The 72,089-nt window shown below is 42.2% G+C and overlaps 2 protein-coding genes and 1 long non-coding RNA gene across 4 annotated transcripts; 1 reads left to right on the top strand and 2 right to left on the bottom strand.

The window, feature by feature from the left end:
• Nucleotides 1–32,572: 32,572 nt before the first annotated feature.
• Nucleotides 32,573–34,816, bottom strand: LOC120434286. Its single transcript, XR_005609038.1, has 2 exons — nt 34,585–34,816; nt 32,573–33,228 (listed from the first exon to the last, which is right to left on the bottom strand). It is a non-coding gene; the product is annotated as an uncharacterized LOC120434286 (long non-coding RNA).
• Nucleotides 34,817–36,350: 1,534 nt separating this feature from the next.
• LOC120434264 (immune-associated nucleotide-binding protein 13-like) lies at nt 36,351–39,949 on the bottom strand. Of its 2 annotated transcripts, none has more exons than XM_039602045.1 (5): nt 39,821–39,949; nt 39,333–39,359; nt 39,110–39,201; nt 38,860–38,936; nt 36,351–38,637 (listed from the first exon to the last, which is right to left on the bottom strand). In XM_039602045.1, exon 5 carries the CDS (start codon nt 38,510–38,512, stop codon nt 36,839–36,841), a length of 1,674 nt encoding a protein of 557 aa, XP_039457979.1. In that variant the 5' UTR covers nt 38,513–38,637; nt 38,860–38,936; nt 39,110–39,201; nt 39,333–39,359; nt 39,821–39,949; the 3' UTR covers nt 36,351–36,838. The 2 variants fall into 2 exon arrangements, with proteins under 2 accessions (XP_039457979.1, XP_039457980.1); XM_039602046.1 differs by lacking the exon at nt 39,821–39,949 and adding an exon at nt 39,477–39,807.
• Nucleotides 39,950–44,024: 4,075 nt separating this feature from the next.
• LOC116309969 lies at nt 44,025–58,626 on the top strand. Its single transcript, XM_039602006.1, has 3 exons — nt 44,025–44,030; nt 44,857–44,969; nt 54,522–58,626. The coding sequence occupies exons 2-3, from the start codon at nt 44,870–44,872 to the stop codon at nt 58,229–58,231; spliced, it is 3,810 nt and encodes a 1,269-aa protein (XP_039457940.1). The 5' UTR covers nt 44,025–44,030; nt 44,857–44,869; the 3' UTR covers nt 58,232–58,626.
• The last annotated feature ends 13,463 nt before the right edge of the window (nt 58,627–72,089 follow it).

Here is a 72,089-nt window from a genome sequence, read left to right as displayed (position 1 = left end):
ATGTTGAAGCACTGAGGTTGAATTTCCTCTGTGCTTGGTGTGCTGTGTGGACTTATATTAGAGTTATAAGTCCAAAGGTGATGACCTGGAGGTCATTCATGGTGTTTAAAGAAGAACAGGAATTAGAAAAAATATTTAATGTCATATTTTGTGTAAATTGAGGGGGACTCACCACATATGTGTTCATTTTTTCATTTAAAGGGACCCAGACATTAACACACACACAAAGTTCTTAGGGGTGAGTTACTTCCTCTTTTAATTTTAGACTGCAACACATGTGTGCATTGGACTAGAATTTCATTTTGGCTAGTTAAAAGATAGAGATGACCTTTATCAGTCCCACAGGTGGGAAATTTGTTTTGTTAAAGCAAAAGTGCAAAGTTATGCAGCAGAAATTAGAAAACACTGGAATGCCATAAAATAAAGAAGAACAGAATGATGTATACCTGTCACGGTCCGGGGTCGGTTCGACCCATCATTTTGAGTTCCTTATGTTTTGGTTTTGAATGATTGTTCTTTATGTTTTCTCTGGTGCTTTGTTGATTTTTATTATGGATCGGTGTTTCAGTTATTCTGGTATGTTTCTGCATTATGACTTAGGTTCGGGTTGTATTTTGTTATTATTGCCGGTGTGGTGCAGCGTCAAGTCTGCCTCTGTCTAGTCCATGTCTTAAGTGTGTTCTGTTTCCTGTTTTACTTTGAAGGTTCATGTCCCTGTCTGATGTCAGTGTTCCAGCTTTGCTCTCCCTGTCTCGTTAGGTCTTATTCCTCCCAGCTGTGTTCTCCTTCTGTCTCTAATTCCTTGATGACTCCCTCTGTGTATTTAGCCCTGTGTTTTCCTGTGCTCACTGTCGCGTCGTCCCTCAAGCTGTGTGTTTCCTTGTGTGCCTCCCGTCAAATGTAAGTTTATATTTCCCAGTTTAGTTTTGTATGCTTTCCCCTGCCAGCAATAAAGCTGAGTTTTGAGTTCATCCTTCGAGTCTGAGTGTCTGCACCTTGGGTCCTACTCCTGCCTGCCACACAGCGTTTCATGACAGAACGACGCGACCCCAACATGGACCCAGCAGACTTACCCGGGGAGAGCGACCTGATACGAGTCCAACGCCTAGTCGAATGGATAACCCACACATCTAATACAAGGGCAAAGATTGTGGGGATAAATGCTATTGAAACAATCCTCGAAGGAAATTCCTATCTCCATGGGTCAGAGGATGTTTGGATTTATTGGCCAGTTTGCATAAAGCCCGGAAGTGGCACAAGCTCGGGAAATAACGGACCTTGCCCACCAACAACTGACAATAGCCACCCCGGAGCAGCCGCATCAGCCTCCCCCGCTGGAGGTTTTGCCCGGCCGGTCTGTGGGGAAGAATCGACGGTCGCACCGCCGGCGCGTTACCCCACAGCCGCATGGTGGGACTTCAGAACTGCCAGCTGTGCTGTCCTTACCTCACTCAGCTGCCCAGCCTCCTGTAGCTCGCTCAGCTGCCCAGCCTCCTGTAGCTCGCTCAGCTGCCCAGCCTCCTGTAGCTCGCTCAGCTGCCCAGCCTCCTGTAGCTCGCTCAGCTGCCCAGCCTCCTGTAGCTCGCTCAGCTGCCCAGCCTCCTGTAGCTCGCTCAGCTGCCCAGCCTCCTGTAGCTCTCTTAGCTGCCCAGCCTCCAGAAGCTCTCTTAGCTGCCCAGCCTCCAGAAGCTCTCTTAGCTGCCCAGCCTCCAGAAGCTCTCTTAGCTGCCCAGCCTCCAGAAGCTCTCTTAGCTGCCCAGCCTCCAGAAGCTCTCTTAGCTGCCCAGCCTCCAGAAGCTCTCTTAGCTGCCCAGCCTCCAGAAGCTCTCTTAGCTGCCCAGCCTCCAGAAGCTCTCTTAGCTGCCCAGCCTCCAGAAGCTCTCTTAGCTGCCCAGCCTCCAGAAGCTCTCTTAGCTGCCCAGCCTCCAGAAGCTCTCTTAGCTGCCCAGCCTCCAGAAGCTCTCTTAGCTGCCCAGCCTCCAGAAGCTCTCTTAGCTGCCCAGCCTCCAGAAGCTCTCTTAGCTGCCCAGCCTCCAGAAGCTCTCTTAGCTGCCCAGCCTCCAGAAGCTCTCTTGGCTGCGTCTCCTGTGTCTCCGCTAGCACAGTCATTTACTCCGCCACTAGCTCCATTTTCACCTCAGCTATCACTCCAGCCACTAACTCAGTTGCCCTTAGCCCCATCATCCACACTACCACCTGCTTCTCTTCCACCACAATCCTCACTACACTCAGCCGTCCAGGCTACCACTCAGTCAGTCATTCACTCTGTAGCCCTGCCATTTATGCACTCTGTAGCTGAGCCATTAGTCGCCTGGCCCGCAGCCAATTCAGCCACCCTTCCACCCGTTACACCTCAATCACAACCGTCACTGCAGTCCCCAGTGCAGTCTCCAGCAGTTCAGCCTTCCCCAGTGCAGTCTCCAGCAGTTCAGCCTTCCCAGTGCAGTCTCCAGCAGTTCAGCCTTCCCCAGTGCAGTCTCCAGCAGTTCAGCCTTCCCCAGTGCAGTCTCCAGCAGTTCAGCCTTCCCAGTGCAGTCTCCAGCAGTTCAGCCTTCCCAGTGCAGTCTCCAGCAGTTCAGCCTTCCCCAGTGCAGTCTCCAGCAGTTCAGCCTTCCCCAGTGCAGTCTCCAGCAGTTCAGCCTTCCCCAGTGCAGTCTTCCACTCAACCACCAGCTCCACTTTCTCCTCAACCGTCACTACTACCTTTAGCTCAGTCTCCTGTACAGTCGCCTCTAGTTCATTCCCCTGTGAAGCCATCAACTCCACCACCCACTCCTCTTTCACCACCACCAGTAGCTCAGCTCGCACCTGACCCATTGGCCCAGTTCTCCGTAGCAGTTCGGTTTTCTGGCCAGCGTAACATTGAGCCAGGGGTCCCAATTCCCTCTGGCTCTACATCAGCTCCTGCTGGAAGCTCTGATGAGCCCATCCAGCACTCCGCGGCTCCCATGCCGCCACCTGCCTTCTCCGCTGGAGGGTCCGAGGGGCCCGTTCAGCCTCCGTCTCATGTCTCCGCTGGAGGGTCCGAGGGGCCCGTTCAGCCTCCTGTCTCCGCTGGAGGGTCCGAGGGGCCCGTTCAGCCTCCTGTCTCCGCTGGGGGGTCCGAGGGGCCCGTTCAGCCTCCTGTCTCCGCTGGGGGGTCCGAGGGGCCCGTTCAGCAGCCTGTCTCCGCTGGGGGGTCCGAGGGGCCCGTTCAGCAGCCTGTCTCCGCTGGGGGGTCCGAGGGGCCCGTTCAGCCATCACCGCCTGCAGCGCCGCCGCCTTTGGCGCCTCCGTCTCCGGCTTCCACGCCGCCGCCTTGGGCACCTCCGTCTCCGGCTTCCACGCCGCCGCCAGCTGCAGCCTCAGAGCCTTCATCGCCGCCGCCAGCTGCAGCCTCAGAGCCTTCATCGCCGCCGCCAGCTGCAGCCTCAACCTCGGCTTCAGCCTCGCCGCCCGGTCCAGCCTCTGCTTCGGCTTCAACGTCGCTCGGTCCAGCCTCTGCTTCGGCTTCAACGTCGCTCGGTCCAGCCTCTGCTTCGGCTTCAACGTCGCCTGGTCCTGTGGCTGCCACGCCCCCGTCTGTTCCTCCTCGTCAGCTGGAGGGCCCGAGGAGCCCGTCCAGCCACCTGCTGCAGCCTCACCTGCATCGGCTTCGGCTTCGCCTGGCGCAGCCTCTATCTTGCCTGGAGCTGCGGGGGCCTCGCCGTTCTCAAGTCACCAACTGCCGCCTCGGCGTCGCCGGCCGCTTTCCAGGCCTCTGAGTCGGCATCATGGCCGTCGAGGGCGGCCCCCCGAACTGCTTCCACGTCGCCGCCGTCGCCGTCCGCACGGCCGGCCCCCCGAACTGCTTCCACGTCGCCGCCGTCCGCACGGCCGGCCCCCCGAACTGCTTCCACGTCGCCGCCGTCGCCGTCCGCACGGCCGGCCCCCCGAACTGCTTCCACGTCGTCGCCGTCCGCACGGCCGGCCCCCTGAGCTGCTTCTACGTCATCGCGGCCGTTGGTTTCTGCACGGCCGGCCTCCTGACCGGCTCTGTCGCCTGTGCCACCCACCTGGTCGGCCCCCCGACCGTTGGACTTATGAACTTTTGTGCCAGCGACCTCCGGGTCGGCCCCCTGAACTGTTTTTCTGTTGCCGCCGTTGCCGTCCGCACGGTTGGGCCCCTGACTTCCTGCTGAGCTGTTCTTTGTGCGCCAGTGTTTTTTGTGCACGTGTCGTTTCTGGGCTCCTGGTGCTCCTGTTTTGTTTCGCCGGGCCCTCCTTCCTGGGCCCCGCCGCCCGCCCTGGTCGGGTTGTTTTCTGTTTTTGGTCGTTTTGTTTTCTTGTGTTGGGCTGTCTGGGGCCAGCCCTTGCGGGGGTACTGTCACGGTCCGGGTCGGTTCGACCCAGCATTTTGAGTTCCTTATGTTTTGGTTTTGAATGATTGTTCTTTATGTTTTCTCTGGTGCTTTGTTGATTTTTATTATGGATCGGTGTTTCAGTTATTCTGGTATGTTTCTGCATTATGACTTAGGTTCGGGTTGTATTTTGTTATTATTGCCGGTGTGGTGCAGCGTCAAGTCTGCCTCTGTCTAGTCCATGTCTTAAGTGTGTTCTGTTTCCTGTTTTACTTTGAAGGTTCATGTCCCTGTCTGATGTCAGTGTTCCAGCTTTGCTCTCCCTGTCTCGTTAGGTCTTATTCCTCCCAGCTGTGTTCTCCTTCTGTCTCTAATTCCTTGATGACTCCCTCTGTGTATTTAGCCCTGTGTTTTCCTGTGCTCACTGTCGCGTCGTCCCTCAAGCTGTGTGTTTCCTTGTGTGCCTCCCCGTCAAATGTAAGTTTATATTTCCCAGTTTAGTTTTGTATGCTTTCCCCCTGCCAGCAATAAAGCTGAGTTTTGAGTTCATCCTTCGAGTCTGAGTGTCTGCACCTTGGGTCCTACTCCTGCCTGCCACACAGCGTTTCATGACAATACCAGGGGTGTCAAACTCATTTTAGTTCAGGGGCCACATGGAGAAAAGTCTATTCTCAAGTGGGCCGGACTGGTAAATTCATTGTGTATATATAACTTAAAAACAACAACTTCAGATTGTTTTCTTTGTTTTAATACGAACAACATAAAAATAAAGCTAGAGCCTGTGGACAGTATGTTCAAAATAGTACAGGCGCAACATAGCTATTAATCATAAAACACCTCAAGTTATTTGAAAATTCTGAGGACAAAGAACACACAAACACACAGTGCCTCAGTGATTTACAGAACTGTTTCACAGATCACAGAACTATATCAGGGTGTCATTTCGCAGGCAGCAATGTAGATAAAAATAATGAAATCCTGTTCCCCAAACAAGTACAAGAACCACAGAACAGGTTAAATATATAAATCAACTATAATCAATTAGAAACAGTAGCACATCAACATAAAAACATATAAACATAAAGCTGGAGCCAGAGGACAGTGTGTCCAAAAGCACAACATAGCTATTAATTACAAAACACCTCAAGTTATTTGAAAATTCTGAGGACAAAGAACACACAAGCACACAGTGCCTCAGTGATTCACAGAAGTATATCACAGATCACAGAACTACATCAGGGTGTCTCATGCAGCACTTTCAGTGGGGTTGCATAGTTTATTTGACTCCTTTTAGCTTTCACCAGCTCATCAATATCAGGCTTCACATCCTGAGCGGCAGCTAACTTCAGGATGTGATTCAAGTGCCTGTGCGTGAGCCTTGAGCGTAGTTTTGTTTTATTTATGCTCATTACAGAGAAAACTTGCTCACAAAGATACATGGTTCCGAACATGCACAACAGTTTTGCAGCAAGGGCTGTCAAGTTGGGGTAACCCGGCAAGAGATTCTGATAAAATATGTTCATGCCAGCTGCGGCAAATTTGCCCTTCAAATCCGAGTCACACTGCAAGTCTATTATTTTAAGTTGGATCCTGACGGGCAGATCAGAGGGATTCACGGTGAACGGCGAGCAAAAAACTTTGAAGTCTTTCTCCAGTTCACCAAAAATCTGAAATCGTTGCTCAAACTCTAGTAACAGTCCCGTTATTTTATCTTTAAACTGCTTCATATCTGCCACACTTTGGATCGCGCACACATTTTTCAGACAGGGGAAGTGAGCTGCATCACCGCCAGCGAGCTGCGTCTCCCACAATAACAGCTTCAACTTGAAAGAACGTATGCTGTCATAATACTGCGTGACAACTTTGTTGCGTCCTTGCAGCTGTTTGTTCAGGTTATTCAGGTGCCCTGTAACATCCACCATAAATGCAGGGTCCTGCATCCATTCTGTGGAATGAAATTCTAACACTGGTTTGCCCTTTTCTTCCATAAACTGTTCAATTTCATCTCGTAAATCAAAGAAACGCCTCAGCACAGCACCTCGGCTCGACCATCTTACCTCAGTGTGGTATGGCAGGCAATAGATGTGGTCTTTCTCTCCGAGAAGGCTGTCAAACTGACGGTGATTGAGGCTTCTGGATCGGATGAAATTAACAGTTTGGATGACCACCTTCATGACATTATCCATTTTCAGTGACTTGCAACACAAAGCCTCCTGGTGCAAAATACAGTGAAAAGTCCAAAAATCATGTCCTCCATTTGCAGATTTCACTTTATGTCTGAACTTTTTTACAACGCCTGCTTTTTTCCCGATCATTGAGGGCGCACCATCTGTAGCCAGGCTGACAGCCCAGGACCAGTCCACTCCCTGTCCAGCGCGCCGACGAGTGCGGTGAAAATATCAGCTGCGGTCGTTGTATCTGTCATCGGCACCAACTCCACGAACTCCTCGGTAACGGTCAATGTGTCATCAACTCCGCGGATGAAAATTGCCAGTTGTGCAACATCTGTAATGTTCGTGCCTTCATCAATTGCAACTGGAAACGCAATAAATGACTTTACTTTTTGCTTCAACTGGCTGTCCAAATCCGCTGAAAGATCAGAGATCCTGTCGGCAACTGTGTTTCTTGTCAGGCTGATATTTGCAAAGGCCTGGCGCTTCTCAGCGCACACAATCTCCGATGCCTTCATCATACATGTTTTTACAAATTCACCTTCACTAAATGGTTTTGAAGCTAGTGCAATTTCGTTAGCAATGAGGTAGCTAGCTTTCACTGCAGTGTCACTGATGTCTCGGCTGTGAGTAAACACAGACTGCTGTTTCTTCAGACCCGCCAACAGTTCATTCACCTTCTCTCTTCTCTCTCTTCTCCGCTGTCCTTCAAAGTCATATTTGTCGACATGAAGACTCACATAGTGATGACGGAGGTTATATTCTTTCAGCACTGCAACATGCTGGGAACACACCAAACATACAGCTTTCCCATTCACTTCCGTGAATAAATAGGAGGATGACCATTTTTCTTGGAACACTCTGCACTCTGCATCCACTTTTCTTTTTGACAGAGACATATTGGGGCAATGAGGGTGCCAAAGCACATCAGGTTTAAATTTTATGGCAAAACAAAGTAGCTCACAATTGCTATTGCGCCATCCAATGGACACAATTGGAACAGCAGTTTCTTTATTGAAAAATTGCAGCTCATTTTTATACTTTACAAAATCATCTCACGGGCCGGATTAAATCCGTTTGCGGGCCTGATCCGGCCCGCGGGCCGTACGTTTGACACCCCTGCTTTATTCAATTAGGCAAAGAACACAATCTTATTCACAGTGGCAGCAAAGAAATGTTAAAAGTTAAAAACAGCAGCACACATCAGGACCATTTTAAAGATCACAGGTGACTACTTTTATGTAATTCAAATTCTGTTAAACCTCTATTTTTTGTTCCTCCTATCACTTTAGTGTATTTAGTCCTTGAAGTCAACATGTTGTTTTTTAATGAATTTTGATCCACATGTTTGCAGCTGTTTTCTTGTTGATTTGAAGTTTGTATTATGAAATCCTGATAATGTTAAAGCGTTAGTTATATTTGATGAAGTCTGTGTAGAGTTCAGTAGCGGTTTTAGATACGGGCGACACGGGCGGTTGCCTGGGGCGGCATCGTGGTGGGGGGCGGCATCACGGGCATCGGCAAAAAAAAAAAAAAAAAAAAAAAATGCTCGTACTCATGCTGCCCCGACGTCATGCCAGCGCATATTGGGAATGGCATAGGCACCGATCGGTTTTCTATCGCCCATTTGCTGGGGGTAAGGGCGCCCTCCGTTTGCGAGGTGTGCCTGCTGCTTGAGGCGCAGAGAGGAGAGGGCGGGGCGGCGGGGGATTCTCTGACCGGCTGGAGCAGCATCTAATAACCAACTCGCAAAATAAAACAAAATAAAAACAAACCAACAAACCAACAAACCAACAAACACGAAAACACCAGACATTATGATACAGACTTATAATTTGCACCGATGTTTTTTCGAAATTCTATACGCAAAAACTGAGCGCGAGAGCCCACGGTGCGCCTGCTTGCTGCTGAAGTCAAAGTAAACTTTATCGTCATCTCCGCTACATACAGTCCAGTATATAGAGAGACGAGACGACGAGGCTCCAGTTACAGCAGTGCAAGTAAACAAACAATAAATATAAGAAGAGTAAGAAAATAAATATACACTTTAGGACTCGGGGTAAAGGGATCAATGACAATTTAAAATTTACAGTTTGATGATTTAAAGTCTCACACACAACCCGTCGAAAGGGGAGGGGTCGGCTGCTTCCAAATAGAGCACATTTCATTCATAATGATGTAAATCCAAGCCCATTATGTTTTCATGATTTGAATCCTGGGTTGTGTGAAATCTCAGAAATAACCCCTAGACAAAGTGAATCTGTGAACTAAGGTGTAGGTGTGTTAGATCATGTTGTGGTGATCCTCTGGTTGAGGGGTGGGTGTTCATACTGGAGTGCAAAATTAAAACCAATGGAAGATGGACAAGAAAAGGTCAAAGCCATCAGGTGCTCAGTTTAGAAAAAAGAGAAAAGAAGAGGAGGAGAAACGAGCAAAAGATACAGGTAAGCAGATGTGTCATTGGATAATGGCAGGTCATCCTGAAACAATCTGAATCAGAATACTTTATTAATCCCTAAGGAAATTGTGTGGATTACAGTTGCTCCAAGAAGAAATGGTAAAAATAGTAACAGTAACAGACTAAACTCCAAACAATACATTATGTTACAGATTTTAATATTAATTAGTCATTGTTAATTGTTGATTTGTCCTGTTCTCATTGTATGACGAATTATGATGGCTGTTTGGTAGCCGTTTGCATACAATGCATACTGTCTCTATCTTCATATGTGTGTGTGTGTACAACAGCTTTATGTTAATGTACAATCCTTAATATGTTTTGTCTGTGTGTGTGTGTGTGTGGTTGGGGCGCCAGAGGGAGTGTTCGCCCAGGGCGCCAAACAGGCTAGGACCGTCACTGGTAGAGTTTATCTTATTAAACAGTTTGGTGTGAAAAATAAAGAAATGGTCATGTGGAGGTTTATCAGAGGAGGAGACTTGGCTGTTCTCCAGTCACACTGAACAAGGATCGTGGAGCTCATTAAAAACTCTAAAATGATCTTCAAGGATAATATGTTTGATTTTTCTTAAAAACGTGCTGTTGGCATGAAGTTTTCAGACAGTGTTTTTAAGAGCCATTGTGGTTAACATCTCACACATTCCAATAAAGCAGATTTGCTGCTCGTCTACAGGACTCTCATGGAGCACCACTTTGAAACTTTGTAACTCTCTCTCTGCAAAATACAATATATAAAGACCAATGTTGGGCAATTAATTATATAGTTACTTCTTCAAAAAAGTTACTGAGTATTGCAAACAACAAAGATTTTTGCAGCTGTTTACCTAAAAATGCTGCTAAGGCATTTTTTTAAACAAACATTTCAAACTATTTACAGAACAATCAGCTGTTCTACATCAAATCTGATGCCACACAAATTACTTGTGCCTCTTCAGAAAATAATTTCTGTCCACTATGAGATAAAGGACAACATCAAAAGCCTGATACCTGCAGGCCTGACAACAGGAGATGTATCACTCCTGTAACATTTAGCAATCGCCTCATTGTTCTGACACACACAACAAAACTATTGACTACACTACACACTAACTACACAAGATTTGCGCTAAATGTCGCAAATCTCTCACATCTCAAAACACCGCCGTCACTCCTAAATGTTCCTCTTCTTAACAACTTCCATTTCTTAACAACCAAATGCCATGTTTTGATTGGTCGGTATGGTACATTTTTTGACCAATGGGAAAGGGTGGGGGTGTTTTGTTTTTTTCTTTGCTCACAGGCAGAGAGTGCTTTAGAGCATTTTCTTTACCATTTCTTCCCCCAGTAAATATAAACAACAATAGTATTCAGGAAGAAAACCAAACATTGGATTTTTTTTTTTATCACAACTCTGTTTTTTACGTGGCCTATCAACACAATTTAAAAACTGGTATAAAGTCCACACTTTTTCCGTCACTTGTTCCATCTGTCCTGCTCACATCTCCAATGGTTATACATGTTGTCATTAACGTGGCTTCACTCCACATCAGCCACGCCGCTTTGCTAGCTAAAACAGCGGTGTCGGCACATAAGTACGCTGTCATAGCCTGTCAACGACGTTGATTAGCTGCGCATATATGAATTTCAATCGCGTGATTGGCTGGACGATGGGATAAGGTGCCATTGTTCTAATCCCATACAGGAGCAGCCAGTCAATTACTGACTAACACTGCAAAACAGAATTGTTAACGTATAAATTTTAATTTCAATTCAGGTTAGAATTTTATTTTATATGCAACACAGATTTTTTCTGCACAGAGACCGTGCCAGCAGTGCGCAATTGCGCACACGTGCAGCTTACAGGGAACATTGGTGAGTGCACAAATTGAACAAGGTCTCATGGTTTGATGCTTGTACAATGCCTGGGTTGATCTGGAGTGGTTAAGCACTGCTTGTCTTTTTTTATGATGCTGGATTTAACCAACGCTTACTGGCAGATTCCCTTGTCTGCAGAGTCGAAAGACAAAAATGGCCTTCTCCACTCTGTACGGTTCGTACCAATTCGTCACACTTCCGTTTGGGTCTTTTGAAGCCTCAGCCATTTTTCAGCACCTCATGGAGCATTAGCTGCTTTCTCAAATTGCATATGCTGTTTCCTACCTGAATTATGTTGTTGTGGTACCCCTGTGAGGGAATGGCCACATTAATATCATTTTGTGTAAAACATTTGTATTATGGTACATTTTTTATTACTATATGTATATATATTCGGTTTCTTTAAAGAAATCGAAATCCTTGTAAAAGGGAGTCATATTATATTAGAAAGCAGTGAGGGCGGAATGCTGGTGGTTGCTCCAGGGTTTCGGGGTGCAGCCCACCTTTCACTGCTTCCTCAGACACGTTCGAGAGGAAGACAGAGAGGCTCTTCTCCTGCTTTTACAGGTCGGTAAATGGTGCTGGTACCAAAAATGTTGTTTATTGTTACCATGGTTAACCACGTTAATGTGAATGTGAGAGTTTAAGGCGGTCCGCCAGAGTTATTTATATGTAAAAATTTACCATAAACAGGGGAGAAACCAGAGGAATGTCCCGCGCTGCCACATCGTGAGCCCCGCCCGTTAGGTGGAATGCTCGTGAAGCAGAGTCAGTGCCCTTCTATGCTCTTCGCAAACGTTTTGTAATGCTCCAATCAAATCAGTTCTGTGAGATGTGAATGTTAATAGTGACTGAGTAGATTAGCTAGTGTAACACAAGCACTCTGAGCAACTCTGTGTAGCTAACAGAGGCATGACATGTTAATTCAACAAACTGGGTTTCAATATGCACTAAATAGTGATTTTGCCAGTAAATTACTGAAGGGAACAAATGTGATATATTTACCGATGCTGTTTGTAATGGAGACCAGGGGTTCCATTACCTGGTTGGTATTGTTAGTGATTAATTGTTGGATTGGGAATTTAAAATAGTGTAATAAAGAAAAAACACATTAGTTCTTATGGAGTGTTTTATTGGGTTTATGTGACATACAATTAAAATGACAGCTTGTAAAGGTGAAGAGACAGTGGGACTGGCCATCCTACCTGTGTCAGAGAAGAGCCAAGGTTAAAGCTGTTTACAGTTAATCATTTGTCAGTAGCCTAAATAAGGTACTCACCTGTCCTGGTTGCATCTTGCAGGATGTGGAGTAAAAGAGTGAAAGCAGCTCAATCAACTCAATCAACAGCTCTTGGAGCAGACCAGTGAGCCAGGTTAGGGAGTATGGATAAAGAGGGTTTTAATTTCTATAGTAATGGGTGAAGCTTATGTTATTGGTTTGTTTATAGTACGTGTTGGAAATATGTATATGTTTGTGATGTGCTTTAATGTTATTGTATGTATGTGTGTGTGGAGGGTTATTTTTTCATTTTGATTAGTTAACCCCCATACTTGGGCTATTCCGGATGGTCACCTGAAAAGGTAGAGTATAAAAGGAAGCCATTTTGTTTAGTTGTAGTTAGTGTTCTTGTGCTCTTATCATGTTCCTTCATTAATAAAGTGCCAATCCATGGATGTCTTTTACACCAGTCTCGCATCATATTATTGGAGAGAACCTATGACCGCCGGCCAAAACTGACACTGTTATTGAACTGTTTAGCCAGTAAAACACTGTTGAAGACAATGTGATGTGTTTATTGATATGAGTAAGGAAAGTAACTGTTATGAAAGAAGATGTTAATTAGAGAAAATGAACCAGTAAAGACACTATATTTCACTGAGGATGTGAAATAAGTAAATGTAATTGATGTGAATGAGGAACCTGCTGAATAGTATATTGAAAGCTCATGGTAGTGTTTATATAGCATTTGTTTGTGTGAAATAAATCAGACTTAGACACGTTCTGGAGGAAAACAGAGATGCATTGTGTCTTCCTTACTCCGCTCTTCACCTGCTTTTACAGGTAACATATTTGTCATCATGGTCTTCATCCGTGGGACCCGTAACAAATCTTGGGGGCTCGTCCAGGATTGTCGACACCTTGCAGTTGGGGCTGATCCAAAAATGACATCTACGACCAGGATGGAAGCTGATGCGAGCTGAAAGTTGGAGCTGAGACTGATCCATGGTTGCTAAGACGGTGGGTCCAGCTTCATCCAGACAGTAGAGCCAAACATTACACAAGGGTGCTTGAGGACAGTTGAAAGGGATGTGATTTTCCCTCCTGAACAGGTCACCTGGTTAAAGTGCCCCGTTCCATCAACCATGAATCCGCTTGATTGTTTAGTGCTCTTTGAGGCTGATGAGGGTAACCAGGCCCTAAAGCGGTTCGATATCTTGACGGGGTTAGTTGAAATACGGAATCCAGCTAAGCCGTACATCACCATTGCTCTAAGTAATGACACCAAACATGATATCACCTTGACAAGGAAGATGGCCCTGGGCACCTTACAGCCAGTTGAACGTATTGTGGAGGTTAAGGCCCCAAACGAGTTCCCACCTGGAATAACAGTTCACGAGATGACGGTGGAGTCAGCGGGACCTCTCCCAATGTCGTGGTATCCACCAGTGAATCTTGATCATTTGGAGGAGGAACAAAAAGAGATTGTCCAGAGAATGCGGTTTGATGAGTGCAGGGTCTTTGAGTGGAATGGGAGCAATATTGGTTGTAATCCTGATCTGAAAATGGTGATAAACCTAAAGGATGACATACCAGTGCAGAGAGCATATACCTCCTTTGCGCGGTCTTGTAGATGGGGATACAACTTCCTCCCACGGATTCCTATCCTATTCCTGTCTAAACGGCCCATCTGTCTCTCTGTTCCTGTCTGTGATGTGGCCTCCCATGATTTACGCACCGTCTGTGTGGGCCTGGATCCTTGTGTCATTGATTCACAGAGAGTTGGGGAATGACTTTCAACTCTCTGTGAATGGTGCTCATGGCCATTGATCAGTGTGCTTTGGTCAGTGGGCTTTGGTAAGTGGTTGTTGATCAATGGTCATGAGAATTTGTATATTAATGATCAAGGAACTGACCTCCCAGACCATTGTTCCTTCAGTGGGCTGGTTTCAGTCATTATGGAAATGTACTGTTTATAAGATTGGGGAAACCTGCAGTCAGCTGAGACTGAAGAAGTCACTTGGATGTGTGACAAAACGTTTACCCCACTAAAAACGTTACATCCAGATGAACGGAATCAGCTTTTGGAGATTTACTTAACTGCTTGATTGAGTATGTATCAAGACACTTTAAAATTTTGTTTTTATTATTACTATTACCAGGTTATTACCAGGAGAAGCTCACAAAGCTTTCTGCTTTACTTCAGTTTCTCATTAAAATAAATAAATAAAAACTTTCAGATCTTGGTACATCACAAAAACAGACATAAAAAAGGCCATTCATTTGGTTTACATATAAATATCTATTTAGCCGCAGCTATTTTATTTATCTGGAGATGCCCAGGGAAGAGGTTTATCACGTTGTGGGAAAGTGGCTGTGTGGTTTCCCCTTGGGTATTACACATTTCTTAATTAACTCCACCTCCGCCCTCCAATCAAGGCTGCTCACCGGCCTGGGCAGCCACTAAATTCACAGCCTGGTACGCTGGTCCCCTCGTCTACATGGAAGCTGCCACACCACCATTACCATCTGCTCAATCGTCTGCAGCTGCAATGCCGCAGGAGGTACCCGCTCTGCCCGAGCAGGAAGACAGCACAACGGATGGTCCTGCATATCCATGTACGGCACAGCGTCCAGCATGCAGGGTACTGTCAGGGACCTGGGCTCGAGCAACCCTGGTTCCCTGTGCACTTATATTCACTTATATGTGTGAATTTGCAGCTGGAATAGGGGTTAAAGGTATCATCAGACTAGGGAAGTTGCTGCTTTCTACGAAAAGCAAGTAAAATAGCACAACCAACAACTGTAATACTTGCATTAACAACAATAATAACAAAACAAACTACTACGACAATCAGTCCAATTTATCCCTCCAACAGATCCATCTGTAACCTGGACGTGTGTCCCTCTATCTATAAAGAGAAGATCTATACTGCTCGCCCAAGTGCAATGTCTACAATATCTGAATCTAGGTTTGGGAAGGAGATTGGCGGTAGCAACTCTGTAAGAGCAATAAGACTTCCAACCCACATAACACGCACGACCACAGGTTTGTGAAACAAAGTTTGCTTTATATATATATTTTCTCTGGATCAGTTCCCTTTGCTCATCCTCAACATAGGGATACCTTCAAATGCAGTAACCATCTCAAATGCATCACAAAAATAATTGAAACAATCAAAACAGATGTAAGACAAGAAAGAAAATACAATATTTCAACACCCCAAAGAAAAGGAAAAAGAAAAGAAAATGTGGTACCACTAGACTTTTACTGGTTGTCAACCGTCAGTTTTTATGATATCAGTTTCATTTAGTTACCAGTCTATTTGGGTTTGAGAACAAAAAACAACCTGAGTTCCAGGCGGAAAAAAGTAGCAAAAGAAAATGATAAAGTATCTCTCAGGTGGACTTCCTTTTGTTTTTCTTTTCCTACCGCCCTCCTGGTACGGCAGGCATCAACGAGTCGCGTCCTGACACACAGAAGGCCTCCACAGCAGCAACAGTGTCCTAGATCTGCGATGGCAGCTCCTTATGCAGCACACATGGAATTGTTCCTCAAAAAAAAAAACAGTCAGAATAGTTCAAAAAGTTCGAAGAAACACTCCGACTCCTTCGAGGTAGGTACCCGTCTGTGGTTCACCGCTAACGGCAGCTCTCTCACAAATGTTAATTGAACCTCTTTTCTCTCTTTCAACTGGGAAAACTCGTGCTTCGTGGCAGCATGGAGTTTTTCCTTGCCGTCTTTGTTCCTCTACACCACACCTTCACGCGCACCGAGCTGCAGGTGATGCCTTCAGGGCAAGCCCGGAAATTAAACTATCAGACGAGAAGTACGATGCATTCAAAGAACCCTGTACTTCTGATTGCTGTAAATCTTACCAGGGTTACACATCCATTTGGTTCCTCCTGGCTGACCTGAAGGTAAGAAACATGTGTAGGGTGTCAGCTGTCAAGTAGGTGATGAGTGAAGTAAGTAAGTAACTAAAACTTATTAATATAGCACTTTTTTAGACAAGAATCTATTACAAAGTGCTTAACTTATTATTAAAAATACAGCAGACTGAAACAACATAATACACAAGAACATCATCAAAAATATTTTTATAGTTGATCAGAAATGTACTGTAACTGTTTTGTCTGGGAGTGTTATTTACTGAAACTGAATTGTAACTGAATCTTGGCTCCATCCAAACATCCCCAATGCCTAGGTGGAGTTACCAAGCTGGACATTACACCACCAGGATCACACCAAATATTCCTGTAAGGAAAGGTGCGACCACAGCAGAGAGCAACCAGGGCGTCCATACCATTGTATTAAAATTGTACTCCCCAAATTCCACCAATATGTTACATGTCCTACCAGAGGGGTAAGGACACTGGACTATGTGAAGATATCAAGCAGGCCTACAGACTGAAACCCTTCCATGACCTAGGACAATCTGACAGAATCTCTCTGCTCCTCATCCCTGCCTACATCCCCCTCAGGAAAAAAACACAAGCCCCTCCAAGCACCCTGGTCATGGCTACAGACCTATAGCCCTCACAGGAAAAGATACGTGAGGATGGTCTTCGTGAACTACAGCTCAGCGTTCAACACCATAATCCCAGACATTTTTACCACCAAACTGGACCACCTTAAACCTGATCCTGATTTAAATATTTCCTCATCAACTGGCCCCAAACAGTCTATGAGTCCAGCAGCCACATCTCTATCAATCTCACCTGGTCCCACAACACCAACATGCTGGTAAAGAAGGCCCAGCAGCAATTGCATTTCCTCCTTGTCCTGAGAAAGAATAACCCAGACCGGAAGCTGCTGCTAGTCTTTTACTGTGCTTCAGTGGAGAGCGTACTCTCCTACTTCCTGGCTATTAGGTACGCAGGGGCCACAACTGAGAACAGAAAGGCTGCACAGAGGGTAATTAACGCCACAAAAAACAAAAAAAAAACAAACATTGGCTGCCCTCTGCCACCCATGGAGGCCATTGCCATGTCCTCCATTCTCAGGAAAACCACTGTCATCATTGGTGACCCCTTGCACCCCACCCACCCTTGTGACCCGTGCCTTCTGGTCGGTACCTAAGGTCAGTCATGTTCCACACCTCCAGAGTCAGAAACATCTTCTTCTGATTCAGGCTCTAAACAAGTACTGTCCCTTCTGGTGACTTCTTGTGACAATTGGATAAACCTAGAATCTCAGCTCACAACGACTTGATGTCGTCTTCATTTGTCCTTCATTTTAATGTAGCTAATCACGTGCAAAGATAGGATCTAGGACTATGATCACAACATTGTGTGAAAGAAAGGCAGAGTGCAGAAACTGTGAAGACAGCGACTGTGGTGGTACAGGCCAGGTACACAGAGCGACACAGAGACAAGGATCTGGAATTAATTGCAGGTACATTGGGAAAAGTGATAGAAATGATCAAAAATGGAACAGGAGAATGAATTTCTAAAATGTTAATATTTGTCAGAGCAAAATCAAAAAATACATCTAAGTGTTGCTCATATCTACCTGTAGCTGGAAGAGAGGTGACATTCACTGGCCCTGGAAGAGTGTCCTGTTTTGAGTCAGGTATCTCTGCTGCACCATCCACTGTGTGGTCACCTTACACAATCTATTGTGTAAGGTGACTTGGAGCAATGGAAGGTTAAAACAGCATTCACGCTTACAGACAAATATGATTTAAATGTAGACCTTATAAGCGAAGGCCTTGAATTCATTTAGCTTCTACCTGCAGTTGAGCTTGCCTAGTAACAAGTGACAGAAGAAGAGTGAAGAAAGTGTAAAGTCTCCAGGGGCTATTCGGAGAATGAGTTTAATTACCATGTCTGGAAGAAAGTACTAGAAAGAGGAACATCTGTCTATTTTAGCTATTTTTAAGTGATGATGTACTGTAACTTAAGCATATTATGTACATTTGTGACGCAGAAGGGGCTGAACCCTGACATGAATAAAACTATTGAGTTGTTCGGAGAAGATCTATGCTGATGTGTTGCAGTGTACATCTTCTGTTAAGAGATTTTCACATTTACTTACTTTGATAACCTTTATTTTGCTTAAGTATAATTTCTTGTGAGAACATGATGTGCCTGCAACCTACAGATTAAGGAACAGAAGCATGCGTAAGGAGGTTACAAAGTCACACATGCTCAGGCAGAGACAGTTCCAACCTGAAGCTGATATGACAAAAGATACTAGTTCCGCTTGTCTTATGGATAACGGCCACTCATGCGATAACCATAACTAGAGATGTTTTTCTATTACGTATGCTCCACCTAGAGATGCTGTGTAATCTATTCTCTGCTATAAAATAAAGAACGGACTGAGGCTCTGCGCGACTTGCTTGTGTCTTGCCACGCAGTAAGCTTCGCCTGTGTACACGAAACAAACTGAGTTTGTATTTCTTGCTCTCCTTCCAGGTTTTCCTTTGACATCTTCCCACACGTGTACTCAATGAATCATCGTTTGACTGAACTCTTCTGGGCCAGTGTTGGTTTGTTCCTTGTCTCAATATTTCGAATCGGGACATTACCAATACAGATCATTCACAGCTAGGCTAAAATTGAACGATCTCAGTGATCGTGAAAACAGAGCTATTTAGGAGTAATAAGGCAGCAGAGCTAAAAGAGCCAAAGATCTCAAACACACTGAACACTCCTCACTCACTTGGAGAACCAATTTTCAGGTTGATGATGCTGATGAGCTTCAAAGATTTTCCAGCTCTCTTGATGACACGTCACTCATATGTTCCAGCATCATCTTGTCTCACATTCTTCAGAATCGAAGACACGACTCCATCAGCTATCTGTCTGTCCTTCAGATCCACCCGGTACTCAAAAGATGGATGCTGGTAATCTGGAACAAGTCGTCCATGCTGATATAAAAGGACAAGTTCTTCATCTTCCAATCAAACGTGCCAAACCCCTCACAACCCTGGCTAAATGATACTACTCGCGCCCTTAGGCGCGAATGTCGTCGTGCTGAAAGAAAATGGAGGAAAGACAAACTCCACGTCTCTCTGGACAGCCTCCATAATTGTTTATCTAAGTATCAAAAGTCTGTTAAAGCTGCCAAATCTGCCTTTTTGTCTAGTATTATTATGACTAATAGCCACAACCCCGAGCCCTTTTAATACTTTTAACTCTGTGATAAACCCTTGCACTGTCACTTTTAGGGATGCCTCCCCTGCTCTTTGTGATAAATTCTTAAAGTATTTCTCTGATAAAATCTCAGCTCTAAGGGCTTCTCATCCATCTCATTTTTCATCAGTATTAGACCCAGCTCCAGCCGCTGAATGCTTGACTGTCTTTCAACAGTTTCAGCCAGTGTCTTATTCTGCTTTAAAAGATATAATTGATCATCTCAAAATCTCTGGTTCCCCGCACGATATTCTTCCTTCTCGTTTCTTTAAGGAAGCTTTACATGTTATTGGTCCTTGTATCTTATCTCTGCTGAATGCATCATTGTCATCAGGTTGTGTACCGTCTGTCTTTAAGCATGCTGTTGTGCAACCTATTATGAAAAAGAAAAATCTTGACCCTAATGGTCTTACTAACTACAGGCCGATCTCCAAACTCCCTTTTATTTCCAAAATATTGGAAAAGGTCATTCTAAAACAACTTCAGGCCTTTTTAGATGCAAATGGTATAAATGAAAAGTTTCAGTCTGGTTTTAAACCTCGCCACAGCACAGAGACAGCCTTACTTAGAGTTTTTAATGATCTTCTCTTAACTGTTGACTCTGGCTATTCCGTGGTTTTAGTTTTACTTGACTTGACTGCTGCTTTTGACATGGTTAACCACAACATTCTTCTATCAAGATTGGAACATGTTGTTGGTCTCAAAGGTACGGTTTTATCTTGGTTTAAATCCTACCTCTCAGAGAGGTCGTTCTCTGTTGCTATGGGGCAACACTCCTCGGCTTCTGCCCCTATTCATTGTGGTGTGCCTCAAGGGTCCGTGCTTGGTCCTGCTCTTTTTTCTTTGTACATGCTGCCGTTGGGATTAATTTTTAGAAAATACAACATCTCCTTTCACTGTTATGCCGATGATATCCAGATTTATTCACCTCTCAAATCTGATGTGTCTGCTTCTTTGCAACCTCTGTTCAACTGTTTGCATGAAGTTAAAATTTGGTTATCACATAATTTTCTTACATTAAACGAGAGTAAGACCGAAATCATAGTCTTTGGTAGTCACACCCCGCTAGATCAGTTGACTGATGCCCTAGGCCCTCTCGCTAGCCATCTCTCACCCACTGTAAGAAACCTCGGAGTGTTCCTGGATGGCTCTTTTAAACTTGAGAAACAGGTCTCCACTGTGGTGAAAAACAGCTTTTACCAGTTGCGTCAGATTTCCAAAGCAAAGTCGTTCCTTCCTTTAAAGGAACTTGAAAAGCTTGTTCACGCATTTATCACATCCAGATTGGACTACTGTAACTCCCTGTACTCGGGCCTCCAACACTCTTCTCTTTATCGGCTTCAGTTAATTCAAAATGCAGCTGCGCGTCTTTTAACAGGTACAAGAATCCATGAACACATAACTCCTATTTTAGCCAAACTACATTGGCTCCCTGTTAAATATCGCATAGATTTTAAAATTCTTTTGTTCACTTTTCAAATTCTGAATAATTTAGCGCCCACCTATCTCTCTGACCTACTCCACCTATATAATCCCAACAGAGCACTTAGATCATCCAATCACTTGCTCCTTGCACAACCTAGGTCTCGAATGAAGTCGAGAGGAGACCGGGCCTTTGCGATCGTGGCACCTAGACTCTGGAATAACCTCCCTGTACATATTCGTATGGCCGAGTCTATCCAGTCTTTTAGATCTCGTCTTAAAACTTATCTGTTTACTTTGGCCTTTGATTCTAACTAGTTGGCTGATTTTAGCTTATTGTGTTGTTACCTATTGTTTGTTGTCCTATTTTATTGTTTGTTTTAATTGTCTTGTGTTTTGACTGAGTGTGAAGCACTATGGTCAACACTGTTGTTTTAATATGTGCTATATAAATAAACTTTGATTTGACTTTGATTTGATTCATCTTCCAGGTCAGTTCTGCTCCACTCTACAACTCTGTCTTGCTCTTGACGAAGGCGGTCGCACTTTTCTCCTCTCCTCCTCTCCCTTAGCTTCCCTGCTTAGCCTCTTGTGTCCTTGTCTAGTCTCGTGTTTTTTTGTATTACTTTTCCCTGGAACACTCTCTCACAGTCTGTTCTCTAAAACCTAAAAGAGGAATTATGGATTGGATCAACTGGTCCCTAAATGCAATTGACACCCTTTTCTCAACGAGAAGTCTGGGCTCGGGTGAGCCTGAGTGCTGAAGATATCTACCTATTCGGAACCATGATAACAGGGTTCTGGCTGATCGGAGCTGGCTTGGCCCTGACTTATCGAAGAATTAAGAAAGTGGAACCGGCTGTTCAAACCCCCACAAGGCTGCCCGCTGGGATTTGAACAATGGGAAGAGGCGTGAGCTTCTCAAAATGGGCTCATTGAGTGCAGCACGGATAAGATCTTGGAGAACCGCATGGCTGCTGTGAATACTCAGAATAAGATCTCTGAATGCAGACTGATTACATCTCGGAAGGGCAAGCTCGGAATAACATCTCTGAGCAAATTGGATGACATCCCGGGGAGGCACACTGTCGTGAGTTCTCAGAATCGGCTCCTTGAGCACAAGAATGACAACATCACAGAACGAAGGTATGGCGAAGCTCGCGGCTTTCCAACGGGAGATTGAGAGACCAGTGTCAGACTGCTAGAACAGCTTTGAAATTCATATGAGTTGTTCACACTAAAGTAAAAACCACCATCACTTCATGCGGATACCCCCTTCGGCGCCAGCTGCGGTCTCAAGTCTGGAGCTGAACAACAACACCCTGATAATGGACTGTGTTGAGACTGTTCTTCCCATTCTATGCAAGGCCACCTGGCTTGGCTGGAAGACTGTTTACTTAGCCTGGCAGGGCGAAGGACACTGTCTCAGCTGAACTCTGGACACGCACACACATACACAGACATATACACATGCAGATGTACACTCATCCCCCCTCCCCCCTCCAAACGCCTTCGACGCTTATTCCCTTCCGATGCTGACGGTGGATCATGGAGACCAGCGCATAGGCTGCAGGCCCGGATGTACTGTCTACATTGGCTGTCTCTCACCCTTTACCCATCCCTGTTGCTTGTCATGTGTTTCTTTGGTGTATTAAGAGTTTTTTCATGTGCTATGTGCAGAGGTGTTTTTTTCTGTTCTCAAGCTGATCTCCCTGTTGGAGCTCAGTCTGGGGGGAGTTATTTTTTTTTTCTCCTTATCTTTCCTCATGTTGTGCTTTTCCATGTTATACCCCTCTGACCTGTCTTCCCCATGTGATGTTTGTGTAATGTATGTATGGTCAGAAGGGTAAGTCGGCGCTGGCAAAGGTCGGCAGCCTTAACCCAATTTCCCTCAGGTTCAACCTTCAGGATCAATAAAGTTTTATTGAATTGAATTGATTGAATTGAATTGATGATGTGGGTTTGAGCTTGACATGTCAGAGTGACATCCTGTCCAGACTCAGCTGTGATGATTTTGTGATCTTAAAGAGGAAACAACACAGCGCAGAGAGGTTAAAGGTCAAAGTAACACTGTTCACTTCTACAGCAGTCAATCAGAGTGATGATCAGACAGCACTAAACTGTACTTACAAACAGAGAATTTTCAATAATATCACTTATTACAAAATTAATGTGTGCAGCCTCATGTTGCCCGCACACACACAAACGGAATGAATATGAAATAATCCTACTATATTTCTTTGTCTTTATCTATCATTGAAATGTCATTTATCTCCTGACAGGTAAAACTCACCTGCAGAGGTAAATATGCAGAGGCTGAATAACAACAAAGCTGAGCAGAGTGATGCAGTCACAGCAGACATCTCCTCTAGCACAGATGGTCTTAGTTTGTTCTAAATGTCTGTATTTTCAGTGAATAACAGAACGTGAGTTTGAACCTGACTGCATCAGATTAAATTTAATGTTTACATAAAATTCAGTTCCCATAGAATGATTCCAGTTTCAGATACTAATGCTGGATAATAATCACTAAGGCTTTTGAAATCTGTAAGTGAACTGGATCCTCAGCAGTTCTGTGTGATTAGTAAAGAGTATCTCTCAGCTTTCTAGTCCAACTGGTCCTGTAATGTTTTTTTGCTGCGTGCGCATGTGTGTGTCATGGCGAGTGAGATAAGCCATGTGGAAGAAAATAAAGGAGGATCCAAAAGCAGGCACATGAAAAGGTGTGAGGGTGGGTTATTGAACACAAAATAAAAATGGGCAAAAAGCAAAAGGAACAGAAGGAAACTAGTGAACACAAACCAGGACATGAACATGAAGGAGCATGAACAGCGGAGAATGCCGACGGACAGCAGGGGAAAACACACGAGTGAGACATGGTGGATACACAGACGGACCAGCAACTACAATGACAGAAGCCGCGACTTAAATACACACAGAGAAACACAGGGAGATTACACACAGGTGGGGAACACAGCTGGGAGTAATCAACAAGACGAGACAGAGGTAAAACTGAACACACTCACATGAGACGCAGACCTTCACAATAAAACAGGAAACAAGAAAACAGCACAAAGACGCAGACTCGACACTGAGAGACAGACAGAAAATGACACATGGAACTAAACCCACAAAAAACCCGAGAACACAAATCCTAAACACAAATAAACAGAAACATGGAACTCTAATAATAATCTATCATCATGATAATCATCATCACCACCACCAGTATACAGGAAAAATCCATCATTCAAAACCAAAACATAACATCTCCAAAATGCTGGGTCGAACTGACCCAGAACCGTGACAGTACGCCCCCTCCAAGGGCTGGCTCCCGACAGCCCTAAACAAAAACAGTACAGCAAAACCAAGCATAAGACCAGAGCAGGTGGAGGGAGTCAAGGGAGGCGTGTCCAAAACAAAAAACAAGGATCACAAGAGTCCAGGGGCCTGTTCTTCGTACCTCGCTAAGTAAGTTAGCCGGATTTGAATGTTGACGATTTCGCGTGATCTTGGATCGTTCGGTTCTCCGAAGCTCATCTGGGACTTGCTGTCATAGCAACAGATCCGTGGCGTAAACCTGCTCGGGAGCAGGTTTACTTTATGTAAACAGGATTAGATCGCGCCACTCAGGTATGTCCGCTTCATTTATACGAAAGCAACAGCGATATTTCTCCACTGTTTTTCCATAAATAAATATTATCAATCTAACTAAAGATAATGCAGTATTTGATTCTTTTATTGATGTCATACAGATACATACAGGTCATTTCCTAAAAAAGGGAAATGTACTATTAATCATTCTATTACATGTATTTGATTATTTCAGATGTAATTCATATTTTAGAGTAGTAATAGTAAATTACTTCGTGTAATCAAGATGAGAGACCACGGCTATAAAAGCGAAGGTGGATTTGGGAAGTCTGTCGCAGCCATGTCCTGTCCGTTTGTACGCGAGCAAGGAAGGTGCAAGATTGATAAGGAGAGTTTACAGAATTCAGCGGATATTGCGGGATAGACAGGATCCTTTAGCTCAGCGCGACGTTGTGCTCGTAGAGAGATATCGATTCTCCCGTGAGGGTATTATTTTCTTTCTTCCTCTCTCTCTCTCTCTCTCCCTCTCTCTCTTTCTCTCTATAGATATATATATATATCCCCCAACTTACTGTGCATGCTTCAGTCACCCCTTGCATGGGAACAGGTAACAGTGATGGAGTGTTATGTCAAACTACACACAAAAAACCCACAATGTCAATAAATGTCACAGTACAAAAAGGGGTGTGACAAGGGGGTGCAGGACCACCACCTGTCTTTATTTGCTCTGCCCTTTTCTTGGTTGCTGTTATGAACAAACAAACAGATTATTCCAGGGTCTCTTTTCAAGAGACTAAAAGCAATATGTGATAAATATTACCATTCTGTAGAATATTCCTATATTTCACTTTTACTTGTTCCCATGTTCTAGTGGGTCCTGTTGTGGCTCTAATGTGAAAGAGGATATAATGTAATATAATATAATGTGGTATAATATAATATCACATGATATAATGTAATATCATGGATCACTTACGAGTTTAATTTGTCAGAAACTTTCTGCCAGCCCTCTCTCCTTGCTTTTGCAGCCTTTGCAGTGTTCTCCTGCGTTTTAATTAGACTCTGAAACTCCTGATATCCCTCAATCAAGAGTTCTTGCTCTGCTGCCGTGAAATACTGTGCGCACTCCTTTGACATCTTCGCCGACCAATCACAGGGTTGCCGATCAATGTTTCTACTATCGATGCGTAGCCCCTTTTAAGCCACCCAGTGATCTCAGATTACTTCATCCAGCTATACTAATCGTCAACAACAGATGTGTTCGGAGAACCGGATTAGCGAGCTCAAAGTTAGCGCGATGATTTGATCTTGGATGTGTCATTTGATCTTGGATGTAGTAAGCGAGGTACGAAGAACGGGCCCCAGAACACAGGAAAACAAATCAACAAATGCATCAAGCACTGAAGTGCAGAAAATGTTTTCATCTCAGAGATTTGTTTGTTTACATGAGTCAAACTGCAATTTATTTGATTGTGCCATAGTTATTTTTTAAAAATGTGCCTTTTCTTTGATCCAGTCTTGCATTTTCAACAAGACTGGATCAACAACAAAACCAAACTAGAGCTCTGTAGGAGTCTATGAAAAGTTCAGGGGGTCGACCCGGAGGTCGACAGCACAAGAGCCAAAACAGTTCAGGGGGCCAGCCGTGCGGACAGCAACGGCGGCGATGGGCAAACAGTTCTGGGGGCCGACTGTGCACACGGCAACGGCGGCGATGCACACAAAACCAATCAGGAGGCCAGCCACTTGGAAGGCAGTGGTGGCCACTGAGCAGGTCCGGAGGTCAGCCGCGATGCCAGCGGCGGCGACGAACTCTTTCCGGAGGCCGTCCTCGACGGCCATGATGCCAATTTAGAGGCCTGGAAAGCAGCTGGCAGAGGCGAGGCTGAACAAGACGAGCTGCGTCCCATGACGGTGTGGCAACTGCAGGACCAGGCGAGGCAGGACCGGGCGAGGATGAAGACACAGACGTAGAACCTGACGGCAGCGTGGCGGCTGCGGAACCTGACGGCAGCATGGCGGCTGCGGAACCTGACGGCGGTGATGCTGCAGGGGGTGATGCTGCAGGCGGTGATGCTGCAGGTGATGGTGTAGAAGTCGCAGGGGATGGTTCAGCAGGTGACGGCTGAACAGACTTCCCCGGACCGTCAGCTGACATGAGGATGTGCTGGCTGGGTCCTCCAGGACCCCCAGCGGACAAGGCGTGGTGCTGGGTAGGCTAATCGGACCCACCAGCTGACTTGGCTTGAGGCTGGACAGGCTCCTCGGGCCCTCAAGCTGACGACACTTGAGGCTGGACGGGGTCCTCGGACCCTCCAGTGGAAACAGACACTGAAGAAGCAGGTACGGAGACCTCTGGCAGTGTGGACACTGGCTGGGACTGAGCAGCCCAGTGGCTAGACTCAGGCAGCAACAGTGGGATGCAGTCCTCAGAGGGCTGAAAGTGTTCCCCAATACACTCAGGAGAGGACGGAGGCGGACGGGTGAACTTTCAGGGGGTGCTGAGAGCCGAGACTGTTCTGGTGAGTTCTCCGGTTGAGCTGCTGGCGCTGACGTCTTGACATCTAGGGGTCCAGAGTTGGCTGGTGACTGACACCCAGCCTCTGGGTAATCCCTAGAGGGAGCAATTGTCTCTGAAATGGCCAGCTTAAGAGAACCAGCAGATGCTGTGGTGAAGTGTGTTCCCTGCTTAGAATGAGACAGTGAGGATGGTGGCTGAATGAGTGAGTGAGCAGACAGCTGAGCTAGTGGCAGCTGAGCTATAGGTAGCGGAGCGGCTACAGACTGACCTACAGGTAGCAGAGACGACTGTAGTGGAGGCATAATAGGTGGTGGAGTGGCTGACAGAACTGAGGGCAGCTGTGCTGCTGACAGAACTGAGGGCAGCTGGGCTGCTGACAGAACTGAGGGCAGCTGACAGAACTGAGGGCAGCTGACAGAACTGAGGGCAGCTGACAGAACTGATGGCAGCTGACACAACTGAAGGCAGCTGACTAAACTGAGGGCAACTGACTGAACTGAGGGCAGCTGGGCTGCTGACTGAACTGCTAACTGTGTTACAGACCCAACGTTAGACTGTGGTGAAGGCGTGGATGGGAGAACATAGTCAGGAAGAACTGTTTCAGTGAGGTTTACAGCTTCCCCCTGAACAGACCAGTGCAGATGAGAAAGAGTCCCAAACGTTTTTATTCTTTAAATTCATAATGCCAGGCTCAGTAACTCCAATAGCAATAGCCATAGATGAAACAGAAAGACCACTATTATCTTTGGTGGAAAAGCAAAACATAGCCCCAGAATAAATAGTACTTGTATCCGACAAAGCAGAAACAATGTCCCTCTCACTTACCACTGCCGGTTGTTTACATGTCCTGACATCCGGCTGTGGGGTGCCACGCCAATGGCGCGAACGTCGCTTCTTTCTTGGAGATGGCTCAGATGGGACGGGTAATACCTTGTCCGGCGGTTCGGACAGCACGTCCTCCATTGAAGCGAGCGGGCGAGCGGTAGCGGCGGGGGGTGTAGGCGAAGCTCGTGGAGAACGAAATTCTGTACGAGCGGATGCAGGGAGTCCAATAGCCAGGGATAACCAGAAATAAGGTGTAAAGAGACGCTTCTCTCTTATGCTCTAACCACTGGTTGATTAATTTAGAAGCAGAGTCGATAACGGCCTCCTGAAGCTCCCCGGTTGGGCTGAATGCCGCTGGATCCATATCTGGCTGGTCCGTACCGTGACGGCGAGTGAGATGAGCCGTGTGGAAGAAAATAAAGGAGGATCCTAGTGATGGCCCGCTTGAAGCTGACAATCCGGAGCGTGTGTGGAAAAAACAACACACTGGTTCAGAAGCACTGTGTCGAGGCTTCCTTCGTTTGGCAAAAGTCACGTGACCAGTGACGTCCGAAACTTCATTGCACACGTAACTGCTTCGGTACCTGATTCAAAAGGAAGGAAGTGAATCATTCACGGGATTTGTGGAGTGTTTTGATGGTGACAGATAGCGAACCACTGATCATTCGACTAAGAGATTTGGTTCTGTTGTGTGGGAGTATTTTGAGTTGATTCTGGTCAATCGGGTGGGTTTTCCATCTTTGTGTTCTGGGTGTTTGCTTTTGTTTTGTGCGTGTTTATTTGATCTGAAAACAGGAAAAACTTAAAATGTCAAAAATCTGCTTTTCATAATATAAACAGTGTTGGGAAGGTTGCTTTTAATATGTATTCCATTACAGAATACCGAATACATGCCCCAAAATGTATTCTGTAACGTATTCTGTCATATTACTCAATGAGAGTAACGTGGATTACTTAATATATTATCATGCTGTTTACAACTACGTGAATGTACTATTGCTGTGATTTATTACTGTTACTGAAGGTCCGCGGCTCCGAACCATAGTAAAGGGACCTCTGGCTAATACGTCGGGTTCCCTGTCGGGCTGGTAGCCGAAAAATAGCTTTACTTTGTTGTCCGGGTCAACTTTGCTTGCATGAGACAGAGAGAGGTGTTGAAAGACTGCTCCAACGGAACTTATTTTTTCCGAAGGAAAACACGAACACAGTGTACAGTCGAGTCTTAATAGCTTACTTACAACTGGGCTCGTCAGGCACTCTTCTTGGCTGCAGTGGTTATTATTATATTTACATGCTTCCAGCTCCCGTTTTTGCTCGGTGACAACGCATACTTTTCCTTCTTCTCCCTCCCTCGCTCACAGACACATAACGGGTATGGTAGTCCATTCTCCCTGCAGCACGGACTACACTGCCCATTAGGCTACATTCTTTCGAGCTATACCTGTAGCATTCTGCCTATTAGCTTAGCACAACAACAACAAAAAGGCGCTCTCTCACCCAGGAAACACGCAGAGAGAGAGCGTAACCATAGCAACCGTAACGCTGCCGCTTGGAACAACAGAACATAGCTGTCAAACAAACCCAAACAATCCTGACCCACGACAATACGAAACAGGCAAGTACCGCCGTGTAATCCATTTATTTCAACAAAGTAACTCTATTCTAAATACCACCTTTTTAAACGGTAACTGTAACGGAATACAGTTACTCATATTTTGTATTTTAAATACGTAACGGCGGTACATGTATTCCGTTACTCCCCAACAGAGAATATAAATATCACTAAATAACTTTAGAAAAACTTCCATTTGACTCGTAACATTTAATGTTATAAAAAGATATATTTTATGTTTTAAATAATCTTAAAATGTTAGTCTACAAAATGTGCAGCAATTTAATTTATTAATTCTCTTTAGCTGATAGTTTGTGGAGCCATAACTGCATCTCTACCAGTTTCTCTGCACTCCAGCCTCCTCTGTGCCATGTGAAGGGGTTTTCCTTAAGGCAGGAGAAATTATCTCCACGAAAAGGAACAGGTTCGGCCATCGCATAGTGGAACAAATTCTCTTCTTAAATAAAAATGAAAAAGGGTTACCTTAAATGCATCATGTTTTTAATTTGCAAGTTCATAAGCATTTTCCCTTTCCATTTCACAATCAATTCTGCCCCCAGTTCAAAAATATGTACAGGAAAATTTGCCTATTATAATATTATTTATAAATATACCCATCTAGCGATTAATTGCATAAGTACATGGAGGCAGGACCTCACAGCAGAAGCATACTCCATAATGTGCATTATTATATGTATGTTATATGTAACATGCTATTTTTCAATTATTGTATTTACCAACATCAAGAAGTCACAAGCAAAGAAAGACCACACCATGGTGCATGTTCAAACCAGGAAGGTTTGCTGGTCAAAATTATTTATTAAACAAATAAACCACATTTTTTAACACCAAAAAATACGCGTTCAAAGCAACACAACAGCAGCCCAATATGAGACAGAATTCCACTCTGTAGAGTGGGCAATCATAATGAAGCATTTGGTTTTATTTTGTGGGTTCAAGCTGCTCTTCATATTTTTGGCCATCAGATGTCACCAGAGAGGACTGTGTTGAGGACAGTGTGTGTGTGTTTGTCTGAAACCATTTTTTTCTCACTCTGTTCTTGTTTTTGCATGATCTGTTTGGTTGCGAAGTGACAGAGGCTATAGTTATAGTGTGTAGTTGTTGTCTTATTTTGTGTGTCAGATATACTAATGAATATCATAGTTGCTCCAAAATAGCCACCAAAGGCATGTGCTGTCTCCACATGGAAAACTGGACTGATCCACCTCCTGCCTTCAGAACTGCAGGGTTTAGGCCTCTGGTGATCTCCTCTGTCTTATAGTGGACAGAAACTCTTTTTGGAGTGGCACAACTAATTTGTGCCTTCTTAGTTAATGCAGCACACCTGATTGTTCTGTGAATAGTTTTAAATGGTTATATAAAAAATGCCTGAGGCCTTGGCTGTATTTTTAGGTCAATGGTACCACACAACTTTATTGTTTGCAAAATTTGTGCATAATTTTTAGAAGTGTACAATTTCTTTTTGCAATTCAAGTTATCAACAAGGTTTGTTAAACATGTTTGTGGTTTTGACAGTAAAAGCCTTGTTTCTACTTGGATTTTATGTTGTCTGCATTTAAATCAATTGTGCTAATACAGTATGTCAACATAAAAAATAACAGGAAATTCAGACATGTGAGTTTGTGCTGAAAATAATAATACCAAACAAGGCAAGGTAAGAAGTTCTTAAATGTGAAATATAGACGGAAAATCTAAAGTAGTCAAAAGTGGATAATTAAACCCTGGACCTCAGAGGGTTAACCTTTACATTCTGCTCCTATTTCATAAGACCCCACCAACATAAAAGAGCTCTAAAAACACCCTTCTGATTCTGAGATTAGAGCCCATAAATTAATTTATGTTTGTAAAACAGCTTGACTTTGTGTCAGTAAATCTCATGAACAGCCTGAAAATGAATAAACTGTAGTTCGGAGTCACTGACAGACTCGTCTGAGTCTGGATGTTCAGGAAAGTTCATTTATGTCCTCAGATCGTCTGACTCACAGTTCATCTGTATGTCCTCCTGTCTGACCTGCAGGTGAGAGAGAAACAGGTGTGAGGTGTCAGCTGTCAGTGAAGAACAGAACAGAATCCATTTGGTCTTCTAGTTTAGGAGATTGGGTTAAAAAAGAATTGATAACATATATAAAGTGAGAAAATGTCCATACTGATGAATTTTTTGATTTGTCTTTTAGAATCAGGAAACAGATGATCTGACCAAAACTGCAATTTTGTTTTCATCAAGAAAAATAAAATATATATGAAAATAGAAAAAATAGTATTTAACAGGTCTGACAGCCTATTCAGGGTCAGAGGTCATGTTGGGTTCATCCAGCTGTTCTATTGACTGTCTATTGACAGGTCTGTTGACCTGTTTGGCTGCAGATCTGTAAGGGCTCATCTGAGACTTTTGGAAGGACAAATCCTCGAGTCTCTGAACATGTTTGTTTATTATGAGGCTGAAACTGCTTACAGTTCAGTAACCCTGATCAGCTGGTGTCAAAAAAGCAAAAGGGCAGCAACACAGCTACAGTATAGATATATGCATTACAATAAACACTGCCTGTATTCAGACAAATTGCTAACTTACCGTATTTTTCTGACCATAAGGCGCACAAGATTATAAGGTGCATTAAGCAAACAAAACAGTCAGATAAGTCAAACTTTACTTAACTAATCTTTTTGCTTCCTCTACTTCTGTACCATTAATCAATTAATGTTGAATTCTCTTGCGGCTGCTCTTTTCCTGTATTGTTGCAGTATATTAATGACTAACCTCATATTGTGGATGGATTACCTCAGTTTAAATTTGGTCCGTTTACAGCATCTCGACATACGATTGCATTTGTCTCTCAAGTTAACTTTTATCAAGTGGAAAAAAGTTTCGTTCATTACAGCTTCACTGTGTTCATACAGAGGTGGGTCGAGTATCCAAAAAATGTACTCAAGTAAGAGTATCATTACTTTAAAATATTATTACTCAAGTAAAAGTAAAAAGTAGTCGTCAAAAAAGTTACTCGAGTAAGAGTAAAAAAGTACTTGGTGAAAAGGCTACTCAAGTACTGAGTAAATAGCGAGTAACTGTTTGAAATGTCCGATTTATTTTATAAATAAATGCTATCAGACAATCAAAAATAAATAAATATACAAATTTTAGTGTTTTCAAAAGGAATATATGTAAAAAGATCCACAAAATAAGGCACAACAATTCTAATTTCAAGATTTCAGTTTTTCACAACGTAAAGCTTTTTCAAGCAAAACCCACAGTAAATATATTCGCATTTACAGCAGCCTCAGAGAAAACATTAGAACGAGGCAACTTCAACATAACAGACTACAGCTGATGCGCCAGAATGTCATACTAGGGGTGGGTTTTTTTAAATACAAGGAGGGATCAAGTAAATCAGAAACAAATGACACAGAGATGCAACAGGTATAATCAGGAAAAGTTTATTCCCAAGGCGGACAGCAGGAATTAAAAAAAACAAAAACAAAACAAAATACATCTGTGCTAAAATTCCACAAGAATAGGCATTCTAACAAAACTTATTTTGTATACTAAAATAGCCTGAAGTATAGACAGTGGATTAACACAATGTAATATGTAAAAATGTAAAAACTACACTCACAAATAAACACTGAAATCAGAGTAAAACTAATTATAAAAGACAAATACAAATTTCCACTATGTGGATGTGCATATGTGTATGGCTCACTTTACCATAAATTGTTTCTTCAGTCAGTGAAATGGTGGTTCAGCTTCAGCAGCAGTTGGATCTCAAGGTTCTTGCTGTGAAGCTGTGACCGTTTGGCAGTGAACAGGAGTCCTGCATGACTAAAAAGTCTCTCACAGGCTGCAGATGCAGGAAGAGCTGTATTGACTTTGATAGACAGCTTCTTGATCTGAGGAAAGCCATGCAATACATCCATACCTCCAGTGAATGGACATTGGACAGTGAAAGGTACCTCTCCAGCTCCTCTGCTTCTGGCTTTCCTGACCCTATGGATCCATCATCTTCGTCGGTTAGGCTGCTGTTTGTGCTGGCCTCATCCAGCTCTGTGTCTAGGTGATGTCTGATGAAGTGGAGACCTGTGGAAAGATGTAAGGTTTTCAAAAGAATTAGGTCTGGTCATTATAGTGCTGTATACACTGCCAAGCTGCAGATGTTTGTTTGGAGCTAGCCTCCAAAAGCTGCCCTACACGGTGCGATTTGGCCCATTTTGAGCGGATTTTTCAGTCGCGCAACCGTTTTGGGAATCAGCCGTGTTTTGCCTTAATCGTGTGTGTATCGTGTAGTATACATGGGGTAACGAAAAGCAGTTAACACCTCACGACCAACTCCCAATCATCAATCGTATGGTCGCATGATAATCAAACCAGTTTGAAATCCTGTCGCCTCTCACACTGCGCACGCACAAACACAGAAATGAAAGAAAAGGTGGAGCGGCACGGCAGCGCGTGATCTGGACAAAAGAGATGGAGGCACAACTTGTAGGATGAGGCAAGCTCATCTGAGTACGCAAGCGTAGAGCTGCCACCGGGGCAAAAGAAAAATAGAGCTATATCACGTTATAATGTAAACAGTTTATTGTTCTAACAACATACCTTTCACGTTTGAACAATATAATATTTATATTGTACGAACGTGATAATTATGTATATTGCAATAACGTGATATTATATTGTACAAACATTAAAAGTATATTGTTAGAACAATAAACCTTTCATGTTATAACGTGACATAGCTCTATTTTTCTTTTGCCCCGGTGGCAGCTCTACGCTTCCATATATTTTCAATGTGGCCTCACAAAATTATCACGACTACAACAACCATGAAGAGTTGGATGGACATTGCTGCTCAATCACAACTGCCTGGTCAATGTTTTTCATTAGTAAAGAAAGACAGAAAGGGAGAGCGAGGGACAGCTTTATGTTATGGACGCACAGTTTGAGCACTCAGGTCGCATCAGAGCATCAGGCCGTATAGTGTGAGACCCTGCATCGTGACCTATGAACTTCTAACCTCTGAGATTTAATTGTACAGTTTGAGCAGGAGCGGAATAACGTGACTGAAAAAAAATCGCACAGTGTTTGCCCAGCTTAATGCAGACTCTTTAAACTAAACAAGCTGGTGTTTCACATAATAACCCCTGTCACCCACAGTATTGCCTTCTGTTTTAACAGTTAAAGCAGTAGAGACGAGCTGTTTGCATGCGCGTTGAACTCTAGCGTCATTAACCAGGCTAGCTGTTACCTTATAGCTCACGCTAGCTAACCAGCGAGCAGTTAAAAGGGCAGCTGAAGGTGCACAAAACACCCACAAACATATCTCATTACAACGTAACGCCGGAAATATGACTCGCAGCTCGAGCTCGACACAGCTGCTGTAACATAAGACTGACATCCAGCTAACCACAGCTAAAAAGATATTTAGAGAAAACTTACCATATCCTCAGGTTACGAGTTGAGTTGTTTCACACTGAAAAGTTGGTTTGTTTTGGCTCTCACTGAAGACACCGACACTGCAGACATAGCTGTTCTTTTGTGCTGTTTTTAAGCGAAACATTCTTTGTATGTGAGGCCAAAGGTGTTCATCCTCTTCAGCTCTAGCGTAGACTCTGCCATCATATTTCTTCTTTCCGTGTGTCCGCTACTTTGAAACGCTTGGGCCGCTCTGCCCGCCACGATTTCAAACTGGTCATGTGACTGTATGGCCACGTCTCATTGGTAAAAAAGTTACCGGAAACTCCACTGACGGCATGTTATCTAATGTGTTAAACTAATTTTTTTTTAAAGTAACGAGTCGAATTTTGCAAATGTAGCGGAGTAAAAGTACCGTTTCTTCTTCATAAATGTACTCAAGTAAAAGTAAAAAGTATCGTGCAAAAAAGGTACTTAAAAAGTACATTTTTTTCAAAAACTTACTCAAGTAAATGTAACGGAGTAAATGTAGCTCGTTACTACCCACCTCTGTGTTTATATTATGCTAACATAGCTGTGTCACTAGCGATCACGTAGAACATTATTATATACTAGCTAGTACAACTTCAGCAACCCTGAAAAAGTCACTGCTGTTTAATTTTCTGTCTTCATTTCTGTCTAAACTGATAGCAGAGCTGTACGTTGAGGTTTTTCTAGAAATCTTACAGAAAATTCGACCTCTGTTAAATTTAATAAATTCGGTTTTCATGGATGTTAAATGGTCTTACCTGTAAACACTGCTGTATCCACCGGATTCCAGCCAGAGTGGATTCTGGAGTCTTCCCACGCTCCTGTTAGTGATCCTCCACCTGGATGGATGATAACAACCTTCTGAACAATCTAGCAGGTGGATGGCCCACATCTATGGGACTGATTTCTGCTAATAACGCCCCTTGTATGGACTGATAACATCCAAAGCGGGTGAATAAAATCACCCAGTCGCTAGCTGAGACATTACCCAGCATACATCACTCCCTCCATAAATGCAATAAACGATACTAAAGTAATAGCCTATAATTAATTTATCTGCTGTATCTGCTGTTTTTCAGGTAGTTGTTTACATTATATACTTTATTGTGTTCAGGTGGGGGGGCAGGGGCAGGCAGAGGGAGTGTTTGCCCAGGGCCCCAAACAGGCTAGGACCGCCACTGTGTGTGTGTGTGTGTGTGTGTGTGTGTGTGTGTCTCATTTCCTGTTACACCATATATGGCTCAACCTTTTAATGACATCTCCAGTCACTCCATTTATGGCGTGACCTTTCAACGAACCAACATGTACAAAAGCAGAAGTGAGCAGTCCTGCTAAACTTATAAAACCAGAAGCTTGTGGTTTCTAAATGTACAATGGAAACCTATAGCGACGAGACAGCTTCATACATCTTATGTACACAACCTAATATGGAAGAAACATTTTATCAAAACACATACAAGCAATGGTTATATATATCTTAGCACAAATGAAAATCTCAAAACAATCAACTCTAACACTCTGCACTAAGAAAGCTTGAAGAGGCTCAAACTGTTCGAACACTATGGCTTATGTGATTGCCTATTGCCACGGCAAAGACTCAAGATGGCATTGATATATAGTCAGAAGTTTACTTTCACTCATCAGGGCCATGAATGTTTGCCAATAGTTCGCTTTTAATTGTCTTTGAACTGTTCTTTTTCCAAGGTGGAATGATATAGTATACATATTTAAAGATTTTTTTAACAAGAAGAAGAATAAATTGAATCATAATGAATTTATTTTGGATTTTATACAGGCTCAAATATATGCATTCACTTAAATCTTTTAATAAGTGATACTGATAAGCCAAAGCCTATTACCACTTTATTTATCTCAGAATCAGGAAATTTGTTGAAGAGTTAAGGTTAAAAAGGACATGATTAATTGTTTTTGATTGAATTAAATGATTAAACCATAGCTAAATAAAAACAAAACATTTTAATCTTAAAATGAGCATGAAGATGAGAGTGACATGTCTCAACCAGTGGAAAAGAAATACAGTTGATCAGGAAATTAAAAAAACAATGAGTTTTATTACGTTTTATTTGCTTGTAGTAGGTCAAGTACATATTCTCTCTAAACTTTCAGAATCATGAATACAAAAAGTGGTGAAACTTTAAAATCATTCAAAGGTTGCTGCAGCTGTCTGTGATTTTACCCTCTATCATTATCTGACTGCCTGTGACTATGTGCTGTTTCATGGATTTGGCTAAGCATTGACATCAAGCGATTTTTGATGACGTAGGAGTTTCTTTCCTTCCTCTATTTTAGCCATTGTCTCTGCTTTTTCCTTCATGGCCATCAGAGACTGAATCCGTTGCTTCCAGCCTGGTTTGCCCTCGGTCTTCTCTCCTTCAATAAGCATGTCGATGTACTCTGGAGTGGACAGAGGGTTTGGTTTCAGTGCTATCTCTTTAAGTCTGTTCAGACACTTGGAAGATCTCTCCATCAGTTTCACTACATCAGCCTGCAAACAGTCATACTCAGCCTTCAGTTTATCAATCACTTTCTGAACAGTCATCTTCTCTCCTTTGGCTTCACGATACTTTTCTTCCAGCTCTTTTATTGTTCTTTTTTCTTTAACATCTTTATAGCCCCATTTGTACTTCTGGTTAAAGTGTACGTTCCAAACACACTTTCCTGGGCACTCTATACAGTATCCATTTGGCCCAATTGCTGCACAGCCACTTTTTTCTGCATCATTTGCTATGGCACAAGGATAGTGACAGGTGACATGACACTGCTGGCAGTTGGTGATGTAGTTTCCAGTGCCAGAAATGTCCTCCTGAACAGGCTTTTTGACAGTAACTTCAAACTCAAAGTTCTCATTTCTGCTGATCTCTGCTTCATGCTCTCTAAGTTTTTCACTCGTCTCTTTTATCTCCTCAAGCTTGGCTAACCCAAGTTTCACCTGCTCCTGCAGATTCTCAACTGAATTCTCGAGCTGCTTTCTTTCTCTGAGGACCTCTTTTGTCAGTGTCAAGCTTTTGGTTTCTATTTTATTCAGAGCAGCAAAAAACCTCTTCATACTTTTTGTGCCCATCTCCCAAAACATCTTATCAAAGCCACCTTCGTCTTCATCGTCATCACTCATGCTTTCTGCCACAGCTGGTTTGTTATTTGCAAACAGCGCTGAGTTATTGAATTTGAAGTGAACCGGCAGCCCGTCTTTTGTTTTAGGACATGGGACACCTGAAGCATTGATCGCCTCTAGAACTGGAGGTCGCTGACCGTCTGCAAATGTCACCAGAACCCTGATGTTTTCTGCCACATCTTTGCCAAAGATTGAGAGCACTGAATCAAACACATATTTCTGTGTTGGTGTGAGTCGTGCTAAAGCAGCCTGAGCTACAAAACACACAGCATCAATTTCACTGACACCACCCTGAGCAGAGAAGAGATTACGTAGCTGCTCTACGATCTCTCTGTCTTTTTCTATGCCTCTTGTATCTCCAAAGCCTGGAGTGTCCACAATGGTCAGAGAGAACGGGATTTGAAATCCATCCTGGTGGTTGATTTTGTACACAGTGACTTCAGAGGTCTGACTCTCAGATTGTGATGTTGACTGACCCTCATCAACTAACTTAAAGCGATATGGATCCTCCCATTTAACACCTAAAATGTAATTGATCATCCCGTTGATGAGAGTTGACTTCCCAGCACCGGTCGCTCCGAGAACCATTATGGTGCGATTAGGTTTACTGGACTCTTTCCCAAAAGTGAAACTTTTACATCCATCTACATTGAAATCATTGTTTTTCAGTTTAATTATATAAACAGAGAGAGGCCCAGTATGTGTTTTTGATTTTGTGCTATTTTTTTTAATAGCATCTGAAAGCTTTTTGGGCTCTTCTTCTCGTTTGAAATATTTAAGCACTTCCATTATTGTTGTATGTCAGTTATTAAATTTACTACAAAGATGTAAATTTTTCTTCTCTCAGGAACAAATATAGTGGCTTCTGTGCAGTCAGGTTCTTGTGTTGTTAAGATGTTCTTTCAGCCCCCGATCTGCAGATGAAATATGTATTCAAAAATTAAAATACACAGAATTCAGCTCTATTTTTAACTAGAAAGGCATGATCTAGTTTGTACGTTAAACCAAGCCGGTGGCCACTGATTGTTTTTCTTCACATTTACAAGTATTATTTTTATCCTTTAACCATTACAAACATCGTGCAATATAGTAAAAATCCATTTTTATATTTCATTTCTGAAATAAAGCCTCCTTACCTGTTCCCAGTCACGTGCTTGTAGACGCTGAGATTTATTGGTTTGGATTCAAACTGGTCTTTTAAAAAAAACTCCTCCTAAAATACAAAAAGCAGAGTTAATAATAATAGTGTCTTAAATTTACAGCTGTAATTTTCACATCAGAGTTTATACATAACAAAAACTACAATTTCATGATATGTAACATTTCATTATTTTATTTTATTTCATTTTTTGAAGGCTTTAAGGATAGAAATGAATTAATACCCACCTTCTAAGCTGTTAGGCTCCTTGCCATTAACCACAGAGTTGATATGATTTGTTGGCTTACATTCAGATCAGTCTTTTAAAAACTTCTAAAATCTAAAAAGAAAAAGGCCAACAAACAACTACATGAAAAAAATATTATGTTTATGATGCAACAATTCTTCTAAACTGCTTTAATGTGGCTCAACAAACTTCGTAAGAATAATTAATAGATAACAAAAAAATACCTTTAAAATTAAGCTGTCAATAGACACCTGGTAGGACGGGGTAAGAAGAATCAAATTTGGTCAGTCACAAAATATCTTGTTTGAATTTATTTAATAGCTGTGTGTGTGTGATGATCTAATGCAGCCAGCAGTAAGTCAACATACTTTTCAATCGGAGAAGCAAATCAAAACTGCAAACAATCATTATGGTATTCTCTATCTTGCAGAACTAAAAGTTGTATCCCTGTCCAACTTCATGCTTGGAGTTTTAATTTATGTAACTCTAAAAGTAGTGCGATGGGTTAAACACAGAATATTTTCTTCTATCTGTGTTTGTGTAGATTTAACTTTTAATCCTGCAACATAGAAACAGTAATAAATGTCAACATCTTTTTGATTTTAGGAATATTACAAAATTATAAAGTTTAACCAGAAACTAGGGAAGCTTAGTTCCATTGAAAGCAACAGATGAATACAATGAAAAAACACATCAGTATTTAACTACTTACGGCAACTTCTCTGATCAGAAAGACAGCGCAAGTTCTGCTCTACTGTACTCTGTGGTTCCTTTTATCTGTCACGTCCCCACTCCCCAATTTTATCTGCTCTGATGTTACTTTTTTTTCTCCTTACTCGTGTCATTTTCAAAACGAAAGCAGAAGAAAATTTTATGGCACAAGGGTGGAACTAGGCAGGGAATAAGCAGATAACACCAAGAAATATCTATATGTAATGTAGATATAGATGTAGTATGCAAGCTTGAAAGTGAAAGAATTTTCTACAGTCACATTTAGGGCTATCATTAACCCTGTAAGACCCAACCCATCAAAAAATAGCCAGAAAACTCTGAGATGTTTATTAACCCTTATAACAAAATCCACAAAAAATATTTTGATATATCATGTTGTGTATGATATATTTTTATTATAGATTTATTATAGATTTTTTGTATCGCATTGGATACTTTGGGCATTTTTGGCAAGTTTTTGTTAACAACAATGTTATTTTTAGACCAAAAAAAGTTCAGAGACTCATGTATCAAATATGATACAAAGGGCATTAAAGGGCTAACCTCAAAGCAAATGAATATGAAAAACATTATTGCACTTTCTTCTTCCTCTGATAATAGTATCTGAAAATGTAAGCCTCCCACATAAGGGGATCTTACCTCTAACCTAAAAAAAAGTTGAACTGTGACAGGAATCTGAGTGATTCCCAGAAATAGTGAACCTGAAATTGAAAGAAAAAGTTTTTCACAATCACATTTATGGCTATCGTTAACCTCAAACTCAAAGTTTTCCACAATGTTATCATTGTTGGCAAGATGGTTATCAGAGCGGACACTCGATCTGCTGTGGACAACATTTGATACACATGTCGCAAGCACATTGAATTAAAACAGACTGATCAATAATAACATTCAAAAGTCTCACAGGTCATATTTTAAAGCAGTTTGTTTCTCAGACAGCCTGAATTTGTTTTTAAGAAACGTTTTCAGAATTTTTTTTTTTCCATTTTACAATGTGGTTCATTTTGCTGGGTAAGCAGTTTTTATTCTTATACCTCAATTTCCTCAAGTTCCATATAGACTTCTTCTTAGGCATCCTTTTCTGCATCACACACTGGCACCCCTCTGCCGTAGCATTTGTGTTGTACCTCATCAATCTCTAGTTGTGATAGCAGTTGCTTCTTCCAGATGTTGAAACACTGAGCTACTAGTTGTTTCACTAATAGTCTAGATGTTGGGTGTCAAAGACTCCATAGGTCTGACATCCTCTTTTACTGGGATTACTTCCTTACTTCAGATTCCAACAGCTCCCTGTTCTCATCCCTTGCTCATTTGTGTCTTCTTGTTCCAGAAGCCCACTTCTCAACAGTGTGTCCTAGAGACCTGACGTGGACCTTGTTAATCTGGGTGACATTCAAACTGGTAGACGAGTAGTGTTACCACTACACTATCTTTCTATAGATAGATAAATACCCGCCCATTCATACCTGTTTATCTTTCTTCTCATATTTGAAATTTCTGCCTCTTGTACTTCTGTGTTTAAGTCACTGTATTTCCTCAGTGTATCACAATATTCAGTGTTTTTAACTGGGTAGAAAAGAAAACCTTGTCCACTTTCACACCCACTTTGGGATGTATTTCATATATAAATCACATGAGTTCATTTGTAGCATCTCCCATTAAGCTTGGTATTATATTGCAGTCTTGCGCACGCACTCACACACGTCTGGTTTGCTATCCTCGTGGGGACATCCCACTGACATAATGCTTTCCCTGCCACTTACCCTAACCATCAAAAATGAATGCCTAACCCGGCGCTAATGTGTTAACAAGCTAACCGCAGTAACGCGTTGACGCTGTGCAGCCCCACGCACGGGGCGATCTGCACTAACTCGCTAACAGAGATTTACTGAGTTAATGCAGTTTTGGCGTTAACATCATTTTAATGAGATTAACGCTGACAGCACTACTCTAAACCTAACCATAACTCAATTGTAATCCTGACATTAAAACCACATTTTGAGTGTGAAAAATGTCTTCAACTATGTTGGGACCTGGATTTTGGTCCCAACGAGGCCACCAAGATAGAAAGAAGCCGTACACACACACACACACACACACACACACACACACACACACACACACACACACACACACACACACACACACACACACACACACAGTCTTCCCTGCCTGCTGGTTCAATCAATTTAACCACTTTTGCAGTTAACCATTTTATATGAGAATCCATTTCATATATGAGAGACCTTAACAAATATGAAAAACATTATTGTAGTTTCTTCTTCCTCTGATAATAGTATCTAACGATATAAGCCTCTTACATAAGGGGATCTTACCTCTAACCTCAATAAGTTGAACTGTGACAGGAATCTGAGTGATTCCCAGAAATAGTGAACCTGAAATTGAAAGAAAAAGTTTTTCACAATCACATTTATGGCTATCATTAACCTTAAACTCCCATGTTATTTTTCATTGTGGATAACTTGTTGTGGGAGCAGAACTTTAATTTATTTATTTAATTTTTTGATATGTCATCATTCTTTCTGTTGTTTAAAATGATGAATGAAGTTTCACTGGGTAAACAGTGAAGTCAGTCATTTTCAGTGATTCAGTTTCTTTAAAGTTGCAAAGTATGAACATGATTTTTCATCTTAAATATGTAGTTAAAAAAAACAAAAAAAATCGAAAAAGTATATTCATCCAGCTTAGGTGTCAGAGATACAGTTTTTATGCAACCCTGTTACAGCAAGTCAGATCAGAGTAGATAAGATAACATAGATACATTACTTTTAATCGAGCCTAAAAAAAAAATCAAGACCACAGAAATGTTGGTATAATATTTCTATATTCTTAACATGTTTGTAATGTTTGTTTTATATGTATGGTAACAGGGTTTTGTATCAGGGTTGCAAGACACTGCTATCAATAGTGTTTTCTCGGGAAAAGAAGTGTGGATAAATGAGTACAGTGCTAAATTTTGGCTCTGTCCTTGAACTCTTGCTTGAGTCTTTTCTTGCATGTTCAGAGCTGAGTCCCTTTCATTTTGGTAAATCCAAGAGAAACTGAACTGAACTGTGTTTTAGTTTTTTTGTCACATTTTACCATAGAGCACATTAAAACATCTCAGCACTGTGCACAGTGTGATTTTCATGTAGTTTCTTTCAACACACACACACACACACAACAAAAAAGATTTCTTGATATATAAATTCGTGCACTTTTCTTAGATGACCTAAAAAACGTTTGGGTGCCATGGGTGCATTCCCCCTTTGGCTTCTACCATCCATTTTGTCTTTAATTGAATCTTTCCATGAAATACACTTCAAGTGACAATAACGTTTCAAAAAACTTTAACTTCAAATGTGTTATTTTTTTTTAAAGTGAAGTGTCCCAGTGTTACAGTGTTACAGTGTCCGGAGCACACTGTAACACTATGAAATCCAGATTTTCTTCTGTTTTCTTCTCTTTTTTTATTTTTTGGTTTGTTTTTTTAAACCTGATTTTTTTTTTCTCTCAATGCATCATATTTAAGGTGTAGCACCTGCACTCTGATAAAGGCTACACTTCTGAGACCAGGCCTTAGAGTTTCTATATAACAAAACCAGAAACTGACATTTTAAAGGACAAGCATATGAAAGATACGTTCCTTGCTTACTCAGTGCGTATAGTTCTGCTTTTGTCCCTAAAATAAACAATTATAATTTCTTTTGAGTCACTTATCAACTGACTTGACCTCTGCATCATTATACCTAAATCTAAAAGTGAAACAGTCGCTTATATTTGAACAGTGATGTTTATAGCGACCATAAAGACCAAAGTTCTTTTACACGCTTATCAGAGTTCATGTTGACTCTATGCATACATGTTTTCAGCAAAAGTGTTCAGTAAAATAAATCTTTACATCAAAGTTATGGATTTAAAGTTGCAGTCTTAACCTGAACCCCATTAATTTTCAATAAATGTATCTTGCACATCTTTGGCTTGTGAAAATGCCAAATAACTTTAAATGTATTATATTGTAGACAGAAGTACTATTTTTGTCCTTATGCAGATCATGTGATTTCTGTGAACTCAGCTTGATCTTCCTCTGTGGTGCCTCCCAAGTAAAGCTAAAGGGGCGGGTCTTTCTCACAGAGTATATAATGTCTGAAACAACAGCACTCCCTCAGAAGTTCACATATATATCAGCTGTAAGTACAGCAATATTGTTTTGATATTCTCCTGCATGCATTATTGTATGTCTTGGATAAATAATTAGATTTATGTAGTTGGCTGTTATTTATCTATATTTTTTTCTTTTTTGTTATTATTTAGACAAAGATTTTGGATATAATTTAAATGTTTTTTGTTTTGTTTTGTTTTTTCAAATTAGCCAGTAGTGAATGCTGTGTGTAACTTAAAGGTTAAATCTCTAGTAATCTCTAGAGGGACCCTACATTTTGACTCTTGCTGAGGTTTTCGTGTGTCAGTTCAGGGGTTTCTGTCCTTTACCCACTGAGCTGCTGAAACTGATAGTTTTGAGTGGTTTTCATGGTCTATGTTAAACAGAAAAAAAGACGTGTAGAGAATGGAGCTTATCTTTGGTGTATCTTACATTTCATCTCTTACATGTGTAATGTGTAAAGTGTAATTTACTAACCAAATCTGTTTTTGTTCTGTAATAATAGAATTCGGCAATGTGAAATATTCAAAAGTTACTCCACCTTATTTATTCAAGATTAATTATTAAGTTTGTAAATCCAGAATGAGGCCAAATAACTATAAGATTTAAAAAAAAATACAAATATGAAAGTGTGATTAATAATAATTATCGTTCTATTCACTTCAGATGGCCCTGGTATGCTGTTTCACAGAACCAGTCTATAAATAACTGTACTTGTGTTTTTCCTGCTGTAACATACCAAGGGCCTATTCTGAGTGGCTGGGATGTATACATGCCACACTTAACATTTTGAACAGCAGGAGAATAAAAACTGAACTATTATCAAACTAAACCAGAGTGTCTGTGTCGTCTAGTCTAGACAAAGAGATGGACACTGAAGCCAGCAGAACGATGGAAATCGCGGCGCTTGGCCGCCCATTCAGCCTTGGGATGCTGTATGACTGCCGCCAGGATGTAGTCGTACCTGGTAAGGATTCACATGTGTTAACTAAATTTAACTGAACCATAATCCACATTTACATCACCTCTGTAAATAAGCAATTTACCTCTTTGGATTAACCAAATATTTATTCTGGTTCTAATATTTGAAAGATAAATACATTTGTTTTAATAAGTATAATAGTGAATTGATGTTACACTTTATTAATGAAATATAATGTTGCTTTTTTTTAATTTATTCTTTATCTTGGAAGTCCCATTAAGATCAAATCTCTTTTTCAAAAGAGACCAGGCCATGACACACATGTATGACACAGACCTTAAACATCAGGATTCTCCTAGGAAGACATGCTATACTTTACAAAACCTGCTGTGGAAAGTTTTTAGTTTGACCATTGTATTTCACTGACGAAATAACTTCATACTGGCTCATTTAGCCTCAAATCAGCCAATTATTAGACCATTTCCTGCTCGAACATTTCCAATTTGCATAAATATTTAATGGTACAAAGTTTGAATATATATGAGTCCTGTGAAATTTTAGCTTCATCTATCAACTACTTTTCAAGATATTTTTTTAATGGTCCGTCGACCTTCTTTCAAAACATTCTAATCATTTTGGGGAAGAAGGGAACGGGAGATTGACAGACTGATTAGGGCCACAGAAAACGTATGGATGGATGGATGGATGGATGGATGGATGATGACAAATTATTTATTTATTTAACTAATTTTAGCACTTGTTTCACTCAATACAGAGCTCTAACTCTTAGTCAGTCTGGCTACACTGCTGAAAAGAAACTGGAGGGTGTTCTTATTTTTCTTCAGTCAGTAAAGAACAGTGAGCTATCCTAGCTTTCCAGGGGCTAAATGAAGATCTTCTAATTGACTGCGATGCCATTTCTCTATAGGTCACGATTTATCTGCTTTGAGATGCACATTTGAGAGCTATACCAGGGAGTGGAGCACTTCTGATTTGAGGATTTCTTTTTTAGAGTAATTACAGTATCCTGAGGTATACACAGTGAGGATGTAACATTAACAATGAGACAATTGACATCAGTAGGAATAGATTCTGGGGATCTAGTTTGCCATATGCTGGCACATTTCATTAAAGTTAACAGTGGAGGAATTGCATCCTTGAACTTCAGCGTATTTTGCAAGTGTCTTTCCTGATGCTGAGAGACAGCCTGTATAGATATCAGGACATTGTGAAAGCAGAAAAATCTAAGTTTTTTGCCAGTATAATTGAGAACAACTCTAACAACCCCACGCTTCTTTTCTTAATTTTTGACTCTGCCCTGAATATTTCTCCTGCTGCTCTCAGCTTCACAGAAACCTGCAAAAGTTTTTTGCAGTTATTCATTAACAAGATAGAACTACTTCGCTCTACGACTGCTTTGCCCTCTCATGATGCTTCTACGAAATTCACCTGCTCTACTGCCTTTGACCAGTTTGAGCCTGCATGTTTTAATCAGGTAGAAGAACTTTGCAATGGTATACAGACATCATCTTGCCCTATCGATGTTGTGCCAAAACATTTCTTAAAAAAGAATTTTAAGGTTGTCGGTTCTGACATTGTAGCGATTTTTAATAGCAGTCTTAGTTCTGGAGTGGTGGCAGCCTGTTTTAAACATGCTGTCATGCAGCCTGTACTCAAAAAAACCTAACCTTGATTCCTCTGTCCTTGCAAGTTTTAGACCTATTTCTACGCTCTCCTTTCTGTCAAAAAACTTAGAAAAGATTGTATATGTTCAGTTGCACTCCCCCTTCCTCTTCTGTTATTACTTCAAACATGAAGCTGATCAATGATCAGCTGATCGGCTGATCAGTCCCGTCTTTCTTGTTTGTTTATCGCCCACTTTGCGTTAGAAAGAGGAGACCAGCGGATAAACAACAGCAGCACGTTTAAGCGTGATAAGCTGTTGTTAGAATGTATTTAATATTACTTTCTAGTATCAGCTGAGGTTTGCTGGAGCCACAGCTCTAAAAGCTGCTGGTCATGATATCAGTTTGGATATGTGGTGAGAGGGAAACATGCAGATGAAACCAGGAGATGTCCTTACTGAATCATCAGAGCTGAACAGGTGATGGAGAAACAGGTTTACCTTTTAGGTGACATGAATGAGTTGAAGGGAAGTTATGAACTGTTTCTGAGAGACAAATAACACCAGGATCCTTTTTTACTTAGCTGACGGCTGGTAACTGTGCAGGGGCGGGTCTAGCAAAGTGTTGCCAGGGGGCCAGGTGGGGCATTAACAGGGAAAGGGGGGCACAAGGAAATACTTTTCTTTGTTACGTCATTTAAAAACTTTGAATAAATAATTATCTGAATCTTACAACAAAAGTGGTCATCTGATTAAATGTATAGAAATCCCTTATTGTATATAGTAACTAATAAGTCTAATATATACCCTAGTAAGCTATAGTACTTTTTCCTTTGGGAAGGTACCATCTGTGCAGTCTGCAATTCTGTTGAAGAAAGATGTTGAATCTATTTAATTATTGTAGAAAAATAAGTGATTTCTGCACTCAAAAAAATAATTCATTGGATGAACGTAATTTTATCTTGCCACTTATATTCCATCTAAACAATTCATGTTATATCAATCCATCTTGGTTGTGTTGTGTCAACACGATATATGTGTGTAGGTTTAACATAATATTAACATTAACATTCAATTAATTTGACTTTTGTTCAATCAACATGTTTGAACCACGTTAGTCTAATTAGATTTATTTAAATTCATCTTATATTGTTTAAACACTTTGGCACATCGAAAGTCAGTCTTGTTACATGAACTAGTAAAATATTTGTTTGTTACACCAATGATAATCTTGTTGAATGAATGAAATGTAACTTATGTCTGTAGTACATGTTGTATTCATATTACATAATGTTCAACGGATTTACAGCAACTTCCAATCCACCCATCTGCTTATCTTTATCTGGGCTGCGGAAGTGATAGGGTAACAGGGGCAGGGTACAGACTGGACAGGTCGCTAGTCTATCATACAGAGACAAACAACCATTTGCACTTTAACACCTTTGGGTAATTTAGAATAACCAGCTACCCTTACAACTGCATGACTTTTAACTGTGGAGGAAACCAGAGTACGCAGAGAGAACCCACTGCAAACTTCGCCACATTGTGGATTTGAACCCAGGATCTTCTTGCTCTGAGGCAACAGCATGAACCACCATGGCATTAATCTGTCAATACAGACTTACCAAAAGTAGGAAAGCTATGCTTGATGATGCTTTATGTTGTTGTCCTTGACAAGTTAAACCATAAGAAATAGTAACAGCATTCACGTGGTGTGGTTGTCTGCCTCTTGTAACCCCAGTGAGTTTCCTGTGGTTTGACATCTAATGTGATCTTGTGAATTTCGTGAGTCGACTCAAAAAAATGAAATTGGGTGGTTGTTACATGCACAAGATCCAAACTTGTAATTTGAACTAAATAATTCCATGTTTCTATGGTGAACGTAATTAAATCATGTAGAATCTGCATGAAATTCAGCAACTTAATTTGTTCTTGTTGAGATGACATGATACAATCCAGTACGAGTGGCTGGATCCAGGCAGCTAACCACTCTTACTAGATTGTATGATGCGTGGGGGTGCAGTCGCTGGTGTAGATGGTGCATAAGAGAGAACTCAGCACACTTGCCTGTGAGATAGTGAGAAACGTGGCTGTGCATCAATGGACATGAACGGGATGTGCACTGTCTGTCCTGGAAGATGCATTTGGTGTGTGCATTTAAATCAGAAATACAGCTGGGAGTATGTTCAAGTCAAAGAGAAGCAGACAGTGCAAGAGCTGAAACGCAGGTATGAAACAGCTAATAAAGAAACGATGACTCTTCAGGAACTGATTGAGAGGCAGGAAGAAGAGATTGTTCACCTTCAGGACATGATGGTGTCCCTCATGGGACACATGCCTGTGGTGAGCCAGTGCTGAGTGACAAGGAGGATGATCTCCGGTTGTCAACCTTGACAGATTGTGATCGGTCTGTAAGAAAGTTTTTGATCCATCCTCATGTAGCAGGGGGAGAAGTCCAGGTTTACCAGCTTGGCTATAAGGATGTCTAGGATGATGGTATTAAAAGCCGAGGTGAAATCAATGAAGAGCATCCTTACTGAAGTCCCAGGATTCTCCAGGTGATGCAGAGCAGAGTGGAGGGCAGTGGAAATTGCATCCTGCCTTATAGGCAAACTGGAGGGGGTCGAAGCTGGGTGGGTGGCAGTCCTTTATGTGCTATAGGAAGCTGCTTCTCAAAGCACTTAGCAACCACTGGAGTCAGTGCAGTGGGTCTGTAGTCATTGAGGCCACTGATGGTGGTGGACGTGGGGACTGGGAATATTGTTGCTGATTTCAGGCAGTGAGGGACACTGGCATGTAACAGGAAGAGGTTAAATAGTCTGGTGAACACAGGAGCCAACTGGTCAGCACAGACTTTGAGCACGCTCCCAGGTATTCCCTAAAGGCCAGCAGCTTTTCTCTGATTAACTGCACTAAACACATTGAAAACCCTGGAGAGTAAATGTGTGTGGGATGTGCTCAGAGGAGGCTATGGGCAGGGTGGTGTGCATCACAGGGGTGTCTACAGTTCTCCCAAAGCAGGCAAAGAAGTGGTTGAGTTCCTCTGCCAATGAGATGTCCATGTTATCTGTATTTGTCCTGTTACCTTTGGAGTTGGTGATGTGTTTCTGGCCCTCCCATACCTTCTTGGAGTTGTTATCTGAGATTTGTGTGCACAGTTGCAGAGTTGTCTTTAACAATGCCTGAACCTTACTTGTCATCCAGGGTTTACAGTTGGGGTAGGCCCGGACCCACTTTTCCGTGGTGACAGTGTCCTTGCAATGCATGATGTAATCCAGCACTGCAGCAGTGTGAATCTCTAGTTTGACATGTTTGAAGACACTCAACTCTGTGAGGGCAAAACAGTCCTGCAGCTCTGCCAGAACCTCTCAGAAAAGATGTTGAAAGTTCTGATGGTAGGCTTTGTCCTTTTCCTGAGTGGTGTGTTTGCCGGGACAACAAGCAGAGAGAAGTGGTCAGACATACTCCGGTGGGGGAGGGGAACAGATCTGTAAACATGGTCCAAGCTGTTATTTCCTCTCATGGGTCACATGTTGAACAAATTTAGGCAGCAAAGTTCTTAAGCATGCTTTGTTGAAATCCCCTGCGATACTCCTTCTGGATAGGGCTGCTCAATTAATCGAATTTTAATCTAGATTACGATCTGGGTTTTCAACGATCATTAAAAATGACTGAGCCGATTATTAGCACCTCCCTCGTGCTTTACTCTCGCGCTGCTCCGTGTGGCAAATCGAGCGCACCTCTCTGCGTTTCGAACACGCGTCACAACAATTAAGAGGACCCGAGGGAAGCTCGGAAAGCTAAGCAGAAGTTATTTGGAGAGGAGAGGATAATGGCTGCTGAAGAAAGAATGCCGTTGGTTGAAAAGAGAGGTAAAACGACTTCAGTGGTGTGGAAACCAATGTTCCCTCTAAGCTGCACACGTGCGCAGTTGCGCACTGCTGGCACGTCTCTGCGCACAGAAAATCTGCGTTGCGCACAAAAAAAATCTAACCTGAATTGAAATTAAAATTCAAACTTTAGCAATTCTGTTTTGCAGTGTTAGTCAGTGAGTGACTGGCTGCTCCTGTATGGGATTAGAACGATGCCACCTTATCCTATGTGCCGACACCGGTGTTTTAGCTAGCAAAGCGGCGTGGCTGATGTGGAGTGAAGCCACGTTAATGACAACGTGTACAACCATTGGAGATGTGAGCAGGACAGACGGAACAACTGACGGAAAAAGTGTGGACTTTATACCAGTTTTTAAATTGTGTTGATAGGCCACGTAAAACCAGAGTTATGATAAAAATATCTGCAATGTTTGGTTTTCTTCCTGAATACTATCGTTATTTATATTTACTGCGGGAAGAAACAGTAAAAACGGCGTTTTATAAGGAAAACGCTCGAAAGCACTCTCCGCTAGGTGTGGGTTTTAATAATCGATTCATCGATTAAAATCGATTCTGGCTTGAATAACGTGAAATCGATTCATTAAAATCCTGAATCGATTTTTTAAATATAAATTTAATTTGCCCGAAACGCCAGAATCTCAGGTGAAACCTCACAAAATTTCAACAACCACCAAACAGCTAAGACAGTAAATGAGAGCAGGAACACGGATTCCGCACAAGGACGTAAACACACAGCGCGGACCCGCGGATCAGAATCAGTGAGATGTCGCCTTTCTCACCCGCGCGCTCCCGCGGACGGCAATCACTTTCTGGCAGACAATCACTTTTTGGCACAACAACTGCACGGACACGGTCGGGGCTGAAAGCCGACAGCTCGCTGATTCTGATGTTTCGGCGGGTCCGCGCTTTGTGTTCACGCCCTTTTTGCGCGGACCCGCCGGGCTGTTAGTTTTATCTCTCTCCAAACAATATTGACTGAACCAGCAGCAAAAGAAGATCCAAACTACGCTTCACATAAACATCGTCATGAAATCACTCTGACTTTTACTGTTTTGCTTCCACCACGATAAAATCACACTTCATGCACAGCTCTCTCTCTCTCTCTCTCTCTCTGTACTTCAAGAACAGTTTCCGTAAAAATCTGTTTTCTGCATTATTCGCTTGCTTGTTACGCACAAGTCTACTGTTGTTTACAGCGCTGTCCGCCGCTGTTTTTTCCTTTTTTTCGTTTTACATACTTCCAAAAAGAAAACCTAATTTCTGCCGTTCAATACTGAACAAATTTAAACTTTTTAAAATTATGCAAAATGCAAAACGCTTAGCCGTGTCTCTAATAAAACCGCTGTAACGTCAGAGGTAACGTTCATATGTTGATTAATGGTTTTCTTTCATTTTTGATGTACTGCAGAATATTTTTATAAAATCCCAGGCCAGGAAAACCACCTTCACGTTTTTCTGTGTTTTATCTTCAGCTACTTTGACACAAAGGCATCTGATGTGACGCTCACACCTTTGATAAAGTCTTGCGTGTGTCAGCTTCCTTTTTATAGATACAAAAATATGTAAATGTACTGATCTGAATTATAATATTTCTGACTGTCAAAATTTCGAATTTAATTGAATCAAATCGATTTGAATCGAATCGTGGATCGAATCGATTCAGAACCTTGTGAATCGGAAACGAATCATTCTAGAAATCAGTGACGATACCCAGCCCTACTCTCCGCCTGTGAGCAAAAACAAAACCAAAAAACCCCCCACCCTTTCCTATTGGTCGATAAAAGTACCGTGTCGACCAATCAAAAAATGATATGGCAACGTGGCATCTAATTGTTAAGAAATGGGGGGAAGTTTTAGGAGTGACGGCGGTGTTCTGAGCTGTGAGAGATTTGAGACGTTTAGCGCAAATTTTGTGTAGTTAGTGTGTAGTTAGTGTGTAGTTAGTGTGTAGTGTAGTTTTGTTGTGTGTGTCAGAGCAATGAGGCGACTGCTGAATGTTACAGGTGTTACAGGAGTGATACATCTCCTGTTGTCAGGCCTGCAGGTATCAGGCTGTTGTTCTCCTTTATCTCATAGTGGAGAGAAATTATTTTTTGGAGTGGCACAAATAATTTGTGTGGCATCAGATTTGATGCAGAACAGCTGATTGTTCTGTAAATAGTTTGAAATGTTTATTTAAAAACACCTTGGCTGCATTAAAAAAAAAAATAGCTGCAAAAAACTTTGTTGTTTACCAAACTGAGTTACTTTTTTGAAGTAGTAACTATATAAGTAATTGCCCAACATTGGTCATTATATACTGTATTTTGCAGACAGAGTTATAGGACTCTCTCCCAGACCACAGACTCATAATACAAGTCAGAGCTTTATGAAAAAAAAGAAAGTTGTGTTTTCGAAATTGGAGTTAAAGTTATTTTTACTTCCAATAGTGTTAACATACTACACAGGTCATGAACAGGATTTTTTAAATTTTCATTGTAAGCAGTTAATTAAAAGTAGTCTAACATAAATGTAAATGCTGTAATTTGATTATTTTAATAAACCATGTAACTTGGATGGATTAGATGCCGGCGCGACCACAGTGCACACGTCTGATGTCGCTCACAGTGGTCCAAGGGACGCTCAGGGAGTTTGTGTGTTCGCTCAGACACATGAAATATTTGAGGGAACATTGGTGGAAACATTATGGGTTTGCGGAGTCAGACGTGGATCAAATATTGTGCAGTATTTTGAAGTTCACTAAACATAGATGTTTACATTTTTCATTTATTTTTTATATTGCAAACATTTGCACTGTAATCAGTATTTGCACACTATTTTATATTATTTTTTGACAATCTTTAAAGCCCTTATTCAATACATTGTTATTGTTAAATAAATATCGTCAAATAATCGAGATCTCAATTTCAGTGAAAATAATCGTGATTATCATTTTTGCCATAATCGAGCAGCCCTACTTCTGGATATGTCCATTGCTGTTCAGAGATCAAGTCGTGCAGGTAGGCAAAGGCTGAGCTAACATTTGCGTCTGGTGGTATATAGACTGCTGTTATTAGCACTGCAGGCAGTTCTCTGGGGAAGTAGAAAGGTCTGCACACGACAGACATTGCCTCCATGTCCGGGGAGCAGACTATGATGATGATCTTAGTGTTTGTGCACCAGTTGTTATGTGTGTAAATGCTTTTGCACAAACTCTGCTTTTCCCTGCTGTAGCCATTCAGTCGCTGAGGTGCATTGTGCAGCCTGCTAGTTGCATGTCTCTGTGACGACCAAGACACAACAGTTGTGGACGAGTGACTGTGCAGCAAGAAGAAGGTTCAGTTCGTCTATTTTGTTGGCGACCGACCGTGCGTTGGTCAGTGGTGTAAAAGGCTGCTTCTTTAGCCTGGCTAGCAGGCCTGATCGGCAGCCCTGCTTTTGTTTGCGTTCCTTCCGCCGGTTCCTTTGCTTGGCAGATCCGATAACAATCCACGGAGCACCCGATGTTCTCCAGGGAGATGTTGTTGATCCGCTGATAATCACTGGTAACAGAGATCGGGCTGTTATATCTGATGTTTTGCTATGCAATACGGAAAACAAAAGAAAAAGAAAAAGAAAAGAAAAAGAAGAGCACCTAAGTGGGGAGGCTGAAGCCACTGCAGCTGTGCACGCCACCATCTTTCCGCCAAAGTATAGAAAGTATACTTAGCTACAGAAGAACATTTAAGTTGCCAGAATTCCTGGTGTTAGTAAAGACAAAAGCAGTTATTCAGTACAAATGTACTGACTCTTTTTTTTTTAATTAGGTCAAAGGGGGTGTGAGAAATTTTTAAAAAGTAAAAGTAAAACATCATAGTTTAAATGTAATGTACAGACTTACCTTTTTTTGTGACAATAAATGTCAATTATGGGCTGGATTCAAATTGTCAGAGCACTTTGAGTTAGAAACATACACTTATGGGATGTTGTGGAAGTCTTTAATGAATTTAACTGATAATGCTTTAACTATAAAACAAAGAGGACTTTTTAGACAGGCAGTTGTTACTTGTATTTTTGTTTTTATCTATTTTTGCCCAAAATAAATGGTAACATATTTTACAGGAATGACACTGTGGGACCGTAATGACCTGGAAAAAGATAGACGAGAACAAGAACAACCTAACACTGAATCTGAAATAGTGGCATCTGAATCAATTGAGGACAAATCTTCAGCATTAAATGTTGAGGCATCCCTGAAGGCAAGTTTCTTGGGAGGACTGATTGAGGTTGGAGGATCAGCCAAATACCTCAATGATCACAAGACATCCAAAAATCAGGCCAGAGTGACACTGAACTACAAAACTACAACAAAGTTCCAGGAACTGTCAATGAATCACCTTGGAAGAGGCAACGTAAAACATCCCTATGTTTTTGAGCAAGGAATAGCAACACATGTAGTCACAGGTATCCTTTATGGGGCACAAGCTTTCTTTGTGTTTGACCGTGAGGTTTCTAAAGAGGAAACTCATCAAGACATCCAGGGTAACTTGAAGGTGATGATCAAAAAGATCCCCTTGCTTTCCATAGAGGGTGAAGGTTCCCTGAAAATGGAAGATAAGGACAAGAAAAATGTTGAGAAATTCTCCTGCAGATTCTATGGAGACTTTTGCCTTCAGAAACCTCCAACAACATTTCAGGAAGCTGTAGAAGTCTACAAAAGCCTTCCAACACTACTAGGAACCAATGGTGAAAAGGCTTTACCAATGAAGGTCTGGCTGTTACCTTTGACCAGTTTAGATTCTTGTGCTGCTAAACTCGTCCGTCAGATAAGTATAAGATTAGTCCAGGAATCACAGAGCGTCCTGGAGGACTTCAGTGAACTGGAAATGAGGTGTAACGATGCACTGAGAACTTCCACTGTCCAACAGTTCCCACAGATTAGCAAAAAACTGAAAAGTTTTAAAGAAATGTGTTCAGAGTTCAAGCTGGAATTTCAGCGGATGTTAGCAAAGAGACTACCATCAATCAGAGGAGGAGGAGAAGAGGAGGCTGAACTCGCCGAGATCCTGAAGAAGAGACATTCTTCACCTTTCAACAGCAAAAACCTGACTGAGTGGATGGACTGTAAAGAGAGAGAAATCAGTATCTTAAAGTCTTTCACCAACATGATGAAAAACACCAAGACTGTCCCATCTCAGAATAATCTACACGAGGAACTTCTCAGTGCAGAGCATGGCCTGTGTTTTGTTTTCACCTCACTGGGGAAGGATGAACCATACCTCTCAGCTTTATCAAACTACCTGAAACAAACAACCAAAACAGACGTTCACGTTTATCATACTTACAATGTAGAGAAGGAACAATGGTACCTTTCAAAAGAAGTAGCAGATGATATGAGGAAGAAAGCAAAACTCTTCAGTGATTTTGCAGAGGCCAACAAGGAGAACAAGAACATTAAGTTCCTGACAGTGGGTTTAACTAATGAGACACAGGAAGGTTGCAGCATCTACCTTTATGAAGATGGATTTGCTGTCAGTGAGAACTTTGAGCCTCCTTCAAAGCCTGAAACTGTGACAGTAGCTGACATAAACCACAACAGTGTGACACTGAAGATTTCTCCACCCAGATTTGGAGCAGAGAACATCACCTCCTACTCTGTTGAGTACTGTGTCAGTGGAGAGGATGGATGGCAGCAAAAGACAGAAGCAAAGGCTGAAGAAGTCACAGTGAGAGATCTGAAGCCAAACACAGAGTATGTGTTCAGATGCAGAGCAGTGACCTCAGCAGGTGTCGGACCAGCTAATATAATCAGTGATGCCATTAAAACCTTACCATGCGGCCCTCCTGGAAAACCTCAAGCTCAGCCATATTCAAGTGAGATATCAGTTAGCTGGGAGAAGCCTGTTGAACTTGGAGAGGATGTCCAGATATTGAGTTACATAGTGGAATACGCAAAAACAGATAGCAGCTCAACATTGAATGACCTCAAGTGGAATCAAACAATTTCAGGAGGTGAGAAGGCCATCATTTCAGGGCTTCAGTCAGAGACACAATATGCAGTGAGGATCAGATGTGACTGTGGTGTAGATGGAAGAAGCAAGGAAAGCATCATTGTTAATGTCTGCACAACAAAGCGTGAATTTGCACGTCTTGCTGAGTACCTAAAACATATCAGCAAGAAAACAAACTCAAAGCTGCCCTCAGTTTACAAACTGCCCCTGGAAGAAGAAGATATGGACATAGATGGATGTCGGAGGTATATGTTTGGCAAAGAAAGCATGAGGCAGAATCGCACAATAATGCTTCTGGGAGCAACAGGATCAGGAAAGTCTACTCTCGTCAATGGAATGATCAACTACATTGTTGGTGTCGAGTGGAACGACGGTTTCAGATTTAAGTTAGTTGATGAGGATCCAACAACTTCACAAGCTCACAGTCAGACATCTGAAGTCACTGTGTATGAAATCCAGCACCAGGAAGGCTTTAAAATCCCGTTCTCCATGACCATTGTGGACACTCCAGGTTTTGGAGATACAAGAGGAGTAGCAAGAGACAAGGAGATCACAGAGCAAATCCGCAGGCTTTTCACCTCTCCTAATGGAGTCAGTGAGATTGATGCAGTGTGTTTTGTTACTCAGGCCTCTCTTGCACGACTAACAGCAACACAGAGATATGTGTTTGACTCGGTGCTCTCCATTTTTGGCAAAGATGTTGCAGAGAACATTGAAATGCTGGTAACCTTTGCTGATGGCAAAGAACCACCAGTTCTTGAGGCAATAACTGTTTCTGCAGTCCCCTGTCCAAAAAATGAGTTAGGGCTTCCGGTTCACTTCAAGTTCAATAACTCAGCATTATTTGCAGACAACAGATGCAACAAAGACTGTGAAGTGGATTTTGATGAAGATGATGCCAGCTTTGATGAAATGTTTTGGAAGATGGGAGCCAAGAGTATGGAGAAGTTCTTCACTGCTTTGGGTAAAATGGAAACCAAAAGCTTGCTAATGACCAAAGAAGTCTTAAAGGAGCGCAAACAGCTTGAAACAGCCATTGAAGGTTTGCAGCCACAAGTTAGAACTGGATTAGCAAAGCTTGAAGAAATTAAGACAACCAAAGAAAAGATCAAAGAGTATGAAGCAGTCATAACTTCAAATGAAAACTTTGAGATTGAGGTGGATGTTATTAAACCAGTCCAAAAACCAATCACAGTGAAAGGTGCATTCATCACCAACTGCCAGAAATGTTCAATAACGTGTCACTACCCATGTGCAATAGCACAAGATAGTGAGAAACGTGGCTGTGCATCAATGGATATGAACGGGATGTGCACTGTCTGTCCTGGAAAATGCATTTGGAGTGTGCATTTCAACCAGACATACAGCTGGGAGTATGTTCAAGTCAAAGAGAAGCAGACAGTGCAAGAGCTGAAACGCAAGTATGAAACAGCTAATAAAGAAAAGATGACTGTTCAGGAACTGATTGAGAGGCAGGAAGAAGAGATTGTTCACCTTCAGGACATGATGGTGTCCCTCATGGATCAGTCAGCTCAGTGTATAACTCGACTACAAGAGATCAGCCTGAGGCCAAACCCTCTGACCACCCCAGAGTACATTGACATGATGATTGAGGGAGAAAGATCAGAGGCCAAAGAGGGTTACCAGGCTCGAATCAAATCTTTGGAGGCAATGAAGGAGAGGGCAAATCTTATCTCCAAGGTAACCCGACGAGACAAACTTGCAAAAACGGAGGAGGAATTATCCGAGGAAAGAAAGCAGAAGACGGAAAAGCAAGGCTTTGTTAAGAAAGTTCTAAATTTCTTTGGATATTCAGGTTAATATTACAAAGGTCTACAGATATGTTGGCAGTGTTATGAGGACATTAAATGATTTAAAAGAAAACTGCTGGATCAAATTAATATAAATATGTTACAATTGAAGCTTTTTCTAAGTCCAACTAAAGTTATCATGATGTCAGGACTTAAATTTCCATTTTGAGGGTGTTAACAGACCTTCGTTGTAATTTTTCCACAGCTACTTAATAGATCAAAAGCCAAACTGATCTGAATGCCATGTCTCTGACAGGTGTAGCATTGGTTCTAGACCAGGGGTTGGCAACCTGCGGCTCTTTAGTCCTTATACTGCGTCTCCGGGTGGTTTGGGAAAATAAATTACAAGTATTTAGCTGAAGTGTATTTTTTGTGTTAGCTCTTTTTAAACTTGTAGTTCTAAATTGGAAGATTATTGTGATTTTGAAATATAATAATACAATTATATTTTATTATTTTTCGTCGCTCAAAATAAGCGTCACACTCGCGGAAGCCGGTATACCCGCCGAAACGGGTATACCGGCTTATTGAGACTTTCAACCCCAGGTAGGCCAATTATGGATCTTCGGATCCACATTATGTCAGCAACTATTCTCCACCGTGAACTATGTTAAAAACAAACACCGCTCACGCCTCACAGATGACAGCTTACAGTCCTGCGTAAAGATGAAAGTGACTTCGCTGTGAGCAGAGGTTCAGGAACAGAAGTCCCATTGTAAACATATCACAGCAGACCCGACGATGTTTCCATGAACATGCTTTTCAGCATCTCTTTATTGACCACTTTTCACACACGGTTGCTGTACGTATACAGCCGGCTGTAGCTTTTCAGCTCACAGCCCAACACATACCAACACAACAGCAGAGAGAGCACAGACTTTAAGGCGGCGAGGCGCGATTGCGGGTGCCACTCAGGTGCGTCCGCCTCCCATGCAGCGGCACTGCAGACCACGCCCCGCCACACACATTTACCAGGTAAAATAAATATAAGTAATTAAATAAATATTTATGCAGAATTTTGCAAATATTTATTTTTCATTTTTTTAGTAGCATAGTGTGTCATGATCCTGGGTCCGTTTGACCCAGCGTTTTGTGTTTTTCTATTTAGTGTGATTTTGGTTCTGTTCTTCTTCTGTTTAGTGTTTTCTCTGTTCGGCCCGTGTGTGTCCTTGTATGTGTAGCTCCTGTTTTATTGTGACGGTCTGTGTCTTATGTCAGTGTGTCCTGTTTACGTTTCCCCCACCTCGTCAGCTGTTATGTCTCCCAGGTGTGTTCCCTCCTGTTTCCCATCCCCCTGATTACTGGTGTGTATTTATTGTGTGTGTTCACTCGTCCTCGTTGCTGTTTCGTCTGTGTTGCTTCCCTTCGGTCTCCCTGCGTCTCTCCATGTGTTTCCTCGGACCTCCCTGCATCTTCGTTTCTGGTTTGCTTTGTTAGTTTTCCCAGTTTAGGTTTACCTGTTAGTGTCACCCGCCATTTCTGTTTATTTGTATCACTGCTAATAAATTCTCACCTGCACTTGAGCTGCCGCTGCCTGGTCCTAATTAATTCCCACACGGCTTGCACCCGCAAACCGTGACATAGTGCTTTTTTCCAATTATTTTTTAAAATTCAGGTCAAGGCTCCGCTACGCTCCAAAAGTTCAGCTAAGTTCAGCTTTTAAATTCATTTAAGAGACCTTCAACTGGGTGTCTTTCCTCTTTGTTATATTTCTTTAAGAGTTCAAAATGTGTTCATTACATAAATAAAATGTAATTTTCTCTGTAGCACTTCATGGATTTCATAAGCAACACACTTTAGTTGTTCACACAAAGCAAAGGTAAAAAACAATATATACAGTGTTATCTTCATTTTAGATGTCAAAAAGTATTTGTGGCTCCCAGTGTTTTCTTTTGCGTGGAAACTGGGTCCAAATGGCTCTTTGGGTGTTAAAGGTTGCTGACCCCTGTTCTAGACAGATCTTTAAAGGCTGAACCTAAGTAGCATTTCCTGCTCCTTGTAGTAATAAAACTTATTATGCCTAACAAATTGAATCTTTAGAATCACATACACAAAAATGTTAATAAATTTGGATAAAAGGTTTGGCAGTGTCTTGCAATTAGGATGATTGTTGTTAATTTTACATAATTAGGTTGTTTGGATTGATGCAGATTTTACTTGTGAAATGTGATTTATATGTTCAATGTGAATCAGAAATATTTCTACAAATGCTTATTAAAACGTGTGAGCTCAAATGTTATGATTAAGATGTGATAACAAATGATCCTACTGGATATGTGCTGTTGTATTTTGTCTCAAGCTGTTTTTAATTTCTAATCTCTTATACGTGTATATTACATTTCTACTTTTTAAAAAAAAAAATCCTCCAGAATCTTTCCAGTTGTGAAGTAAACAGCTGATACTGCAGCTTCAGTTTGTAAGAAACCAAAAGTATCAGAAGGAAATCATTCATTACCTGTCTGGAATTTTCAGGAGAGAATTAATGTAGTGTTTTGGGGGGTTTTTTTTACACAAATGTAATTTTTTTAATATAAAATTTTTGTATAAAAATTTAAATTTTATCATTGTAGACTGAAATTAAATCCCAAGATTTCAACACCTTCCCCATACATGCCAGTTTTCTGGGTTTTGTCTGCTGTAGCTCAGGAGGCAGACGAGGTCATCCGTGGTTTGATCCCTGACTGCTCCCGTCTTTATGCTAAATATCCTTGGGCAAGATACTAACCCTTGCTCTCCGATGATTCCATTGGAGTATGAAAATCAGGCAGAAAACACTTAAGCATAGAAAAATGTGCTTATATGAAGCTGAGTTATGTTGTACAGTAATGGCCTAAATTATTGGCCCTCCTGGAATTTTTTCAGAAAATACCCCATTTCCCCCAGAAAATTGTTACAATTACAAATGTTTTGGTATACACATGTTTATTTCCTTTATGTGCAGTGGATCATCAAAATAAAGGCATGAGACCATGTGTCCTTGGGGAGTAGAAAGCTGCAGACTCTCACTCACACTTGCCTGGGAAAATGTAGATAAGAGGGGACCATCTCTAGTGGAATGAGAGAGCTTCTGTAATAAAACTGTCAAGAGCACACCGCCATTTTGAGATCCGCGGCAACATGTCATGCAGGACGCATCTCCCTTCTAGAAGTAATGAGAAAGAGAAATAAAGTGTTAAATGGTCTACTGAGCAGTGTTTTGTCTTCCATCGGATGCCTCTGAGGAATCAAAAGAACTCGGTGAAGTGTTGATATTAACACTTGTTGCACCTGTCAAATGGAATTTTCAACCACTTTTCTTTTGCAAACAGCTCAAGGTCTCAGATTTGAAGGATGCATTCTCCCAACAACAGTTTTCAGATCTCTCCATAAGTGTTCAGTCAGATTTAGATCAGGACTCATTGCTGGCCACTTTAGAACTCTCTGGTGCTTTGTCCTTTACCATATCTTTTAGAGGTATGTTTGGTGTCATTGTCCTGCGGGAACACCCATGACCTCTGACATAGACCCAACTTTTCTGACATTGCACCCCAAAATGTTTTGGTAATCTTCAGATTCCATGATGCCTTGCACACAGTCAAGGTATCTAGTGCCAAAAAGAAAAAAAAAAATTTCCCCAGAACATCTTAGAACCTCCACCATGTTTGACTTTAGGGACTGTGTTCTTTTCTTCGTAGGCCTCATTCCGTTTTCTGTGAACAGTAGAATGATGAGATTTAGCAAAAAGCTTTACATTGGTCTCATCTGTCCACAACACGTTCTCTCAGAAGGACTTTGGCTTCCTTAGCTACATTTTGGCAAACTCCAGTCTGGCTTTTTTATGTTTCTGTGTCAGTAGTGGAAATTCAAGCTGTTCTGCATCCTGAGTCTGCAGAACAGCTTGAATTTCTTTGGAAGTTGATTGAGGCTGTTTGTCCACCATGCAGACTATCCTCCGTTGCAGTCTTTTATCAATTTTTCTCCTCTGCTCATGACCAGGGAGATTAGCTACAGTGCCATATGTTGTGAACTTCTTGATAATTCTACGCACAGTGGACAAAGGAACATGAAGATCTCTGGAGACGGACTTGTAGCCTTGAGATTGTTGATATTTTTTCACAATTTTTCTTCTAAAGTCCTCAGACAATTCTCTGCTCTTCTTTCTGTTTAGTATCATGGGACAGTTCTGTGTGATATCGGGCTACTGTTCTGGTGCTTTGAAGGTGCATTTTTGGGGGGTGAAAAAAATTATGTTATATCTATTTGATATAACACACATATGGTTCTTACACACACACACTGGACAGTCTGGACTTTGTTTACACTTAATCACTTTAAGCATATTTGCACTGCACAAGACACCTACAATGTGGTTTGCACAACACTGGACATTATATTTCTCCATTTCCATTTAATACTTGTAAAATGCTGCTGTTATTGTATATATATTTATATTTCTTCATACATTCTTATATATTTCTATACTGTGTATTGTGTATTTTGCTGTACAGTTATTTTATTTTAAACTTTAATTCATATATATTTTATCTATTCCTTCCCAGCTAAATTTACCCTTCATTCTAATTTGTGTTGTACAGTTATTTTATTTTATTTTCAACAAATTCATATATATATTTTATTTTATTCCTTCCTAGTTAAATTTACCCTTTTTAATTTTCATATTTATTTCCTATCTTATTCATAGCCTTTTCTTTTTTCCTTAGGTCACGAGCAGTTGTGTAAGCATTTCACTGCATATCGTACTGTGTATGACTGTGTATGTGACAAATAAAAATTTGAATTTGAATTTGAAATTTGAATTTGATTAACAAATCATTTTGATGAATAAAGGTTTCTTGTTTGAACATGTGCCATGTTCTGTTCTCCCTTTTCTTGTGAATTCTTGATGTTTCTTATTAATAAAAATGTAAAAATACAGGGTGGGCCATTTATATGGATACACCGCAATAACATGGGAATGGTTGGTGATATTAAAGTCCTGTTTGTGGCACATTATTATATGTGAGGGGGCAAACTCCTCAAGATGGTGGGTGACCATGGTGGCCATTTAGAAGTCGGCCATCTTGGATACAACTTTGTTTTTCAATAGGAAGAGGGCCATGTGACACATCAAACTTATTGGTAATGTCACAAGAAAAAACAATGGTGTGCTTGGTTTCAACATAACTTTATTCTTTCATGAGTTATTTACAAGTTTCTGACCACTTATAAAATGTGTTCAATGTGCTGCCCATTGTGTTGGATTGTCAATGCAACCCTCTTCTCCCACTTCTTCACACTGATAGCAACACTGGAGGAGAAATGCCAGCACAGGCATCCAGTATCCGTAGTTTCAGGTGCTGCACATCTCGTATCTTCACACCATAGACAATTGCGTTCAGATGACCCCAAAGATAAAAGTCTAAGGGGGTCAGATCGGGAGACCTTGGGGGCCATTCAACTGGCCCACGACGACCAATCCACTTTCCAGGAAACTGTTCATCTAGGAATGCTCGGACCTGGCACCCATAATGTGGTGGTGCACCATCTTGCTGGAAAAACTCAGGGAACGTGCCAGCTTCAGTGCATAAAGAGGGAAACACATCATCATGTAGCAATTTCAAATATCCAGTGGCCTTGAGGTTTCCATTGATGAAGAATGGACCCACTATCGTTGTGCCCCATATACCACACCAAACCATCACTTTTGTTGTTCCAACAGTCTTGGAGGATCCATCCAATGTGGGTTAGTGTCAGACCAATAGCGGTGGTTTTGTTTGTTAACTTCACCATTCACATAAAAGTTTGCCTCATCACTGAACAAAATCTTCTGCGTGAACTGAGGGTCCTGTTCCAATTTTTGTTTTGCCCATTCTGCAAATTCTGTGCGCCGATCTGGGTCATCCTCGTTGAGATGCTGCAGTAGCTGGAGTTTGTAAGGGTGCCATTTGTGAGTAGCTAATATCCGCCGAAGGGATGTTCGACTAATGCCACTCTCCAGTGACATGCGGCGAGTGCTACGCTGTGGGCTCTTGCTGAATGAAGCTAGGACAGCCACTGATGTTTCTTCATTAGTGACAGTTTTCTTGCGTCGACATTTTGGCAAATCCAACACTGAACCAGTTTCACGAAACTTGGCAAGCAGTTTGCTAACTGTAGCATGGGAGATGGGTGGTCTCGTAGGGTGTCTTGCATTGAAATCTGCTGCGATGACCCGGTTACTGCGTTTACCAGATATCAACACAATTTCGATCCGCTCCTCACGTGTTAACCTCTTCGACATGTCAATGGCTGTGTACAAAGAGAAACTTGTAAATAACTCATGAAAGAATAAAGTTATGTTGAAACCAAGCACACCATTGTTTTTCTTGTGACATTACCAATAAGTTTGATGTGTCACATGGCCCTCTTCCTATTGAAAAAACAAAAGTTGTATCCAAGATGGCCGACTTCTAAATGGCCACCATGGTCACCACCCATCTTGAGGAGTTTGCCCCCCCCACATATACTAATGTGCCACAAACAGGACTTTAATATCACCAACCATTCCCATGTTATTGCGGTGTATCCATATAAATGGCTCACCCTGTACATTATACATGTGTAACCAGCAGTGTTGGGACTAACGCGTTATTAAGTAGCGCGTTACAGTAACTACGTTATTATTGTGGTAACGAGCACGGTAACTAGTTATTATGCCAAAACCAGGAACGCGTTACTCGTTACTGGGATTTAGACAGGCTCGTTACTCGTTACTTCGTGTGGTGCTATCGCGGAGCTTCCACAGATTCAATAACATTAGCAAGTGGTGGAAGCCAGCAGGTGGATGAAGGAAAAGGGAGGCAAGAGGAGAGACCTGAAGCGGCCGCCGGTCCGCGTGTCAGGTGAACTGAACTTCAGGTAAGAAGTTATGACCTGCAGTCTATCTGGGTCAGATATAAACCAAGTTTAGGTGGAGTTTATTTTCGGTATGCTGACATTTTCGTACTGCGTGCTAGCTAGCATGACGGAGTTTCTATACAGCTGGGTGGGTGCTATGTTACTGATGTTGAACTTTATTTTGTTCATACGGTTAATTATTAGAGTTGCCAACCATCCCGTAAAAAACAGAATCGTCTGGTATTCAGAGAAAATATTACGCGTTTATACTGAGGTGAAAAGGAACACAGTTTGTCCCGGACTTCAGCTACAATGAAAAAGACACAAAGCTGAAGCTGCACAGCTGCCTCTTCTTCTCTCATTCTCTCCCGTTTCTACTTCAATCACGAAACTGATCAATGATCAGCTGATCGGCTTTTCTCTCTTGTTTATTTATCGCCCACTTTGCGCCAGAAAGAGGAAACCAGCGGATGCCGCGTTAAACAACAGCAGCACGTTTAAGCTTGATCAGCTGTTGTTAGAATTTATTTAATATTAATTTCTAGTATCAGCTGATGTTTGCTGGAGCCACAGCTGTAAAGCTGCTGGTCATGATATCGGTTTGGTTATCTGGTGAGAGGAAACATGCAGATGAAACCAGGAGATGTCCTTACTGAATCATCAGAGCTGAACAGGTGATGGAGAAACAGGTTTACCTTTTAGGTGACATGGATGAGTTGAAGGAAGTTATGAACTGTTTCTGAGAGACAAATAACACCAGGATCCTTTTCTACGTAGCTGACAGCTGGTAACTGTGCAGGGGCGGGTCTAGCAAAGTGTTGCCAGGGGCCAGGTAGGGCATTAACAGGAAAGGGGGCACAAGGAAATACTTCTTTATTATTCTCATTTAAAATGTCTCGCTTTTAAAAAAATAATTATCTGAGTCTTACAACAAACAATTGATAGATTGATACATATATACCATCAGAACAGTGTACATCACTGTCACAACAGTGTTTATTTTCATTCAAAGGCTTTATGATTTTTCCTATAATGGCGGGCGGTCTCTAGTCAAAATGCCGGGACGATTTTTTTTTTGTCCCAGTCCAGCTCAGTATGCAGCTCATCTGCAGTCTGGTGTTACCTACATCTTCCTATTCAGAAGGCAGAATTTCCAAGTTCTGAGTACAATCAAAAGCACCACGACTGCAGTTTTTGTGTTGGATGTAAAAAGCAGGCTAGAATCATGGCGGCGGTCAACGACGGTCCAGGCGTGGGATTTCTCTCATGGAAATGTGCACATTATTTTTTCCTTTCTATTGGTAGGTGGCACAGCGCACTTGTGGCAAGCAAGCAAGCTAGAAGACTGGCAGTCTGGCTGGGTATCCAGTTACAGAAGCAACACATTAACAAGAGAATTCTGAGTAAAACCAAAGTTACTTTCCCTAGTAACTAGTTACTTTGAAAGTAACGAGTAACTTGAAGTAACTGAGTTACTTTTTTAGAGAAGTAACTAGTAATGTAACTAAGTTACTAATTTAAAGTAACTTACCCAACACTGGTAACCAGAGCTTCTACGTGCCCTCCAGTGGACCAGTTCTAGATTCGTGAGATAGTACTAAAGGGGGAATGATTTGCAGAAGGCAGGTGAGTTGAGGAGAACACTGTATTATCACACAGAAAATAACAGTGCAGCATCGACACAACAACTATAGCCGGCAAAACAATTTACAACCTAAACCAGGGGTCTCAAACTCAGAGGAGCTGGGGGCCGCTGCTGGCCCTGTCATCTCATTGGAGGGCCACTTAAGTGTTCAAGTAGAACAAAAAAAACAAACAAGAAAGCATCGACAAACATTTCCGAAAATGTCATGTTTTTCTTTATTTTAAACATTGTGTAATAAGACAAAACTGCTGAAGTAAGCACATTTTTTTCCTCACTCTTAACTAACTCAAGCCTTTCATTGAACTACCAAATAAACAAATTGGTACTCTCTTTCTGGCCAGACACGTGGCAGCACTTCTGCTATCATTTTGTTCGTATTTAACAAAATTAAAATGCAGACATAAGTGTACAGATTAGTTTTTGACTCGCTCATTGAACTAACACAGCTAATCCCTCAGCATGTTTGTACTCTCTTGTTACCTCAGCCAGGTCCATGGCTCTGAACCGTGGTAAAGAGACATCTGGTTAATACAATGGGTTCCATGTCTGGCTCATAGCCGGTAACTAGCTTTACTGTCTGGGTCAACTTTGCTAGTGAAAGACCGAGAGAGGCGTTGAAAGGCTGCTCCAATATTTTTCTTCATGTCAATATGCATGCTGCAAGTAGGAGTGATGTGGGCCACAAAAGGGACCCTGGGCCGCAAGTTTGAGATCTTTTTTTCTCTTAAAGAAATCTACTACACCATCTGTAATTTTTTTATGTCATGTGTAATTTCCATTGCAAATATTAATCACAACTTTCCTCTGCAACAGCTGGCACAAAAAAAAGCAGAAACATACTTGAATCGCATGCTGGACAACAGCTTTACGGCCAGTGTCTGCTTTCTGAACGACATATTCAAACACCTGAATGACCTCAATGTTGGACTACAAGGCAGAGGCAAAACTGTCAATGAACTTGTGGAACAAGTTCCATTATAGCTGAACCTTTTCGCAACTGACTTGAGCACAGGCCGGTTGCTGCATTTTCCAACATTCCACAAATGCATCTCATCACCAGCACAAGTCATGCATGTGATGACTAATTTCATTGCGAAGTTGAAGGGGAACTTTTCTGATCAATTAGATGAACCCAGTGCGGAGGCAGAGAAAAGGTTTTAACAATGTTTATTATCAACACAAGGATTACGTTTGCAGCAATGAATAACCCAGGGCTTCGTAAATGCGGCATAGGAACTTGGCTCGGGAGGGGAATCAGAGAGACAGGACTGAGGAGGTAACGTTGAAGTAGAGCCGGTGAGTTTGGTGGTATGGAATGGCTGACCTGAGTTCTGTTGGTTCCATGATAGTGAGATGGCAGGAGGGCAGGCAGGTGAGGTATGGAGAGATTTCCGGAGAGCAAGGAGGTGAACCAGAATCCAAAGGATGAGTTAGTTCAGAGCCGTGTAGTAACCCGAAGCAGCCTAATTGCCTCAATCAGCTCCAGGTGAGGGAGGCTGTTGTCCCTGCTTATGGGTGAATACCAGGAAGCTTAGGCAGCAAGTGAAATCTTACGGCCAATCACCCGGACCATGCCATATAGCTCATTTATTGTTTTTTATTTACATTTTGGCTTGCATTTGTGAGATGTAACCAGATTTAAAAGGGAAAAAATGTTTTTCAATACATTTGTGTTGGTTTGAAATTTTTCATCATCTGCTGCTTACTGGCTGGTAAAAAATATCTGGCCCGTGTAGGTTTGCTTATAATAATCAGTCCGCTGTAACTGTATGCCAGGCGTTTATTAGCAGCCAACGTGAACGTTCATACACTCGTAACAGGAAGTACACATAGGCGAGAGAGAACCACAGCGACACCTGCTGGAAACCTCCGTAACAGCAGCAACGGCAGGCAGTATGAACCAACATAACATTACTGTTATCTACAGCCCGGATAAATTCCTTGGTTTGAAAATCTCAACTAACTTTGCTCTAGCATTTCACCCGATGTGCTGTAGCCTCCTCTGCCTGACATGCGGAATCTCCCTCAGTCAGCATGAGGAGACAGGATCTACTTCTCCTAACCAATCACATGCAAGCATGTATGGTTTATGCCAATAAGGTGAAAGGATGGCAAAATAAACTTGATAGACATAGTGCGCATGCGCCAACCAGCGTGCAGCCTGTTACAGTCGCTCCTGCTTTTTCTCTTAGTTTAGCTCTGTTTTCTTATGTATTCCTTTTTTTCTGACTTGTATTTTCATCCGTTTATTATCTTTCACTCAATCATGTGGATTGAGAGAGTTTTTGTTCTTCTGGTGGCCGTGGAACTATTACTTTTATCGAGGAACGGGACCACAGCACATCTCCTACACGCACGGACTGTTTACTCCAGAGATCAGCTGATCACCCTGATGCCGGCCGGCTCGCTGGCCAGACCCGCAGAAGTACCAGCTGAAATTTGGAGAAAAACACATCGGGGAGGCAGAGGTCAAGGACAGAAGAGAAGAAAGAAGGAGACGGTGAGACAGCGGAGGCTCGAAGCGAGGAGGAGGTATAAACCGTGTCTGCCGTCTATCGTAATGGGAAATGTGCGATCCTTATCGAATAAAATCGACGAGCTCTCAGCACTGATACGGAGTCAGAGGGAATACCGAGAGTGTAGCCTGATGTGGCTTCTACACTGTTCGGGCGGACAGGGACAGCATCGCTAGCGGTAAGCGGAAAGGAGGTGGGCTTGCTGTTTTAGTTAACAACCGGTGGTGTAACCCTGCCAACATAACAATCAAAGAAAGGATTTGTTGCCCGGACATTGAACTATGTGCTGTCGGACTCAGGCCGTATTATTTACCCAGGGAATTCTCTCACGTCATCTTGGTGGCTGTTTATGTTCTTCCCTCTGCTAACCCCACAGCTGCATGTGACACTATCCACTCTGCCACAGCCCGGTTACAGACTCAGCACCCGAGTGCCTTTATTGTGATCTCGGGTGACTTCAACCATGTATCACTGGACAATACACTACCAACACTCAGACAATATGTGGACTGTCCCACCAGGGGAGAGAAAATTTTAGACCTTCTGTATGCTAATGTCAAGGATGCATACAGCTCCTCCTCCCTCCCCCCACTTGGTAGGTCAGATCATAACCTGATTCACCTCACCCCATGCTATGTGCCAATTGTGAGGAGGGAACCTGTGACCACGAAGAGCATTAGGAGGTGGTCAGAGGAGGCCTTAGCGGAACTACAAGGCTGTTTCGAGGTGACCGACTGGGAAACACTCTGTGAGCCTCACACCAAGGACATCAATGGGCTTACTGAGTGTATCACAGACTACATAACTTTCTGCACTGACTCCATTGTTCCAGCTCAGACTGTTCATTGTTACCCAAATAACAAGCCGTGGGTGACTAAGAACATCAAAGCCCTCCTCAACTATAAGACGAGAGCTTTCAGAGGGGGCAATAAAGAGGAGGTGAGGAAGGTCCAGGTGTTACTAAAGGACAAGATCAGAGAGGCTAAGGACAATTACAGGAGAAAGCTGGAGTGGAAACTCCAGCAGAACAGCATGAGAGAGGTGTGGAGGGGCATGAAGACCATCACTGGATTCAGGCCAACCAACAGCAGGGGAGCTGAGGGAGGTGAGAGTAGAGCTAACAAGTTGAATCTGTTTTTCAATAGATTCGACACCACAGTGTCTGCTCACACCCCCACAACCTCACCTGTGGTCAGCCTGGAATCCAGAGCCACACCACTGTGCCAGCCTCTCTCTTCACATGGCGCTGTTGCCTCCTGTGAGATTCCTGATACCCCTCCCCCACCCATCACCTTCACTCAATAGGGCTTTGGAGTTGACGTCACGCCGCAGTGCATTGTGGGATCGCGGCGCCATGTCAGTAGGCTAGAAAGCAAAACAAGCGCACAGTGTTGGATTATTGGAATCGGGACTGCCAGAACCATGCTCAAAATCAGCGCAAAAGACAAAGGGCTGTATCGCGACCGATTGCGCCCAGACGCCAAGAGACGGTACTTTGAAAAAATTGCGTGCATCGGTAATGTGGACCCGTATGAAATAAGAAAGTGGAGTGGAAACCCAGACGACCTACCGCCTTTGTCCTATCCCGATCTTCACATACCTTGTCTGTGGAGTCAGCGCATACACAGCAAACCAGTTTAAGAATTATAAATCCCTGGAGGCCCACATCCAATTCACGAACGGCTGGGTGCAAGATTTGTCCGTCTTTAAGCCTCCACGCTGCGAGTACGTTGTCGTTAGGACATAGGTAAGTCGGTTTGAACTTGATAACTTTCTAAACAACTTCCTTGTTACAGTTTTTGATTTGCACGTGCAGTCAACCCATCTATATTAGCCTTGGTTCATTACAGACCTTTTATTAAAAGTGGTTTTTGTGTGTTTCAGGTACTGCACTCACAACGACTGAATGAAACTGCATTACAGCCATGGGTCATTGTGAGCACCAATGAGAGGGTTGAGGCTGCTCACTGCACATGCATGGCCAGAGTTGCAGAGACCTGCACCCATGTCGCTGCTCTTTTGTTTAAAGTCGAGGCTACAGTGTGTATCAGAGGCACCAGAACTGTAATAGACGAGCCAGCATATTGGGTATTGCCCGGAAATATGACCAAGATACAGCCCGAGGTTGCACATAACATTGACTTCTCCTCAGCAGCTGCCCAAAAACGTGGTCTTGATGAAAACATAAACACACCCTCCTTTTGCCTTTGAGAGGCAAAAGGAGGCGATCGCAAAAAAGGCAGATTCCTATTGCAACGCTGGAGAATTTGTCACCATTACTGGATACACTACTGTCAGGTACAAACACAAATCTTTGTTACTGGCGCCAACCACTGTGACCTCGTTGTGTGGACACAGAGAGACCTTGCTGTGATACGCATCTTCCTGAAGTGGATTTCTGGGAACCACGTTTAAAGCAAGCACAAGACTTCTTTCTTAAAGTGTGTCTTCCTGAACTTGTTGGGAAATACTTCTCCAAACAACGTGCTGCTCTAAATAGCCTGTAATGTTTCATTTTGTGGTTCAAGATTGATGCCAGCTGTGTGTTGCCATGTAAATAGTTTGCATTTCATTTTTATGTACTTGTGAACAGATCAAGAATAAAAAACAAACAAAGATACAATTCTTTTCTGTTTTATTGAAACTACTTCACACAAAGTACAATTATTTATAATGAACTACACATGCAACACAACAGCTTTATGAATACTCAACAAGAGCAAGTTTCATTTGGCGCTGGTTTGACAACCACACTGGGGCACATATTCACCAAAACACAGCAAACCTTAACAATCTTATCAAGCAGTGTTGTGTTTATTTCTGCTCTGCCCTGTTCATTGCACACACAATAC

This window comes from Oreochromis aureus, linkage group 18 (genome assembly GCF_013358895.1).
Source record: "Oreochromis aureus strain Israel breed Guangdong linkage group 18, ZZ_aureus, whole genome shotgun sequence".
Lineage (NCBI taxonomy): Eukaryota > Metazoa > Chordata > Actinopteri > Cichliformes > Cichlidae > Oreochromis > Oreochromis aureus.
Note: the sequence above shows the minus strand (reverse complement) of the source record. Positions and strands in the feature narration are given on the sequence as shown.

Coding starts and splice junctions, on each gene's coding strand:
- LOC120434264 (XM_039602045.1), bottom strand. CDS start 38,512: ATGGAAGTGCTTAAATATTTCAAACGAGAAGAAGAGCCCAAAAAGCTT.
- LOC116309969 (XM_039602006.1), top strand. CDS start 44,870: ATGGACACTGAAGCCAGCAGAACGATGGAAATCGCGGCGCTTGGCCGC. Junction 44,970..54,521: donor CCAGGATGTAGTCGTACCTG/GTAAGGATTCAC, acceptor CATATTTTACAG/GAATGACACTGTGGGACCGT.